This window comes from Neolamprologus brichardi, chromosome 2, assembly GCF_056152115.1.
Source record: "Neolamprologus brichardi isolate AB-2024 chromosome 2, ASM5615211v1, whole genome shotgun sequence".
Lineage (NCBI taxonomy): Eukaryota > Metazoa > Chordata > Actinopteri > Cichliformes > Cichlidae > Neolamprologus > Neolamprologus brichardi.
The window spans coordinates 2,461,723-2,522,670 of record NC_142105.1 but is presented as its reverse complement, the minus strand read 5'-3'; the positions used below and the strand labels follow the sequence as shown (position 1 = coordinate 2,522,670).

The window sequence follows — 60,948 nt, the reverse complement described above, 5'->3', positions numbered from 1 at the left end:
GAATTCCTGGATAAAAGGTTTAATTTAGTCCGACTCTTGTGTTTTCTGTTCTTCCGATGCAGAAACATTAGAGCATCTATTTTTCAAATGTCAGTCTGTTAATGCTCTTTGGTTTGAAATACACTGTTGGGTTTCCAATATACCTTCTTTCACATCGAAGGATGTTCTTTACTTTATGGACAATCTGGATTCTAAAATCTCAGATGTTGGCAATTTTGTAATAGTGTTATGTTATTTTATTCATTCATGTAAGTGAAAAAAATACCCCTCCTCTGTTTACCGTCTTCTTGAATTACTTTTGTCATAATTTTAAGTCACTTAGGCTTATTTCTAATATAAATAAAAAACTGTAAAATCACAAAGTACTTGCTATTCTGAATATTCCTGCCTGTGTCAAAAGGCCCATGTTCCTTATTATTATACCCTAGATGTTTTTATTTTCTCCCTTTAAAGTTAAAACGACTTGCTTCATCAACATTATAATATAAATTGTTTCAATACTGGTCTGTTTCCTTGACTTGTCTTGTATATGATAATTTCTTTCAATAAAGGTTGAAAAAAAAACAGATGGAAGAGCTTCCTGTCCCACAATGCACAGCGGTATCCGCGCTTAATAAATTGACGCGGGCCGCGTGGTCTGCCTCTCAGTCTGCAGGAAGATGTGGTGCAGAAGAAGGAAACTTCATTATGGTGAGGACTGATCGGTAAAGGCCCGTGCGTGCTTTGACAAAGAAAAGACTAAAGCGAGTGTAATTTATCCATGCGACAAATCTGTGTTAAAACAGGACTCGAACGTTTTATGACGCAGAGCGGGTGTAGTGCAATGGCAGTCCGCGTTTACTTGTGGGCGCTTGGTGGGAGACGGCATCAAACAATATGTGCAACAACCAGTCTGTGGGCTACTCCTGTGCGAGGAGCAACGTTATGCTGGGCAAACACTGTGCGATTTTTTTCAGCTCCTGCTCAAACTGCACGATTGACTCGCAGGGGTTGGAAATCGTAGGCCACGATGCTCTGACGCGACCTGAGTGCTCACACTGTGCGTCCATAAAAATGAAGATAATCTGTCGCTCGCTCTCCCTCTTTCACTAACACACCACCACCGTCAACTTTGCTAAATTGCTAATGAGAAACATTGATCAAGCAGCTGTGATTGGGCAGCATGTAAATCCAACTATTTTCACGGTTGTTGTGGTCGTGATCATTTTGTGAGGCCACATGGAAAAGGCTCGGATGGGCTTTCCAAAGTTCTACAAGTGCCTCCATCGCTTGTGTCCAGATCACACGCTGCACTGCCGTGCCGCACCGTCTTTTTCGCCGACGTTTGCGCGTGCGCAGTGTGAGAAGCTGCGGTGACCAAAATCTGGCCGATCGCCAAAACGGTCGCACGACTGAAAAATCGGCTCAAAATGGGCCAAAAATCGCAGTGTAAGCCCAGATGTCACAGATGTCTGCTGTTACTACTCAGTACTTCTTACGTCGGACGTTTTTAACTGGTTTCGCGCTTCTTTTTCCCAGTGGGTTCAGATGGACCGGCTGCAGTGGACACTTCTGCGGCACCGCCATGTTGTTACTACGGAACTGACACCACAGGCCGTGACTGTAGTTGGTAAGTCTTTTAGATTTAAAGTATTACGGTTAAGGCTTAACTGAGAAATCTGCTTTTGGGAATAAAACATTTCCAAGAAACTAACTGATCAATTAGAAAGTGATTTATTGGCTATTAAACAGACATATAAAAGCCAGTCAATTAAAACATCTGTGGGGGCATGTCTGTTCAAGACAGTCTTTTCCCCTTTGCCTAATTCTGTTTATAGCTTTTATAGTACTGAGTGACATGGGCAAGGAAAATGCCAAGTGAAAGTGTTTAAACTAGATAAACTTTCCATTTTTTGTAATTAGATTTTTTTCTGGGGGGGGGGGAGATTCCCTTTGCAACTGTCTGTTTCTAAATAGATCTACATATTTCTTCATTGTTCTCACAAATATGCTGCCATATAAGTAACTGTGACAACATGAGAATAAATTGGCACGTTTGTGCGCTCCCTGACTTCAGTTTAGAAAATGGGGCTTGATGTGAACATGGTTTGTGCCATTGCATTAGTTTCACTTTGCGTTTTCACTTGGATCCCTTCTCAGATGATGTATGATTTTTGTCTTGAGTCTGAAGATGCAGACAAATTAAAAACTCCTTAAATGTGAACACCTACAAATTGTCATCTTGAAGACTCTCCTGATGTTGCACTCGTGTTTTCTCTTGCAGACGTGCTGGCACCCAGTGTTAAACAAACATGAAGGCTGAGTGTTGGTGATGGAATAGAACTGCACACTGCTCGCCTTTAGGCGTAAAGGTAAATTTAATTCGGTTTATAGACGTGTTCTGCATTGAACTATTAAGCAGTCTTGTCGTGTTCACATCTTTGTCATTCCTGGTGTAACTGGCCTGGCGCTGAGCATGAAGGCTGTTGTGAATAGATGAGATAACAGTGGTTGTGGTTGTGTTGCAGGCAGAGGATGGTGGTGCTGATATCTAGAGACTGAAGGTGGGTCTCACTGACAACTTTCACTTGTATTTAAGTGTTTGCCCTGTATGCACTGATTAGTGAATAATAACATTATGCTGCAAGGAGCTCATGCTGACTGTAGGTATGTGTGATGTACATGAAGGATGTGGAGAAATGGTGTGAACCCAATCTTGTACTGCTCTGACAGAGACTGGCTCATCTCTGCTGGAGAATCTTAGTATTGGGAGAGAAAGTCAGGCCTTTGGCACAGGTTTCAGTAAAAACCATTTACCAGAACCTGACTGAAGGCCTGAAACATGCTGTGGTAATAGTTCAGTTACCTTCACTGTGCAGATTGAATAATAATAGTAATACTTGTGCTTTGGTTTTGTGTCGACAGGGATCCTGACAGGCAGTTTTGGATGACTTGGATGCAACTGCTGTCTTGGCTACATCGACCAGTTTCTGCAAATGTCAGGATGTGGAGTTCTGTCTGCATACCTCGACCTCACAGGGGCTTTAGATTTCAAGACGAGGGTTTTTATTTTTATTTTTGTCTCTAATCTCTCATTTGAAGGTTTAAAACCAGATCTATCAAAATGTTTGTTTTTAATGTCTGTTAATCTAAGCAGCAGCATCAATAAGTCATATTGAACACATTTTACACTGGAGTACAGCAAGTGTACATTTTGAGTTGGATAATTCTGAGGTTGAAGAGAAAAGATGGCTGTAAATTCTGGTTGGAAAAATGAAGCAAATGCTGAAATCCCTTAAACCAACGTTCTGTCTGAAAGCCCCAAATGTCAACTGTGAGGTTTGCAGATTATGAGAAACGGCTTTCTAGTAAACTCTTTACTGCAAGTTTATGGCATCACTCATTTGGGGTCATAACAAAAACAGCAAGATGATGTGGTGCTGAAGTTTGATTATACAATGGTACAAGAGGCTGAATAACAGACAAATGCATGATTGTTCCTCATTTTGGCTCAACATTTGTCATCTGTTGTTTTATTGGCCTGATGTGATGGTGATGGAATCATCTTTATTTGAGAAATACTTTGTGTTGTCAAGCTTCCTCTTTAAAAGGTGAATAAACTGAACAGGAAATGTGTCATTGCTTTTATAAATGCCTAAATGGAACAAGACATTTGATGTTTGTGATAAATGTATATTTGAAGGTTCCTGAATACTGCAGTTGTAGGGGGGAGGAAAACAAAAACTCTGTGTGCGTGTGTCCGCAACCCCCCCCCCCCCCCCCCCCCCCCCCCCCCCAGTAAACTAACCATAAAACCAACTGGACTACATGCTGGCAAAGACAGAACTCTGATTAAATCAAAGCTAATTATCTGTATAGTGTTATAGTAGTGATCATAACTTTTTTTTAAAGCTGTTTTAATGTAGTTTGAATTTATAACCTTCATATCTACAACCACATTTTGAAACCAATGTAACTACACTACTCTGGGTTAAAATTAAGACTGGCAGCTGCTGCTGGCAGGTTTGTTGGTGATAATCTACACTGATTATTTAATGCAACTTATTTGAGCTTGTTCCGTATGGTAACTGTCGTGTTTTTAATAAAACATCAGTAGTAGTGAGCGAGCTTCTTTCTTTTTAACGTGGCTCACATCCATGCATGTAAAACAGTATATATCACAATTTGGTTTAGACTGCCCCCTAGTGGTGAAGCTGAACTAACCCACATAACTCCTATCAACACAGTAACTGTTGTAACACTCTGCCTGTTATTAAAAGTCTCATTTAGCGGTGTGACTGGAGCAACAGCTTCCTGATCTGAACCCAAATGGTGTTTGGTTATTGGACTTCTGTGCAAATCAGTTTGTATCACATTGAACACCATGTTTCAAACATGTCCCTAAGTGCATGTGGCACCAGATATGCAGTTTTTTGTTTTTTTTGTTTTAGACTCTTATAGAAAGTGAAGAGAGGAGCTGAGCTGTCTATTGAATATGACTATTGAACATTTGGTTTTGTGTGTCCATAACTAAAAGGTCCAGATTTTATGAATAGAGAACTAATTATTTTTCACTCAGTTTTTTTTATACTCAACTCTGCATTTAATCATTAGTTATTAATCTTTGGCTCTCTTCTACAGTGTGTTGTTTGTCTTGTCTTCCTGGCTGCCCGTCCGTGAGCCTGGTTCTGCCGGAGCTTCTTGTTAAAAGTTTTTACTTCCCGTTTGCTCAAAGAGGTTGTTGTTGTTGTTGTTGTTGTTATTGTTATTGTAGGGTATTTACCTTACAATCCAATACCTTAAACTATGACTATTGTGAGTTCACACCATATAAATAAATGTAAATTGAATTAACAGTGTTGTCCAGAAATGTGACTGATTTGCAAAGAATTTGCTTGATTCAATACTGAATTTAAATGTATTATATTAAAGTTTCTTATAGAAAAAATTCTGCTTTTTTAGATAAAATATTAGTCATAATTTAGCATTTTGCAGTTCTTTCAGTGTTTGTTCGTTTGGATTTGTTGTGTGTCTGTCTGTTAGTCGTTAAATTTTTCACTCAATATTGTGTTCCAATTTTTTTCCTGTTTTTTTCTTTTATGAGAAGTTAATGATGAATAATGATTTATAAAGACTTGGCTAACTTTATTCAAACAAATGATCTTTACTTCTAGAAAGAAAAAAAAGTTAGCCAAGTCTTTATAAATCTGTCATATCTGGTGGTTATTAAACTGCCATGTGTATGATTTAAAATGGGTTCTGTGTATGGAAACATAATGATAGAATATATTCTGTAAGTTTCTTTTTTTTTTTCAATAATAGAATTGCTTGTAGGAAAACAAGTGATTGATGTATGGCAGAGAAAAAAAAATACAATCCATGTTTTTTTACATTTTTGAGTCCCCGTCGCCAAGACCAAAATCCTTCATATTTTCTTTTCCTTTCTTTTGACGTATCCTACATGCCTTAGAGTTGCTGATCTACGCGAGTGATTTACTAAATGTTTAATACAGTGTTAAAATCTCCAAAAATGATTTTTGAATTTGCAATAAAATCAGATATTTCAGAGAAAACTGTAAGAACAAAAGCCAGGTCGTCATTGTAGATAGCCATACAGATATATATATATATATATATATATATATATATATATATATATATATAAAATTTCTAAACATACTAGTTTTCTTTAGAAATCATGAGATATTTCTATTTGTGCACAATAACAGAATAATTTCAGGACAAAAAAATGATCAGACTCAGTATTATTGGCCCCCTGAAGAATTTACCTTTTTATTGAGGCATAGCACAAACCACTGCAGTGCAATGACCAGCTTTAACATTGTTATGGTCAAAGCTTGCAAATCAAGTTGAAACTGAGGCTTATCTTCCAATTTACACACAGCATAAAAACTTCAGCATGGCTTTGAGCTGTCACGGAGAAAGTATCATGCCCAAAACAAAAAACAAAAAAAAAACCAAGTCCAAACTCAGTTTAGACTTGAGAAAAAAGTTTTTGATGCTCACAGAGCAGAAGGATTTGCAAAGTTATCACAACATTTCCAAGTGTGCAGCACTAAAGGCAGACCTATCATCAAGAAATTCAAAGAGAGCTACACAGCAGAACACACCTGCAGAGGTAGGAAGTGAAAAATGATGCAAAAATGATTTTTCAGTGCTGAGTTCATGTCTGTTGTTTTCAAACCTGGATGGAAGCTTACCAATGTACACTTGTAAGAAGCGAGCCCATGCTCAACCCCAGAGTTACCTGGATAAGATAAAATCCCGCTTTGTATGACAGGGCTCCACTGATACCTAACCAATCTAACCAAAGGCAGAAGACTTTTAGCAGTTCAGGGTATTTTCAGTATAAAAATGATAATAGAACCAAAACACGTTAAAGAATAATAATTCTTTAATAGTTGCGGTGTGGACTGTAAGGTACCTGTTACAGGGTACTGTACCATTATCTATATCAGACCTTCCCAAAGTGTGGGGCCCGCCCCCTAGGGGGGGCGCAGAGCCATTGCGGGGGGGGGGGGGCGCTGCATTACAAGGGAAAAAACAAAAAAAACAACACTTGGACACTGCTAGCACGGGGCGCCCACAGAAACGCAAAGCAGGAGATGAAGCATCGCATATCTTCTCTTTGGCTTCACCTGCACAAGTGCCGAGGTAGGTCTCCCTGCAGGATTGGTCTTTCCTGCGTCGGGAGCAGCGCTGGGCTGTTTAAATCACGGACAAACAGTATCCTACATTCTTGATTTTTAGTTCACAAACACTTGTTGTAATGACTAACTACTCCTGACATGTTGGAGATGTTTGCTCTTTATACAGTAAAGTTACAGCAGGATACAAATAACATCAGGCTGATCCTGCCACGATTTGTTCCCCCGTTCAAATCAGGACAAACAGCATCCAACAGCTGTTTATGTTTTTAAACCTATTTTGCACAGAGAGACATTTTTTTGAAAAATTTATTGACAGCAATGTTGAATATTATTACACAGGAAAAGAACAACTACAGTAAAATAATCACACCGTGATGCCTCTGCCTTTGTAAATGGAGGGACAGTAACTGCGTGTTTATATATAAGCATGTAAAACCTGAAGATAGAGACAAATACTGTTAATCTGCCATTCTGCAATTCCTCTCATGTAAACAATAACGTGGCGCACAGCTGACGTGAAAAAGGCACATATCTTTGATGTTAAGTGACGAACTCTGTATTCCTCGTCCACACTTAAATGCAAAAATGAGTTTTAAAAAATCTCAGTTTTCGGTGATTCCAAACGCCGTTTACGTGGACGAAACAGCTGCGTTTTCAACAATACCGTGTAGGTGCAGACGCAGCGTAAAACAGTTAGTAGTTTATTTTATTACTACCTGCTGATTACTTGTATTTGCTTAATTGTTTACTAAATGTTTGAGGTGTGAAATAAACCGCAATTGAGCAAAATATGGGTGTGTGTGGTTGGAGGATGTGTTAGTGCGTGCGTGCGTGCGTGCGCGCGCGAGGGGGGGCGCGAACATTTTTCTGTAAAACAAAGGGAAAAAAGTTTGGAAACCACTGATCTATATCATCACTATCAAGGATGATTTAAATAAATGTTTAAATGAAACGCACGTAGATAATGAATATAAATAAACCGATGGAAATCAATCAATCAGCTCATATTCGAACATAACGCTCAGTGTCGCTATTATGGAGGAGAAAGAAAATTAGAGCAACAACGCAAACGGGGAAAGGGGCAGCTCTTCTAGAGCTTTTTGTCAGCAATATTTCAGTTTTGCTCAAAAAAGATTTGTATAATGCTAAGTAGCTTTATGAAATGGGCTATAATGAAATAAACGTTTGGTATTAGGTAACAAAATAAAGCAAAACAAATTTAAAAAACGGGCGGGGGCGGGTAGGTGGACAGAAGCGGGCGGAGGTAGGTCTGAAGACGGAGGCGGAGTTTTGAGGTTCTTTAGGTTTTTGTTTTTTTTGACGCCGAGTAACTTTCTCTGAGAGGAGCGTTGAGAGAGTCAAAGGAGAAGGTGGACGGTGAAGGTAAGCTGCTGTCACCGTTTAGTCGTGTAAACCAAATAACAGCTTCCGCTGTGCAGAGTCCGGCCTGCGCTGTGCTCAGTATAAAATGCTTACATGGCAAAAGTAAAAGGGATGGACGCGTCTATCACGAGTTTCAGCCTCCTGCCAACGTCTGAGACGCATAAACAGAAAAATCCAGCAGACCTGAAGAGACAAAGCTGCGCTCAGTGCTGCAGAATCTCGGAAATTTTACGCTCACTTTCTGACTTCTTGTACTTTTAAGTGCTACACCAGGATAGTTAAAAACGCCTGTAAAATGACCATTTGCGTCAGAGTAAGGCTCGAAAATAACGTGTTCTGCTGCACATCTTCCATCACATCACAGATGAACGCATATGAAAAGTGTGTTAGTAGTAGCTGAAATTAAAACTTACCTTTGCGGAAATGTTTGTAGTAAATTTAAGATGTAAGATGGATTATTAGCTCTGCAGTTAATGAAACATGTCTGGGGTTTGGTGCTTCTGTCACTTGATTATAGTTTAAGAACAGAGCACCCATAGCTGCTTCGTAATCTGTACATCAGCCTGTGGAGCTCTGGGCTCAACAGCCCTTCAGTCTTGATATCATGACATTTTGATAGGATGGATTTTCATGATAACCAAACCAGTCTTATGACTTTTCCTTCCAGATCTATTGAGTAAGCAACTCCTCAGCTTCCTTTGTATGCTATACTAAAAGGTTGGTTTGTCAGTAGCATGTTGCAAATACTAAAAAAGGAGAAGTAAACTGGGATTGACTAACATGGAGAAATCTGCAGAGAAGGTATACAGCGTTTTGAACATATGCCATCTTTGGTCTTAAGTGGAACCTGCAACATTGCTCAACTTTATGAACTACAGCTTGCAAAACGTCAGTTTATGGCTCCACACTTCATGGCTTTAAAGTGAAATGCACACTCGTGTTCTTCTCTCCAAGGTGCGCTGAAGTGGGACGTGGTCCTCTCTCTTCATCCCTCAACCTGCCATCATGTCTCGGTACCTGAAGCATTTCACTGCTGTGGGGGACCAGCACGTGGTCCAGAGCGACGAGGAAGAACTGCACGTTTCCAGCGAGGAGTTGAGTCCAGCTACGGCACAGCTTCCAGTTACGTTAACATTTAGGGATTCATTCAAGAGGCTGTACAGCTCAGAACGTTTCCAGGTATGTCGCTGCAGTCTTTTCAGAAAATGTACCAAAGAAACTGTTGTCTGAGCCTTGTCTGCCAAAGCTACGAAGCTATTACAATGACAGAAGAATATAAGGGTGGGCAAACGATTCCAGGAAAAGTCCATAAAAATAAAAAAATGTATGCAGTGTAAATTTGGTTGAGCTTCTGTTCGAGATCATCATCTCAGCTTTTAAAGCGGCTGCTATTGTTTTGGAGATTTAGAGTAACAGAATTTCAGGAGTCTGACCACGCCTCCATACACGCTCCTTATGGTTCTCATCTATATAGGTTCCCCCAGCCCTACAAACTGCTCATTCTCGTTTACGTGCCTTTATCGAAGTTTTGTTCTGAGCAGTGGGGTGGCTTTAGCTCAGGAGGTAGAGCAGGTCATCTTCTAATCAGAAGCTTGGTGGTTTGATCCCTGGCTGAATAGTCCACAGTTTCCAACCCGCAAGTGTTTCAGAGGATTCCTCATCGTTTTTTGAATATTGACTGGATTATGCCATAGAACAGTGAAACACAGGTATTGAATGGGCTATGCAGAAATAGCGTCATTGTAACTGTAGCAGTTTATAACTCAGCTATTGTTCCATATTTTTCCTCAATAAAATGCAGCAAAAGACAAGAAAGTTTAAAGCAAGAGGACTTTATTTTCTTCACAATCTCAGATGTTAGATTTAGTTCAACTACAACTGGTTTTGAGCTCAACTACCTTCCATCAGTTTTTTCTTTTACTTTGAAAACTATAATAGAAGCTGACATCATAACCGTCTCTGCTTGCAGGTGTTGGTTGTGTGTTTGGTGATCCTGGACGCCATCTTTGTCTTGGCTGAGTTGCTCATAGATCTGGCTGTCATCAAGCTCGAGCATGGCCACATTGCTCCAGAGGCAAGCAACTTTTCTTCACAGTCTAAGAAACATCCCGTGGGTATCACTGAGCTTTTACTACACCGTCATGTGTTTTTCAGGTTTTTCACTACCTGAGCTTGGCTATTCTCACCTTCTTCATGTTGGAGCTGGCTGGGAAGATGTTTGCATACCGCTTGGAATTCTTCCTGCACAAATTTGAGGTGTTTGATGGTTTTGTGGTGATGGTGTCTTTCATCTTGGACATCGTCTTCATCTTCCACGAGGACGCCTTTGATGGGATAGGTCTTCTGATCCTGCTCCGACTCTGGAGGGTAGCCAGGATAATCAACGGTCAGTGCAACTCTGTAGTGTTCACAGGAAATGGATGAAATGATAAACCAACGGTCATGGCTCTGATTATTTAATCAGCTCATCAATTTGTAATTGTTCAGACTTATCCAAATAATACTGTTGCAACAACATCACATGTCTCTGGGTTCCTCTTGCCTCCTCTCTTTTATGATCGTCTTCATTTATGTCTTCCTTGGTTACATTCATGTTCAAATTGCTAACAGAATACATTTTTATCTTGCTGCAAAGCAGATTGGGAATATAAAATACATTAGATTTTTTTCACATTGTTGTATTTGCAGGTTTTGTTTTTTGTTTTTATATGAGATCAAAATGACTGATGTTAAGTTCCAAATGTCATGATTAGCAGGGCAAAGTTTAAAAATGTTGACCATTTTTTATTTTGTTGTAGGGATCCTAGTGTCAGTGAAGACCCGTGCAGACCAGAAGATTCACAAGCTGAAGGAGAGCTATGACCACCTGGTTCAAAGAGTCACTGAGCTACAGGAGCGCAGTGATAAACTGGTGATGTCAAATATTCATGAAGATTACTGCTGATAATGGCAGGCTTGGACTACTTATGTCTTGTGAGATGCTTAGTGTGTCAGGAATCTTTCACCCCTGCACAGAGATTACAGATTACTGCCTGGTTACCGAAAAGTCAGATTATTTTCTGGGACCTCGTTATCTAGAGAACGAGGTCCCAGTGACACACCTCCTGACCATAAAAATACTGGTGTCATTCCTCAGCCTCCTGGTAGATGCACCTATGGTATAAATTCAAAAATCCTCAGATTTTCAGAAAAACTGACCTCTGACCTTGATTGGTTAATGTCACTGGGCTACAAGCTTGTCTGAGAGTTTTAGTGGATGCCCTCGTGCTACTTAGCCTCGTTCTTGTGTTCACAAAATCTGACCTTGGCCTTGAGGACGAGGTCACTCAGGTTCTTAGTAGAGATGTCGCCTCATTCACTGCTTCAGGATTCAACTTCGAGAGTTTTCCAGACGTGTGGCAAAGTCAGAAAAGCTTCATACTTTAGATTCACTCCTGGTGTGAGGACAGAGAGGTGACTCGTTTAGTAACATTATTAGGGAGCTAAAGTGAACCAACATGAGCCAAACTCATAACGAAAGCAAACTCTGTAAAGTTGACCTTTTCTTTTTTAAAGCTTTGTTTAATTTTAGTCACTCTTTCATTCTGTTTAATGTTAATGAGCTCACAGTTACAGTAGGATAACATTATCCTTAGTTAGCTTGCCTCTTAAAACAAATTAAAACACCAAGTTCCCAAATGGACAGTCCCAGTGGGGGAACTCTTTAGGCCTGGAATTCCACAAAAACTGTGCAGTAATGATGGCAGATCGTTCACAACACGCTCAGTCCTGCTCTGGATTTCAGGAGGCAGAACTGCAAAACTGTCATTTTGCTGACTGACTGATGAATACAGTTACTGATAAGATCTCTATGCACATTAGGTCAGTATCAGAATCCTCATTGTAGCAGTAAAACAGCTAAGACGATACAGACGCTCAATAAAATTAAAATTAAGTAAAAAATATATAAATTATATACACAGTATATATTCAAATGCATCTATAAACAAAACCAGTGCTGTTGTCTGTTATTTCCTTTCTTGTTGAGGGAGTGGTGACTGTTATTCTGTGCCACGGCGAATATCAGATATATTTATTATAACTTAATTATTTTACTTTTTGTCTGTTTTGTAAATTTCACAGCAGTAATACAGAAAGGTGTGTGTTATTTAGCAATTTAGGCTTCACTCCTTGTTGTATGATCCACTTTGAAAGTCTTCATATTGTTACTCAGAAGGCTTAAGTATGTGACACGAGTAACGAGATGATTCTTGTCTGTGTTTGCAGGCACAAGAGAACGACAACCTGAAAGCCCTCCTCAAGAAGCACGGCATAGACGTCTAACTCGACAAGCTCGCTGCTGCAGAGCTACGTGTACCCACATGCTACAGAACATTTAATGGTTTAGTACTAACTGCACTGAGATTTAATGTCATCATTCCTGTCCTTGTGGTGATGGAGACAAAGTAAGGGACTGCACTTGCATCATGAATTTCCAGTATATACATGTTAGTGATTTTCATGCCATAAAGCCTAAAACACCTGTAAATAAGTGAAACGCAGAATAACTTGTACATAAAACTACATCTTAATGTGATTGTGGAGTTCTGTTTGATCTGTTAGAACAAATTTAAACCATTGATTTCAAGAACTGAGAAATGAATGTGAAACCATGTATTAAATTTTATTATAAAAAAGGGAAAACTCAGATGTACATTATTCACACAATACACAGTTGCAGACTGATGGTCCAGTAACAGTACTAGTGATGACCACACACTGTACCAGTGTTTATGGGGAAGCTTAAATAAGTGAAAGCTGCAGTTGGGTCAAACAAAAGGGAAGAAGAAGTCAAAGGGCAGTTTGGCATTGATGGTAGGTGTGGCCCTGTAACCAGGAAGAGCAGCAGCAGATACTGGGATGAAGGCCACTGAGCTTCTGATTGGAAGGACACTGCTGCCTCTGGACAACAGGGTCTGTGTGAGACACAGTACAAATGATTCTCTCTGCTTGCAGTTTCTTTCTGCTATAAATGCTCCGACAGAAACGATGTCTTACCAAACTGCTGGTGTTGCTCTGAATTACTTCTTTGATGCTCACAATCTGTGCTTGAGGATTCAGGAAGGACCCGTAATTGGTCCATTTAATTTCTAAGTGCAGTGACAATGGGATGCTGCAACTTGGAGCTTCCTACAAGTCAAAAACATGATGCTTGACAGTGAATTCACTTCTGTTTAAGACCTCAGACCTCAATTTAGATTAGGGCTGGGCGATATGGCCTAAAATTCACATCGCAATATAATTTGAAGCATGTGCGGTAACGATATATATCACGATATATTCTTTTCTTCTGTATAACGTATTTTCCACACTATAAGGCGCACTTAAAATCCTTTAATTTTCTCAAAAATCGAGAGTGTGCCTTATGTATGAATTCTGGTTGTGCTTACTGACCTCGAACCGATTTTGGCTGCAGAAATCTGTTAAAAATGTTTTAGTACAACTTTGATAAGCCGCACTGCTTGATGGATTGTTAGAGCATTACGGCTGCCGTAGGGAGGAGCTTCGCGGAGTAATCTGGGTCCAAAACTCCGTCCATTTCAGGTCCCAAAGTCAAACGAACACTGAGAGTTAAAAACGGTCTAAATTATTTAATCTTTAATAAAATCATCAGCGTTGCTGCTTTATCGGGTGTAACAATTAAGTTTTACATCCAGACATCCATGAAAACAGAATTTATTAAATTTAACGGAGTTAGAAGTTAACAGGAAGTTAGCTCGCTAGTTTACACCTAAACATGACATACCATGTTCAGAGAGATTTTTGAAACTAATTCAAACGTACAGCTCTGCTACCACTTCCAACATAAATGAAGACAGAAAACTAAACAGCAGTGACGTTTGTAGGGTTACTGAAGTTGGACTACCTGGTATATAATGCTGTGCTACGTGATTAGCACAGTGAAGCTGGAGGATGAGCGCCAACTTTTTTTCCACTCGATAAAGCGCAGTTTTTGGCTTTCCTCGTATTTCAAAAGTGCTTCATCTCTTTGGTATGAATTTGCAGATGATAATGATTTTAGCCGCTGCGATTCTTTCGACCAAAACAAGCGCAGCTTGATGACATCGTCAACATGCGCTATCGCGATAGAGTCAAAATCTCTATCGTTGGCCAAATTTATATCGTTTCTATCGTATATCGTTTATATCGCCCACCCCTAATTTAGATCATCATGAAGTGATCTAAGATTACTCCCTGACTCGTCACTCAGTGCAATGACAGTGATCATCATAAGATACTGTGCCCCTTGGTTGACCTCACTCACTGTGGGATTGAAGTTGGTCGTGATTGGCACCCAGTCCAGGAGATTGTCCAGGCGGGAGTTTCCAAAGGAAGCCACATAATAAGGATAGTTAAATCCTCTCAAAACTCCTAGAAGCTCTTGCGAGACAATAGTGCAATTTACACCATCTTCCAACCTGCAGGATCGAACAAAGTTGCCATCAGAAATTTTAAAGAAAAAACAGCGTTTGTTACATTAAGTGTGATAAATAAAATGTGAGGATGATGTGCCTTAACAGGCAGCCAGACACAGAGTCTTGACCAAAGAGGACAGGTGAGCGCTGATGTGGACCCTGCAGACAGTCCTGGTCCTCAGTGCTGAGGAGCAGAGACAGAGTGTCTCTGAGGTCAACGCTTCTGACGATCCCAGTGGAGAGGAACGTTACGGACAAATCCGAGTTCTTAGAGAACATCAAAACATCACACGTCTTTCATCAGTTTAATTTATAGAGCTTCAGTTTACAACAACAATTGTCTCTGTGTGTTTCACACAGCTAAGGAGCCAACAATAGTGCACGATCAGATGATGCCCTACGGGCAGCACTCGGTGATAGCGGGAAGGAAGAACCTTTGTAGGAGCCATAATTGAATGTATTGAATTTTGACGATCACTGGGTTTTCATTTGTTTGGTTGCTATGGTGATGTGTAATGGGAGTCATGTGGGTGCTAGCGGTGACATTAAGAGGGCGTTGTCAGTCTGTCATTCACTGGTTTTGATTTCGACAGAGAGGAGGGCTGGGTAGCCGTAGCTTTTGTTGACCGCTGCACAACATGTTTTGCTTTGTTACATTAGAGCAGTGGTTCTTAACCTTTTTGGAGGTACCGAACCCCACCAGTTTCATATGCGCATTCACTGAACCCCTCTTTAGTGAAAAATAAAATAAGATTTTTTTCAAATTCAAGACATACATATGTTTTTTACTGGTGCACAAAATGAGCCGTGCATGTCACGGCGGAGGCTCAGCCGAACCCCTGAGACCAACTCACCGAACCCCTAGGGTTCGATCGAACCCAGGTTAAGAACCACTGCATTAGAGTCTGTGATGTTGTAAGAGTCCAAATCGTGAGAGGATCACATTATTTTGTAAACTCTCAAATCACTTTAAAAAAAAAAAAAAAGCAAACAATTCCACCTCTCGCATTATTGCGTAAAGTTGACAGCGCGTCAGGCATATAGGCAGGCTCCATCCCCGGCCTCTAGCGACTGTGGAAGTCGCTACAACCCCCTTTTAACAGAAAGTTCCAACAAAATCCTTCTCTGCCACAGATAGTTAGGGGTTGATAGTAAAGAGCATGGAGAGACCATGGACGCTGAACACATTTTTAAAAAGAAAGACACAGGAGAGATAAAACAAAAGTTATGACATGCAGTAGTGGCACATAAACGCCTGGGAAATGAAAAAGGATAATGGAGAACTGTCCTGGGAACGTTTTCAACTAGCACGTGCCTATATTTCGTATCTCTCTTTATCTTAAAAGTAGAGAAAGTGTCTGTCTCCTGAACCCAAACTGAGCTAAAAGCTCTTCCTTTAGAAACTCTGAACCACAAGCCAGTCTGAAATCTGGCAGCAAATTTTCATACTTAAAATCTTCCCATTAATATTTCAAAAAATTGATTTTTACTTATAGTTTTAATCTTTTATTATAAAACTTTTTTTAACAAAAAAATTGTTATCTTATTTATTTGTTTTTACGCTAACAGAAATGGGCCTGCAGTAGTACAACAATGAGGGGAATCTGTCATTTATCCAGATAAAGGATATTCAGCTGTTCTTGTTCCAGACACGAGCGGCAGGCCGACCACATAACCTGGATTTCCGCTGTAGTGGACATTCACGTCTTCCCCATCTGCCTGTTCAGGAGGCACAAAACACAGAGCGTTACTCAGATTTAGTGAATGGTCAAGGAGTAACATGTTTTCCTAAATTACTAAACACTTCTTGCATGTAATGTAGGGCAATTAAAACTAACGAATCTGTGAAACCAACAAATCCCCTCATTCAGCACCTGATTTGATCTCTACCAGTGAATAGCTGCAGAAGTACACAACACAGAGACAGAAGACAAGCTGGCAATCATAGTTTTGAAGTCAAACCTTTTTGGTTCCAAAGTAACACAACTACAAGCTGTGTTGAACCTATTTACTGTCACATACAGTGGTCAAAGTTTCAGATAATTAGGACATGTACAGGTAAACTCAAACATCCCACTTTTATCCTTAACATCATCACCTCATGTACACAATTCTGGAAAAGCAGCCTCACCCACACGCTACTCAAATAAGGACATTTTAACCAGCTTTTGTGAGGGGCTAACACATTTGTGACTGATTGTTCCAAAATAAAAATACGACTTTATGATTTCCCCACGCAGAGAAAAAAACATTACACATAGATAGGTTTGTTTGAACATACTACCTGGATGTACGTGACCTGAAACTCCTGTTCCAAACGCAGCACGGCTTCAGTTACAAATCCAAGCACCACAGACACCGTTGCATTTTCTATCTTACCCTGTGGGTTGTACTTTATCACATAGACAACCTGAGGAGACATAATCTTCTAATTACACACTTTCAATTAACTTATTTTTGCATATAACTATTAAATAGGGAGAAGTGTTGGGGTGGTTAACAAATAAAGACGTAGTATTGCTTAGATTGCTTCATTTAGATGTAAGGGAATGGCACCAGACATGGAAATACAATTAGATGCACGCGTCACTGGAAAAGCGTGAGATGTTTCCCTTTTGGAAAGCTGATTGTGTTTTTGGGGACAGCTATGAGACAGCACCATTGTCCCAGAGACGTCTATGCAGGATTCTTAGAGTGCCATCACTTTCCCTTAAATAACATCTGTGGATAAACTGAGGATACTGATTTATATGACAGTGGCAATTAGACTTGTTCTTGTTTTTGTTTTTTTTAAATATGATTTTGTGTCATATATTAGCTAACATTGGCACTGACAATTCAAGGTGGATGAATTGCCTCAATGTACTTTCACGTCCCACCTCCAAATATAACTGACAACACAGGCATGTCTGGGTGTGTCCAGACTTTTGCATCTCTCTGAAATGCCTGCGTGCCTGTGTGTTCGTGTGGAGTAAATGGCCTGTATTTGTATAGCGCTTCACTAGTCCCTAAGGACCCCAAAGCGCTTTACACAACCAGTCATCCACCCATTCACACACCCATCCACACAATGCTGATGGCAGCTACATTGTAGCCACAGCCACCCTGGGGCGCACTGAGAGAGGCGAGGCTACACGGACTCGTGATAATCATCATCCAGAAAAGAGAAAACAGGAAGAGGATATTTCTGACTATTGCACACAATTTTAAACCAGAGTGTAACGTGGTCACACCTGTAGACTTTACTTTTCAGAAAAAAAATCTTCTGTGTTTGTGGAGAGCACAGCAAAGACGTCAACACAGACAGGTGTGATATTTTCTACAGGAGTGGATGACTCAGTGGAACAACAGGTCTAATTAAAAAATAAACTAAATGTCATAAATTAACAACATTACAGGATGTATCACTGTATAATATATTTATGCTATATTTATTATACTATGTTATGTAACTCAATCAACATTGTATGCTAATGAATGTCAAATATGTATGTATATAAACTCCAGTGTGTGTGACTCACCTTCAGCACCACATTTCCACAGAGGGTGGGGTTGATGAGAACAGGACTGATGTTTTCTCCACCTGTGATCTTCAGCTCAGTCTGAGTGTGATCTGCAGACTGCAGGATGACTGAAGACACCACCACAGGAACAACCTCCAGCAACAGCAGGGACTCATCTCAGTTTGTTCACACTTTTTATAACTGTGTTTATGAGCTTCTGACACATTAAAACTACTGCACTACGATACAGAATGCACCAGCGGCTGTCTAACATCATAACATTTGTAAACAGCACACCATGCTGCGAATACTGCTCAGTAAATAGTAAAATCTAAACACAACTGTGTTCTGAATGTTAATGTGAAAATAAGTGATTGCTAGTTGCTCTTTAGGAACTGAGCAGAAAGTTGTGCCACTGTTCCTGTTACTGCGTTGCAGCACTTAACCTCAAGTTTGTTTGTGCGTGTTGTGCAACTTACAGCATGTAGCAACATCAAAGGATACACAACCAGGAGAAGCTGTCAGCTGTCTGTGTCTTACTAAATGTCCTGGTCTACCTAAAGGTGTTTGGCAAGATTCTGAACATAGATTTGATCACCTGGTTATTTTATGCATTACATACCAACATGAGATTATCTGAGCCAGGTTTTATATTAATATGACTGAGTTGGTGCATTAAAGGATGTTAGTGGGCATCAAAACCAAATTTAGCGGTGTACAGTCATGGTTAAAATAAATAAATTATACCGTATTGATTATGTATTTAACAAAAATGAAGACATTTTGCTCGTCCAGAGGATTAAGCTGATTGTTAACACGATGATAAGAAGAAAAAAAAATCATTCTGGGACGTGTTATGAAGGCAAAACAATCGAAAATTGAAATATTTGTCACAGGAGGAAACATTCAAGATACTTTCCAATTTTCCCAGAACTGGATGCCCCAACAAATTCACCGCAAGGTCAGAACCTGCAATGCTCACAGAAATTCAAGAGCTGCAGTGCTATGAAAAAAATTGTTATATTTATTATTTGTCATGTTTCAGATCATGAAATGAAATGTATTATTTTTCGGTTTTTGCTAAATTCATCTTATATTGTATTTACCTCATTTTAAACTTGGTAAAGTTTTTTATAAAGTCAATCTGTAGTCTTAGAAGTTGCATAGGGTATATTTTATACCATGACTGTAGCTTTGATGGAAACAGCTGGAAATGAGGTGCAATGGTAGCATCAAAAATAATCTTTCTACAGCTAAAAACAACTTTGTTTGCTTAATCAACTAATCTTGCAAATACATATTTACACAAACACATATGTTTAAAACTCAGAGCCACTGACACAAGCAATTAAAAGATACGTGAATGTGTCATTAATCTGTGTTCTGTCAGCTCAAACAACCACTGTGAAATCTACTTGCTTGCCATGTCATAACCCATATGGAAAAGAAATAGTAAAGACTTACATGATTTACTCATGAAAGTGGCCACTTTCTCATTACTTTCATATATTTTTTTAGTAAGTATCCAAAACATACAAGTTTCATTATATAATTCTTCAAAGGATCTTATATCTGTTTTCACTCTTGTATGCTTTTCATACAAGTTTCACACAAGACAGATACAAAGTTTATAAGATTTATATATATATATCTTTTCCATATGGGAATTCTGTGTGTATCTCTTTTTTTTGTTGCTTCAATTTAATAAAAATATATCTAAGAAAGAAAAAAAAACTTAGTGCCTATTACAAATGCACAAAGCTAGTGTATACAGGTTCTGTTTTGTCAGATTAACTGTTTATAACATCTACACTGTTTTAATGAACACATTTAAGAGTCTGTGACCTCATCTTGTTAACTTGGATTTCTTTTCAACTTATCAGTTAACTGATAAATGAGTTAGTATGTTTAACTCTGATAAACATACTAACTGTTTCAGAGTTAAATAGAGAAAGGTCAGGATACTTACAGCTGCGTCTGTGCTCATATCCTGTCAAGCACAAAACATTTCACTTTAAACCTTTTAATTAATGATCTATATTCAAACTATATATAGTTAAGGAACACAAAACAGGTGTGCATGCTGTTCATTAGTTGCAATTCAAATTCAATGACATTATAATTCCTGGGCTTATAGTGAACTTCACTTCAACAACACACTGTATTAAAGAGTGGATTTTTAAGAGCCAACCAGTGTGTAGCTCAGTAAATGTGAGACTCACACTAAACAGCTGGGTGTCAGTGTAGCTGTCCATGCTGAGGGCTGGCAGACGGCCGCAGTCCTGATCCAGGACCACGCGACGGGAGCACCGACTGCTTTGATCCTTCAGGAAAGCTGCAAACAAACCAGGAAAGCTAAAACAACATCGTTCATACTGATGAAAAAGCCTCTCATCCTTTTCATAAAGCTTTACAGGATGTAAACAAAGAAACTGCTGTTCAATAAGAAAGTGACAGTAAATATGCAAACTCTGGGCATAAGTAAAGACTGACACAGAAAGAGAATGGCTACATAGTGTAGTGGTTAACACATTCATTTTTCAGCCAGAGACACAAATCCCGTTTGAGGTTGCATCTCTGCCAAATGAAAACCATGCATGATCTGTCCAGTTAAGGAGCAGAGAGTTGCTGTTAACAAAATTACAGGTGCACTTAAAGACAACAATGAGACAAAACAGGTGTGGGTTTTTTATGTGGAGGCCTCTGGCAGTTTTTCCCTTCTCATGTTTTGTGACTGTTCTTTCACTAGTCCTGCATTGGACTACAGTCATTCTCACTACTCATAACACCAGGCTGGACCTTGCAGAGGTTGCCCAAGTAGTCCAGCTCAATATGAGCCATTACCAGAAGGTTTTTTGTGTCTCCGGCGGCCTGGAGACCCAACGTCCTCTAGTGGATCTGCACCCACTGCCTTGTATCCTGACTGGGAGTTGCCATAGAATACCAGAATTGGCAGGTCTACCACTGGTGCCCAGTGCTTTACACACAGTAGAACAGGTTTATGCTGGGCACATGTGATAGATATGAAAGAAGCTTTGGAGAACACTATACTGCCTGTAACATCGTTCAGCACGACTGGTTTGGTGGTGGGTCAGTGATGGTCTGCATAGGCACGTCAATGGATTGATGCACAGACCTCTACAGGCGAGGCAAGGGCGTCCTGATTGTAGAGAAAGATTTAATCCAGGATGAAATCTTTGGACCCACTGTCACACCCAATGCTGATGCAGTAAGTCCTGTTTTTTACTTCATGTTTCAGTCCATCCCATACGGCCAGGTTTTACCTCAGACTGTGCAGGAGCTCAGTGAGGCCCAGGTTAATATCTGGAAGGAGATCCCCCAGGACACCAACCACTGTTTCATTACAAGCACGCCGTGACGTTGTCAGGCATGCATACAAACACATGCGGGCGATTCCAGCTTCTGAGAAATATTCTTAAATGCTGCAATGAAATTTTTGCCACATTACTTTTTCACTTTGATTTTGGGTTGTCTTTGAATTCTCTAGGTTGATAATTTTGCCTCATTTCATTCTTTACACTTGGTCAGTCAACATCACCACAGACATCCAGACAGATTTTGTTTTGGTCTCCCCAACATTTAAAAGGAGCAACTTTTTATTTTGAAGGCAAACAGCCTCCATTTCCAGTTTGCTTCAGTTTCACCACCACATGGGGAGTAGTTTGCAAATTGCAAATGTTTACGACATTAAAGGACTCTGGATAGGATTGAGTGACATCAAGTGGTGAGTTTACAGGCTGCAGGAAAAACTAATTCCCCCTCTCTTTTCAAGTGTCCGGGTAAATCTACAGCGGTCAGTGGAAACACCGCTACTCATAGTTAAAAGTGATGATGTCATAATAATGAATACATTTTAATTTCTATAATTTACAAGTACAAAGGCATTACCTGCAGGACTGTTATCCACACAATCAGCAGTGACACCGGGAGCTGGCAGCTGCAAGATCTCTCTCTGTTCAGCCGCCCCTGCCGTCACAATCACATCCCCGTACTGAAAAGCCGAAGCATCAGCAGAGAATGAACAGACAGGAAAATGTTCAGACTCACCTATGAAGGAGTTCACTGAGTGTTCAAGTTCCTCACATGTTCTGGACTAAACATACCTTCATATGTTAAAGTACTCATGGACTATCTAAGAATAATAAAAATCACTGACTGATTGGATGTGGACAAACTTACTGATGCTACATGAGCTATAAGCAGTTACTCCTCACCTGGTATCCACCTGAGGTCTGGAGCTTTACAGAGGACGCCTGGTTAACTTTCTCTAAACTGAACATATAGCTGGTGAATTGTTTAAAGAGCGACACAAAGTTGCTGTCAGTTGGCAGAGCGGGAGAGGGATATGACAGTCCATCAACTCCTGCAGGTAAAAAGAAACTAGCTGAGATGAGCTTAAGGAAGCTGTTATACATAATATTGTAAATAACACACTGTTAAATTTGCCTTTTTTAACTTTACCAAACTTGTGTGCAAATGGTTTCTTGAAGCGTTTACTCTAACACTCCATAAAAGTCCATTTGCTGACTTACGGTTTTGTGACTCAATGCAGAAGATGTCGTAGTTGGTCTCCTTCTGAACAGATGATTGCAGCTCTGAATAACCGTCTGCTGCTCTCCTTAAAGAGTAGAACGCTACATCGTGGCTGCACATCTGCTTGCTGCCACTGCAAAGTGATTAAAGACAAAGAAGGAGCTTATTGCTATGGACACGCAGACAAATGCAGAATTATTTGCTCTACTGGGAAACATTTTTATGGATTCTCTTTTAGCAAGAGAAGACAGAGTGTTGCCATTTGTTTACTGTTGCTTTGATCAGGTCAGTGCAGTGTGCATGAACATTTCCACAGTCAGCTGTCCATCAGTAGGACAACAAGCATACAAACCACTGAATGTTTTCACTCAGTAATAACATTTCTTAAAAGTCTTAAACTGTTAGGTTGATGGTCAGTTTGGGGGATTAATGGTTCTTCTATGAGTCACATTTATGAGTTTTTCTGTAGCTGAAGTTAACCCTCACTAACAAACAGTTGTTTTAATTGAGTGGTTTTTTTTAGTCCTATTAAAGGAAGTGCATTAGGCTATGGAAAGAAAGCAGGGCTAAAATTTGATGTGTTTGGACTATTTAATATTTGGGCGCATGTGTGCATGTAAACTGTTTTTTACAATTTGGCCAAAGCAGCCAACATTTCTCTCAGTGAACTCAGGTGGAGTGATGTTTTTCTAGCGTGGACGACAACAACACACACGATCAAAGCCACCACAAAGCCAATAAGAGTCCGTTATTAAACCACTTGTTTAACAAGCTGAAACTTAAAGAAATGCTTACTTTGCTCCTGTTTGCACCAACCACTGTTTTTTAATATAAAATACAGCAATACCACACATTGGCACATAAAACAATTCTAACAAAATCTATTAATTATACAACACAGAGCCAAGAGGAGAAAAATCTATTTTTGTGAACTGACACTGTCGCCCATTAGTAGAAACAGAGACGATTTTCAGCTGGACTTCTACATACCTCACAGTGGGATATGAGCAACTGGTGAACAGAGGCACATCCCCACTACACACTCTGTCACAACAGCAGTTGATGTCACATACATCCATCTGCTCATCGCAGGGACATAACCTGTCAGCTGACACACAAACACACACAGGTCATAGTTCATATTTTCTAGATGACAAACAGTCTTAATGCATTCAATACATTACAAATGGTACAAATGTGAAACGGCAGTTGTGTGTACAACTAGGTTTAATGTTCAAGCCATTAATACACACAAGAGGCAACATATTAGGAAAACCTTTAAGCATAATGTAGTTCATTTTGTCCACACCCTATTTGATCAAATTCATGCTAAACACATAAATAAAAATAAATAAAACTGATATCACAGGAGAGGATCGGGAATGAGCTTGCACTGGAGCTCTTACTCTGACTGATTGTGAACAACTGGTCAATGGGACTTAATTCTGACAAGTTCAATAATTATTTAGAAAATATGTACTAAATGCAGAGAGGTTAAAGGATCACTGTAAAGGAGAGTAAACATTTTGGGAAGAGGTAACGTGTCAGAATATTATTTCAAAATAAATGTAACTACTTTAGAGTTCAGAATGGGTCTTATTAAAAATAAAGAAACACAAAAATCTCAGAATGTGTACGTTATGTAGAAGTAATGTCAGAGCGGTCGTATTATTCATACACAGGTCTATGTGTCAGCGCATGCGCATGCTCTCCTTAAACGAAGAGTCTGTATATACCTGCATTAATGAGCATCCCAAGTTTTTATCTATCCGAATGAAAAACATAAAATACCACAAGGTCAGATCAAACGCTACGTTAAAATATCTTCATTTAACATTTTCCTTACTACCTCCGAGAGAACAGATATCCTAGCCACAGTTGTATAATGGGTACAATGGCTAATGGGTTTAATTTGAATGTGTTCACATCTCTGAAAGTAGCTGGCAAACTGAATTACCTAAAAGCTATTTTGGTGGACAAAGAAAAACAGTGAACATGTGCTAAAAACGGGGGGACTGGGGTAGAAACTGGGGTTAAATCACAGCGACAGGTTACCACTGGTGAGAGGAGTGGGTAGGTGCCCGGAGACTGGCAGGGGCACGGCAGGTAGGTTCGGCGTCTCGGTGCTGTAGCTCGGAGCTGTGGTCGTGCTCTCAGACACTGGAGGCTGTGTACGCGGATAACTCTCAGTAACATTATCAATAAGATTGAAGGCATCAAAACCCGTCGTATTAAAGTCGCTCTCTGTTGTGTTTACAGTAACGACAGTAAGCAAGAGAAATAAATAGAAGAACTCTGGATCGCACTTGACTACAGTTGTGACCGCCATAGTTATTTAATCGTTGCTATGGTTCTTCTTCTTCTGTTGCTGCTGCTTCTTCTTCTATGGCCCCTAATGGCGGGTGGCAAACCAATTGTAAGTAATTTACCGCCACCTAGTGGTACCGCTTCTTTTTGGTAATGCTGCGTGTACGGGTTTCCGCCCGCATTACCGCCACCTTTCATCGGTGTACAGATCTGCCAAATGTTTGGTTGAATTGATGGTGGAATTATCAACGTTTGACACACACAACACAGCACTCAGAATCTACCCTGCAGCTTCACAAGTACTCTGTTTAATCTGGTCACTTCACTTTATTGTTATTGATATTGATATTTAAAAGTGCAATACTGTAATTTTCTGCTGCTCATTCCTGTGCAATATCCCATCTGCCCTCCCGTCATATTTCTTTTCAAGATTTTCTTATTTAATCACTAGTGTACATATATTTATATTTATAGATACATATATATTTAGTCATCTTTTCTCTTTTACCATGTCTCTCTAATATTTTGCTCCTTACTATTTTTCTATTATTTTATTTTATTATATTTTATTATATTTTCTCCTACTGTATCATGCTGCTGAGTGACTCCTGCTCGTCAAACACATTTCATTGCAATGTTGACCCTGTGCTAACTTGCATATGACAAATAAAACTGAAAACTGGTGAGAGGATAAACTGAAATCACTGTGCAAACACACATTTATAATTATTTATTTTATTTATAATTAACAACTGTTATGACTGCTACAACGTTAACCCATTTTTGTGAAGCTAAGTCAGTTCCAATGGTCAGTTCCCTTGTCAACATCCAACTGACACCAGTGTTTTCAAATAAATGTAGTTAATGGGTATTAACTAGGAAGTTGTGATTCACCACATCTATCTGACAGCAACAGTTCACTAACTGAATTAGGTCATCCTGGGACTAAAACCAGGATGCTGGTCTGAGTGGCATCATTGTCCAGACAGGACTCCAGTTCTTCTGCCAAAGGCCAAAACACCTTGCTGCTTCCCAAGGTTTGACTTGTAACTCCAGGCACCGTGGCTAACAGGCCTGGCCATGAGCAATCCATGTTTGTCCAGGACTGCTTATTTTTGGTATTTGGGTGTATTTAACCTGGTCCTCATATCTGAAGGCTGCTCCCCTGCCCCCCAATGTGCCACTTGGGAACCTGGTAGATGGGTGTGGTTTCTCCACCCTAAAATCGAAACTATAAAGTGTTTTCAGTTTCAAGTCGGATCCCCTGATCTCCTCTGATATGATGGTCCTATAACATTGCTCTAGACTCTGTGAGAGATGTATAATCAGAGTAATGAAGTAATCAATCATCAGACCGTCACAATGACCAACTTAAACCAAGCTGACAGGGTTTGAAATTTGTTGCAGTGCAGATTAAAGGAAAGGTTGCTGAAACTGTGGGTAAGGGTGTTGAAAATGCCCTAAATCAAACTTGTAGCAGGTCTAAAGGAAACTTTTTAATAGGAAAAAGAAGAAATAAAAATAACTTATTAGTCTGTTGTAATGACATCACCATTAAACCATTGAAGAGTTCAAATTATATTTTAGTGGTAGATTAAAAAATGTTTCAAAATTCAGTGACTGAAGTCCATTTCTTCAGCATCTTCTTCACCAAAACTTCTCCATCAAACCAGGAAATAAAGTTTGCTTGGTCAGATTACGAGCTTAAATCACCTTTTCATCCACAAGATGGCGACACAGAACGACAAAACACAAGTTTCCTGCACAGCAAGGACAGAAAGAAACAGAACGAAGGAATATGAGAGAAATAATATTATTATTAATTATTAATATGTTATGAATATTGTCATTATTAATAGAATGATAACACAATATTACTGACTCCTCACCTAAACAGAAGAATTAGTATAGTTGAATTCAGCAGGTGGGGGAAGCTCGGTTGTGCTGACTCAGCACAAAAGAAAAAAAAAATGACAACAAACAAAAATTTCTATTGAGAGCTGAAGTCGATTTTCTTTGCACACAGGCCAGCTGTGAGCAAGCCTGTGCTTACGCTCCTCTGACGTTTACTGGTCTTTGTGGATTTGCACAGCTGAATTCAACAAGATGTCAGCAGATGTTTTATGGGATATCTTGGCTTTCCCACACTGGCACTAAAGTGCTCATATTGTATTTATACTAGCCAGTACCCAGCTGCCATAATGGTGGACTCTAAGAATCTCATCATCATCAGCTTGAATCCAAAGTTTAAATGAAGCTGTGTCACTCTAACCGAACTCTGACCATGAACACCAAGCCAACAGTGTTTTACTATAAATTTAAAGGAAAGCTAACCTATTGATCCCACACTCACCTGACCTGTATTTTCATGCAATCTTCAATACAGTTTGTTTTGAAGGATGTTTCACAACATGAAAAAAAACACAGCTTTCTATACAATGTCAGATTTAAAAATCAGGACGTTACGTGTAAGCGTTAAATTTCCAGTTTATCAAATACCACTGAGCATTCTTCCTCTCCTGTCCTGTTTTACTTCTTCCCAGGAAATACAGCAGCTGTACCTTTTACTAGCTTCAGTATTTTTGTTTGTTCAGCTGTTTGTTCAGCTGTTTGTTCAGCTGTTTGTTCAGCTGAGGGTTAACATATACAGATATTTTCAAACTTCATGTTTGAGGAGTTCTGAGTGCTGTAGAGATAAACAAATCTTCAAAGCAAAAAATGTTCATCAAAAATCTTTTAAGATTTTAAGTTACTCGATTAATTGCTTCAGTCCTTTACTGTAATAAGCAGTGCTATATAAATTATCTCCATCTGCTCAGACTGAGTGTCTTTGTGAAGACTCATGGTAACCTAAACAACAACAACAACAACATAGGTATGTGTCAATACAACTTTTATTTTTCTATTTATTTTACTCTGTGTCAAATAGGAAGCAAGCGGCCATTATCACAGCAGGCATTTTGACTTTTGGCTCAGCTCCTTCTTTAAGTATTCCACAATAACACCCCAGCATCCACATCTAGGCTGGTAGCATTTTTGTTAGGGGGGGGAGGAAGCAAAGACAAGCAACATCGTTTCTTTTCTTTTTTTTAATGTTTATTTATAAGATTTTAAGTTCAAAGTTACATAACGTCACACCAGACAAAGGACATAAGATTCAAAAACAATAACATTTAAGCACAGAAAAAAAAGAAGAAGAAACAGAAACCAAACACAACAAAAAAAAAAAAAACCAAACAGGAAAACAGGAAAGAAAAGGAAAAAATAAATAAAAATAAATAAATAAAAATAAATAAATAAATAAATAAAAATACACCAGTTAGCCAGTACAAATCAAAAGTTCAGAAGAAACACCATTGTCCAAAGAAGATGATCTTCTGTGTGAGTTTAGACAGGGCAACAGAGAGTTCACCAAGACCAGAAGATGTGGGAAACATGTCCAGGAAGGACTCGGGGTCCGGCAGAAGTGCAGTTTCACACAAACACAAAGTGCAGTCAAATGGGTTAAAGTTTATCTTGAATTCCCGTTAATATGATTGAGAAAAGGGCCCCAGATTTCAGCCAAATGATAACGAACCTCTTCAATATACAAACAAGCAATCATCTCACGTAGCCAAACCCTGAACAATGGAGGAGATGGTGATTTCCAGGCTCTGAGAATAAGTCTTTTAGCTACAATCATGCCAAACATTAAGGCTTTCTGAAGAAGACGTCTGAGTGCCAATGAGGTCAGGGAGCAGCCTAGCACTGCAAGTACACCATCTGGCTCTAATTTTAAGTCATAAATCCGGTTACATATATTAAATATCTCTGCCCAGAAACTCCTGAGTGTGGGGCAAGACCAGAAAAGGTGACCAAGGGTTCCATCCATGGCTTTGCATCTGTCACACGAAGACGAAATAGACGGAAAAATGCTGCATAGCTTTGTTTTAGAAAAATGCAAACGATGAAGGACCTTGAACTGTGTAAGTTGTAGTCTGGCATTAACAGAAAGCAGCATCGTTTCTAACTTCTTATTGGTTAGGCGTCCTCCAGTCCACCTCCAAAGATTCCCCCTGCACACCATCTTGATATCATTTTGTGATTAAAAACTCACAAAGACTACAGCTGTAACACCATTTCTAATGAGCACACGATCACTTTCAGATGTATAATATTTGATGTGTCAACAGCTTTGAGTTGGTTTTGGATGAGGAATCTTTGATGCCATTAATAATTAGAAGTAGTGGTGTGGGTAATGTTTCAGGAAAATGGAGCGTAGGAGAACGATTCTGGCTCACAATGCCAGGAGTGGAAGAATTGCAGAGTTGCTTCTCCTGGGCTGCTTCTGCAATAGAAAGTGAGCAAATTAGAGGCGTGTGAAACCATGTGTTTTAAAGATATTAGTGTGTAATAGTGATCTTGTTAAGCTTGTAATTATGCCAGTTACACAATTAAATTTCCCAGGATAGCTGGAGAGAGCAAAGGATGGTGTAAAGTTACCCCAAAGTTGGACAACATCGGCTGAAGGGGTACAGCAAATGTTTGTGTACCTGAATGTTCACTTATCTGGTGGGATATCGTGTCAGTTGTTGAAAAACTATGTAAGAGCCAGAAGTGCAGCCAGACGCTGCTCATTTTACATTTTTGCCTGTTTCTTCAGTTTTTCCGACAGTAAATGGTTGTTTTTTTGGAGTGGGGCTCAGCCCAGTAGTCCCAGTGAAAGCAACGTTTAATGCTTCAGCATAACCAGACATTTCCTGATGACTATGTGGGAACAGTTTGGGGATGACCCCTTCCTGTTCCAACACGGCTGCGCACCAGTGGACAAAGCAAGGTCCATGAAGACATGAGCGAGGTTGGTGTGGAAGAACTTGACTGGCCCGAGTCCTGACCTCAACCCAACAGAACACCTTTGGGAGACGGCGAGCCAGGCATCCTTGTCCAGCCTGGCAAATCCACTTCTGGAAGAATGGTCAAAAATCCCCATAAACACATTTCTAAACCTTGTGGAAAGCTGTTATACACTACCATGTTCTTCTTAAATACCAAACATTGTCATGTCGCTGTTGAATGTTTTGGTAGCCATGCTGGTTCAGTGTGCCTTCAATTTTATAAATAAATAAATCCTCAACAGTGTCACCAGCAAAGCACCCCCACAGCTCCTCCTCCATGCTTCAAAGGTAGAACTAAAGATCTCAAATTTGGACTCAAGACCAGACCAAAGCACAGATTTCCACTGGTTTAATGTCCACTCCTTGTGATTCTTGGCCCAAACAAATCTCCTCTGCTCGTTGCTTTTCATTAGTCGTGGTTTCTGAGCTATTTGACCATAAAGGCCTGACTTACACAGTCTCCTCTGAACAGTTGATGTAGAGATGTGTCTGCTGCTGAAACTCTGTGTGGCATCTATCTGAGCTCTAATCTGAGCTGCTGTTAACTTGTGATTTCTGAGGCTGGTGACTAGGATGAATTTATCCTCAGCACCAGAGGTGACTCACTGTCTTCCTTTCCTGGGATGCTTCTCATGTGAGCCAGTTTCATCGTGACCACATGAGGCTCACTGAGAGAAGGCCGAGGGTTTGCAGCGCTGTCAGCAAAGCAAATCTAAAATATAATAAAATATAAAATAAAATATAATCTTTGCTACATATTTCCATAAATCTTGCTTCATATATTTGTATGTGCTTCAATGTAGAAAGTAGGAAATAAAGAAAAACCATGACTGGTAGTTTCCCTGCAGAGGGTGGCCCATCATCAAATTAAACCCTGTGCATTAAAAACAGGATGCCACTTAAAATGATATATTTTTGGCAATATAGTGTGTATTGTTACACTTAGTTGTGTAACTGTTAAATTAGTTTAAAGTTTCAATATCAACATGTGGGTAGAATGAAGAAATTCAGAGAAGCTGCTATGTGATCACTTAATGACCACATGATTTATTTAATAAGCAGTTTGCTTCGTAATTAATGCTCTAATTAGAGTTTCTTCCTCTCAGTGCCACAAATCTTGCTCTCTTTCTATCTCTCACATGTAGAGCACACATGATACCTCGTGTGTGCTCTACATGTGAACTTAGCTGAATAATCTGTGTGTCTGTCATTCAGTGGCCATTCCCCGATATACACACAAAAGTAACACAAACACACCTTGACCTTTACCATCCAGAGTGCAGGTATGCCTTCCCTGAGAGCTCAATATTAACCACAAAATCACATGACCCACACTGCTTTAATGACCACTCTGAATTGATTAATGACTGTGAGTGGTATGACTCTGAGGAGCAGGAGAATAGTCTAGTATAACAGGAAATGCAAGTTGCATGAGCCCAGTACGGAGCAGAGGAAAGAGGGTGTCAGAGGTCACAGAGACAGCTACAGTGGAGTCAATCACAGATTAACAAGAGGAGCCTACAGAGAGTGTACAGTAGATGGTAAAGGTAATTGGCTATGTATCACAGGCCTTCAAGCTGGCAGTAATTAAACCGTTACTTAAAAAGCCATCACTTGACCCAGCTTTCTCTAACCTCCAACCTACCTGTTAGCTCAAAAACTCTTTAGAGTAGTTGTCAAACAGCTAACAGATCATCTGCAGAGGCAGGTTTACTTGAAGAGTTTCAGTCAGGTTTCAGAGTTCATCACAGCACAGAAACAGCTTTACAAATGATCTTCTTATGGCCTCTGACAGTGGACTCATCTCTGCGCTTGTCCTGCTTGACCTCAGTGCAGCGTTCAATACTATTGACCACAATTTTTTATTACAGCGTCATATCTATCTAAGAGACTCCAGTTTGTGCATGTAAATGGAGAGTCCTCTTCACACACTGAGATTAATTATGGAGTTCCACAGGGTTCAGTGCTAGGACCAATTCTGTTTACATTATACATGCTTCCCTTTGGCAGTATCATTAGAAGACATAGCATACATTTTATTGCTATGCAGAAGGCGTGGCACTTTATCTATCCATGATAACGCACAACAATTAAACTGCAGGAATGTCTCAAAGTCATAAAGACCTCGATGACCTTAAATTCAAATAAAACTAAGGTTATTGTACTTGAACCTAAAAATCTTGCGGTATCTAGCCAGATCCTTACTCTGGATGGCACTACCTTGGATTTCAGACACTGTGAGGAATCTTGAAGTTGTTTTTGGCTAGGATATATCATTTAATGCACATACTAAAAAAAAATTAGGACTTGTTTCTTGCATTTATGCAATATCATCAAAATGAGAAAAATCCTGTCTCAGAGTGATGAAGAAAAACTAGTCCAGTATGAAAAGCGGAAAAAAAAGAGAGAGAATGCATGGAAACTGCTAGCATAATGGACAGGTGTTTGACAGGGCTCCCACACAAACGCAAAGCAGGAGATGAAGCATCGCCAAATATGTTTCCAAACCAACTTCCTTCCAAGCCAAAGACGAGAAAATATGATGAAGCATATCTTCCCTTTGGCTCACCAAATTTGGACAATGGAAGCCGTTCATTAGCCGTCTGTTACTGTGGCCATTACATTTTTAGTGAACATGGTAATGTAATACATTACTGTAGTCACAATAGTGTGTGATACTCAAATTTTGGTGCTGATCTGTTACCAAATAAATACAGACCTAGTATTGCTGATACCAGCACTCTTCACTTGTAAACCGGCTAATATAGGAGAGCAGTGTGTAATGATTTATGAGATCAATTATCATCATCTTGCCAAATTTTCACACAATTTAATGACCACTGAATCACTGTGATTTTACTCTCCACAATAACTAGTTTACATAACAAAGCAAAGCAAATATTTTGAAGCTGTTTTTTTTTTAGCTCTTCCATGAAGCATGTTCATCAAACTCTGAATTTTAAGACACTCCGGAAAATGAATTCTGAGTTGAATTACTCTGTGATCAGCAAATCCGAGCTTCCTGGTCCAGAACAGCTGATTCAAGTTAATTTACCTAAGCAAACTATAATTAACCCTTTAAGACCTACCATAGAACCCAAGTCCGCCAGAGCTTATATTATATTTTTACATGCTGTGGAGCCATTTTTGGGAGCATTTCAAGTTGATATACATCAATACAACCATTACAGCCTAAATTTTATTAATATGTCTGCATTAAGTGCATAGTAATTACATAAATTGCAAAAAAAAAGTGCAATAAACTACCAAAAAATTAAAAATCGTTTTTGTTTTTTTAACATATATTTCTAGTTGGAGAAATTTAAGAGGCTTATCCCTCAAAACTGTAAATACAAAAAAGTTGCACAAAATAGTTTCCCACCACAGGAAATTTATTTTGAGTGTCTTCATAGTTTTATTTTTGAAATACACCAATTTTTATACACTGCAGGAAAAATGAAAATAAATATTATAATGCAAATTTGCAAAGAAAGCAGCATATGCATCAAAATAAACTATTTCCAGCAGTGCAATTTGAGTCCTAAGCATCCCAGAAACGACACAGAAAGTCATAAAGTCAAACATAACTTTAAAAAACACCAGTATAGGCTCATGAGGCCCTGATGGTAAAAAACTACATTTCCGCGAAAATCACGTCACTTCCAGTTTCGGGCAGGTCATGGCGGACATGCAAAAGTTCGCACTGACGTGTATTCGATTGTAGGAAGTGTTATGAACAGCTGATCGGATCGGCAAAGCGTGTTTCTGGAATATTATGTTTTTGTTGCTGCAAGTGCTTTTTATGCAGTTTTTGCAAAACTATATGTGGAAGGAAACTGTGACCGAGGACAAGCTGATGGCATAAGATGTAAGTACAACTCCTCCGGTTTCATATGCAAAAAAAATTATTGCGCTAGCTCACGTGGTTGCAGAGCTACCAGGATTTAGTAGTTTAGTAGGTGCCTGCTCCGACCAGTTTTAAAGGGTTAAGGGTGCTTCAATACTTGAAGTCTCATTAGAATGGTTTTATCTTTGCTTCGTGTTGTCAGCTTTGTGCTCATACATAAAAACTGGGTCTTCATTAAAACTATATGAGAATGAGGAAACCCCTCAGGTGGACCCAGACCCCCGGGACAGAACTCATAGGTCTCAGCAAAGTCCTTCCAGACAACCAAAGAATATCCAGGTTTCTAATTTAGTGGTGAAAGTAATGTTTCAGTCATGACTCCTGTGGGATCTTCAGTGTTAGTTAATGTTAAACTGATTACCTATAAACTATATGCACACATTCAAATAACATATTCTTCACAATGACAAAGACAAAAACTTCCTCAAACTTAAACCTCCCCAACAAACGATGTTTAATTTACTTAACTGGCTTAACTTTTGAAATCTGGCAACTATGTCCGTGTTTTACATGCAGTTTTGTCTGTTAATAAGTGGCTATGCAGAGACATCTAGTGGATTTCTGAGTAAAGTGCAGCTTAAAAAGAAATAACACTGCAAAACCTGGGCTGTAGGTGCCCTTCGATGTGTTTGTCCCACTGTGTCCTGAGCTACAAATCTGCTGTATTTCACAGATACCTGCCTATGAATGTCTTTAACTCCCCATACAAAGCGTGTATATCTATGTGTTTCTAGTGTATCATGTCAAGGTGCTACACAGCTCCACCTCTGCTTCTCTAATCCTCTCCGTCTGCACGTCTCTGTGTCTATGTCTCCATCTATCTGCTCAATTATCTGTGTATCTCTCATCAGGTCATCTTTTCTACTGTCTTCTCTGCCTTCAAACACGAGCCGCCTTCCCTGCCACCAGTGTCCTTCGCAGGTGCATGAACACATGAGAAACTTATTCTGTATCTCAGCAGTTCAGATTTTCCTTCTGTATTTCTGTAAATGAGTACACGACACTTGTGGATTCCTACTTTAGAAACAGGACGTCACACAACCTCCCATCTTTCTTTTATAAAGACAAAACTAAGCAGAGCAGTAAAGTGCAGCAATTGGAATATTAACATTATCTGGACATCTTGTTCTCTCCACCTTCCTGCATCTGTCTGTCAGTCTGTCATCTCTCAGTCCTGATAACATCATGTTATCTGCTCTTCAAATTAAAACACCAGCCATATGCCCTTCATCAAGGTACACCATCATATACCTGCTCAGTGTGTATTTGACCTTTATTAAAAGACAGAATCGTCACTGTCTTGCAGCAAAGGTCAGAGGATGGTTCATTGTAAGGGTGTTGGCCTTGGGTTTGTTTTTTTAGAATTTGCTTTGATGTCACAGAGACAACTCTGTTTTCAGGGTAGACTTAGAAATAAGAATCCCAACAAGGACCAGCAGCAATTTTAATCTTAATATGGTCCCAAACCCGTCTCAATGAATTGGCTTTGTACCACAGGCCATCAAGCTGGCACTTGACTCAGCTGCCTTAACTAAGGTCCTAGTAGAGCTCAGTGCAGCATTTGACCATAATAGTTTATTACAGCGATTAGAACATGTCGTAGGTTTAAAGGTACTGCAGTGGTTTGTATCATGTCTATCTAATAGACTCCAGTTTGGGCATGTAAATTAGATTATGCATTAGATGGTTGAGTTGAACAGGCACGAAGGATTTCTTGTGTCGTTCTCAAGACTCTTCCACAGTACTGTAGTCCATGAAGACTTCCACATTCAGCTCGCTGAAGTTTAATTCTTTATCTGGCATCCATCTGAAGGTTTTGGGTTTGAATCTTGTACCTTCTCCAAGAACATCACTTTCCTCACACAGATCCTCACACTGTATACGAGATCACTTGGTCCCCAGGAGCCTAGTCCTATTGCTGGATACCTAAGGGGTGGTTCAGGGTCACCTGATATAGCCCTAACGATTGCTTTATGAAAAAGGAGAAGTTTTCAAATTGTGCCCTGTCTTGCATTTTACTTAAAATGCTAGAAATCAAAAGTCTGCGTTCAGAGAATGAAGAGTCCTTTATGAGGACCTCTATGAGGTCTGTGAGATATGATGGAGCCTTATTTGTACTGTAACTTCTTTTAAAGCCACACACGATGAGCAAGCCGTCAATCTGAGAAAATGAGGCTGCATGCTCAGACACTCAAAAGCTATTACGATACAGATAATGAAAATACTTTGTTTGAGGGTTCAACAATACACTAACTAATGTCAGGAGAGGACTGATTCAAACCTTCAGTAAAAGAACTTGGGTAGTGAAAGGTATGAGGCCTTTTCAAGACAGACTAACTTTTAACGTTTAATTAAATCTGAGTTGATTTTTCTTTACGCAACTTTTCCTTCGTGTGTGTGTCTGTGAAAGGCTCCATACTGTAAACAAAGGCATGTTGTAAAAACCTGCCAAATCAAATATGTGGTAGCACTCGCTGTGGTGACTCCTTTTGAATTAGGGAGTGGCTGAAAGTTGCTTTTATTTTTGCACGTGACATTTCCAGGACACTCTATACCAGTTGATGTCAGTAATGTACCATGGGCCAGGTGTACAGCCCACTGTGAGCCCCAGTAGTAGCGTGAAATGTGGGGCACATCTGGGCATTGCACTGTGGGGCCCCACTTGGGCCCCACAGTGCCCCACTTGGGCCACATCTAGAGTGGGAGCATACATGTCCTACAGTGGCCTCACTGTGGGCCCCTCTGCTTAGTGTGGGTCACAGTAAGATCACTGTTGGGCTGCCCCATGGACTACTCCGAGTATATGTACTGGAGATAACTGCCTTTACACACTAATCATCAAACTTTCTTTTGACAATCAGTGGAAGTTAAGGGTGTCTTACAGACAAGCTGCATTGTATTGATCTGTTTAATAAATACATAATCAGTCACACTGCATCATTCCCATCAAATCAGTGGTGAGCAGACCACAATATTGACGAACTATGTCCGATGTTTAATATTAGGACAGTATGGGCCACATATACCTTTAATATACATAGAGTAGAAGAAGAGATATTCATATCATATTCAGTCTATCAAAGGTGAATTATCCATCATAACAAAGACCTTGGGTTTGCCAGATTTGCTTCCAGTTATTACTGGTTATTACTGAAATAAAATAAATATGAAAACCCAACTTCTGATTTATCCTCAGCAGCTGGGTGTGCAGAGCTCAGCTCATTTCAATCACAAACAGCAGCATCTTGATTTACACCAGCCACAGTTTTAATAGAGCTAGCCATGGTCAAATTTAAACTAACCCGATTAATCAACTAAACATTCAATAGCTCCCATTCAGCAGCCAGGCAGAAAGCACACGCACCTTCCCAATATGAATTTTCCGGGAGATTTCTCTATTGATCGACAGACAAATGATTTGTGAGATACATTGTGCGGAAATCAATAGAGAGCCAGTCAATTGCTCATAAGAAGAACTGAAGTGTGGTGACATGAAGGCCAGAAAGTCAAGTCTGCATGTAATCTCACACATGCCCAAATGAAGACATACAGCAGGCGGCATACGTGAGCTAACACATCGAATCAAATCAAACCAGCAACTTTCAGTCACAAACTTGTAAATGTGTACAGCTGTTAGCAGCCAATGAGTTTTAATAACATAAAGAAGCAGAAAGTTTAGGAGACAACAGGGTGGTAAGTGACGTTTACAGCAATGAAAATTGTGTTAAACACAGTTTCACACACTGCAAGTCAACATTTCTGCTGAAGGTCTACTTTACTGTCTTGCACTGAGGTAGACCTCTGTCCAGTGTTGGTCAAGTTACTTGAAAAAAGTAATCAGTAACTAATTACTGATTACTTCCCCAAAAAAGTAATCCCGTTACTTTACTGATTAGTTATTTTCAAAAGTAATTAATTACTTAGTTACTTACTTACTTTTTAAAAACACGATTTACAACCTGAATAGGTAATAAAGCGATCGATCTTTCAGCCCAATTCTACTTTTTCTGCATAATCATCATACAAAATGTAATCAAATGGAAAAGTCTCTTTTTAAAACTTGTTTTATTCGTTTTAATCTTTTAACTTTATGCATCAAACAAAAATTTAATTATATGCAACATTCTCTGACTGGAAGAAATGAGTTTAACATTTAAACCTATTTTCTGCACATTCCAGCACATAAAATAAAATATTTTGTGTGTTTACACTCAGTCTTTCAAATAGATGCAAGTAAAACACAGCAGAAAATAAATAAAGTCAAAGACTAGCGGTCCTGTTGCTCTATTTTCACCTGTAAAGCAGGAGTGGGGTAGGCGGAGGTTTACCCTGGTGCAGGTGTGCCGCGGTCAGTGGAAGAATCCGCGAGTTTCTCTGTGAGTTTCCCATTACGTTGTAGCTACTCGGTGCTTGTTTGGAAGTTTAGGGGTTTTTTCGCTGTAAAAAGAAGTTTTCTTCCCACGCACAACAGACACTAATGTTTTTGTCACTTTTTATGGAATCAAACTCAAAGTAAGGTCAGTACTTCCACGCTTTAAACGCTGCACGCTCATACTCTCTCTGCACTCGATATATGATCCATTGTTGATCTGCACACAGCTGTTGTCACGAACGTCGCACTCGCTTACGTCACTGTCATGAGACATTCTCGCAAAAAAATCACGGTTTTAGTAACGCAGTAACGCAGCGTTCCTACGGGAAAGTAACGGTAATCTAATTACCATTTTTGAAATAGTAATCCCTTACTTTACTCGTTACTTGAAAAAAGTAATCGGATTACAGTAACGTGTTACAAGTAACGTGTTACTGCCCATCTCTGGTCTTTGATGTATATGTGTGTGTTTCAGTACAATGTGCTCTGTTTGTTTCTCTTTGTTGTGTCCAGTGAAAGAACAGTCAGGTTATAGCAGACGATGTTGTGGTCCTGGGACGGTGACCCAGTGTTTTTGGTTTTTGTACTTTTACTTTTTCATCATGGTTTGTGACTGTTTGTGTTTTGGTTTCTGTCCTAGTGTTTCTAGCGCCCTAGTTTCGTGGTACTTCCTGAGTTCTGATTTTTAGGTTTTGTTCTTTGACCTCCCAGAGTTAATTCTGTGCTCCCTCTGTTCTGTGTCATCCCTACCTGTGTATCCCCTCTAGTGTAGTCGGGTCTCCGTGTAAAGCCCGCGTCTCTGAGTCTGTGTCTTTGCGTGTGTTTTGAGTTTCCTGTTTTATTGTGAAAGTCTGTGTCTTATGCCAGTGTTCAGTTTGCGTTTGTCTCGTCGTGTCGATCACAATCAGCTGTGCCTCCCTCCTGTGTGTAGTTTCCTCGTTCCCCTCTGTGTATTTATAGTGTGTGCTCACTCATGTTCGTTGCTAGTCCGTCTGTGTTTCTTCCCTGTGTTTCTCCAGAGCCGTCGGTTCAGGTTTTTTTTGTTAGCCAATCCCAGTTTAGGTCACCTTTAGGTTTTGTTTTGTTCGCCGTGTTTCCGTTTGTGCCTCCAGTGTATGTTAATAAAGCTCGCTCACATCTAAGCCAGTGCCAGCGTCTGGGTCCTCCCTCACACTCACCACACGTCTGCCATTGCAGCCGTGACAGACGATAAATCAAGCCATAAATAAAAGCTGAATTGTCCAACACCCGTCCATACCCAGCCAACCACTGCTCTAGTGATGTCAAGAGAGGAAGGAGGCTAGGACATCCAACCCACAAATGTTGGAGGGTCTCCTCAGCTTGACCAGAAAACACAGTTAGGCTCTACTCTTTGGTCTATATGTACCACCACCACGCTCCACTGCAGATCTGCATTTCTCTATGGGAGGTTTGCACAAGGACCTCCAGCTGCCTCTACGAGAAGAACCTTGCAAAAGCACCATACCACCTCAATGCTGGAACACCAACTGTCAAAGCTCTGAGAACATATGAGGATTTCTTCAGGGCTTTAGGGAAATCTGTCATCTCTGGTGTTCTCCATCCACCTTTTCTCCCTCTAATGTACAGTGGGGCAAAAAAGTATTTAGTCAGCCACCGATTGTGCAAGTTCCCCCACTTAAAATGATGACAGAGGTCAGTAATTTGCACCAGAGGTACACTTCAACTGTGAGAGACAGAATGTGAAAAAAAAATCCATGAATTCACATGGTAGGATTTGTAAAGAATTTATTCGTAAATCAGGGTGGAAAATAAGTATTTGGTCACCTCAAACAAGGAAAATCCCTGGCTCTCACAGACCTGTAACGTCTTCTGTAAGAAGCTTTTCTGTCCCCCACTTGTTACCTGTATAAATGGCACCTGTTTGACCTCATCATCTGTATAAAAGACACCTGTCCACAGCCTCAACCAGTCAGACTCCAAACTCCGCCATGGCCAAGACCAAAGAGCTTTCGAAGGACACCAGGAAAAGAATTGTAGACCTGCACCAGACTGGGAAGAGTGAATCTACAATAGGCAAGCAGCTTGGTGTGAAAAAATCAACTGTGGGAGCAATCATCAGAAAATGGAAGACATACAAGACCACTGATAATCTCCCTCGATCTGGGGCTCCACGCAAGATCTCATCCCGTGGGGTCAAAATGATCATGAGAACGGTGAGCAAAGATCCCAGAACCACACGGGGGGACCTGGTGAATGACCTGCAGAGAGCTGGGACCAAAGTAACAAAGGTCACCATCAGTAACACACTACAACGGCAGGGAATCAAATCCCGCAGTGCCAGACGTGTTCCGCTGCTGAAGCCAGTGCATGTCCAGGCCCGTCTGAAGTTTGCCAGAGAGCACATGGATGATACAGCAGAGGATTGGGAGAATGTCATGTGGTCAGATGAAACCAAAGTAGAACTTTTTGGTATAAACTCAACTCGTCGTGTTTGGAGGAAGAAGAATACTGAGTTGCATCCCAAGAACACCATACCTACTGTGAAGCATGGGGGTGGAAACATCATGCTATGGGGCTGTTTTTCTGCCAAGGGGACAGGACGACTGATCCGTGTTAAGGACAGAATGAATGGGGCCAAGTATCGTGAGATTTTGAGCCAAAACCTCCTTCCATCAGTGAGACCTTTGAAGATGAAACGAGGCTGGGTCTTCCAACATGACAATGATCCAAAACACACCGCCCGGGCAACAAAGGAGTGGCTCCGTAAGAAGCATTTGAAAGTCCTGGAGTGGCCTAGCCAGTCTCCAGACCTCAACCCCATAGAAAATCTGTGGCGGGAGTTGAAAGTCCGTGTTGCTCGGCGACAGCCCCAAAACATCACTGCTCTTGAGAAGATCTGCATGGAGGAATGGGCCAAAATACCAGCTACTGTGTGTGCAAACCTGGTAAAGACCTATAGTAAACGTTTGACCTCTGTTATTGCCAACAAAGGTTATGTTACAAAGTACTGAGTTGTATTTTTGTTATTGACCAAATACTTATTTTCCACCCTGATTTACGAATAAATTCTTTACAAATCCTACCATGTGAATTCATGGATTTTTTTTTCACATTCTGTCTCTCACAGTTGAAGTGTACCTCTGGTGCAAATTACTGACCTCTGTCATCATTTTAAGTGGGGGAACTTGCACAATCGGTGGCTGACTAAATACTTTTTTGCCCCACTGTAGCACTGATGTAAAATGGTGCAAAGGCAGTCCAAACTACTGGCCACAGCTAATGCTCACCAAAAGAAGCCAAGAAGGGCAGCCAACACCTTCTCTAACAACTTTTGCAATGACCTGAGACGAGCTTCTTGGCTGAGGGTAGCAGCAATTTTCCACTGCCCTTCCAATCTTCACACTGCCAGTTTCATCAGTCCAGTTGTTGCTGGGACTACTTGCATGTTTCTAGAAGTTAGATTGAATGAGAGGGTTGTAAAACAGGGGTTCTTCTTCCCAGCTGCAATACAACTCAGAGCAGTCTCATTCAACAATTAACATTTTGGTTCTTGCTTGTCATAACCAAAGTTTCCAACCCAACCCTACATTGCGCGTTTCAGACCACATCTGTGGTTTGCAGTATACGAAACACTGAGCAGTCGGAAGACGATAAGGTGTAATGCAACTCCCTATATCAGTCAGTCCCTGTCCGCCTTCAGACAGAGATAAGAACAGTACTGAAGATTTGAGGCAGTGGTAACTGCTCCTGAAAAGGTAACCAGTTTCTGCTGTATTTACTGTGCTGTTTCCCTGGGCCTTAAAACTGCAAAGGCGGCATGGCGCTGTCACGTTGATGGTAAAAACACAGCCCTTTTCCACTGTGCTGCCGTGCCGCGATCCCAGCCACCATCAATGAGTCGGAGGCCCCCAGGAGAATTGGTGGGGTAGCGGGAGATGCCGTCAGTGAGTCGGGAACTATCGCCTGGATGCTGAAGCTCCTGGTAGCCAGGAGAATGTAATTTAATGTTATTGCTTGTGCTATTTCTTTTATCTGTTGTGTGCACTTGAAGCTGTTAATTTTATTGGTTTGTGTAGTTGCATATTGTGGTAGCAGTGCTTCCAAAATAACAAGAAATGCATCTTGGGACTTCCTGTTTACTTTTATTTGTGGATGTGGAACGGGATGGTTGTGAAGAAGTTAAATTGTCAGTAAGGAATTGTTAAATATGCAGATAACTCACTGAAACATGTTGGTATAACTGTAGTGCAGTGGTAAAACGTTAGTATTTCAACAACATGATGTATTTCTGACTTGTGCAGCTCCTTTGGATCATGTGCATGTTCCGATCGCAGCGCGGAGCGGCCATTTTCTGCATGCGAGGGATAAGTTGCGAGATCGTCTGTGTGCTCCAGTATTCCAAGTGAGCTGAGATTGCTGTGGAGTGTTTATAAAAATGTATATAACATTTCCACATTTTTAAAGGAGCCTTGTGTGATTTAGCTCTTTGTATTTGTTCTGCACAGACCGAGGCCACTCCCGTATTTTTGTGTTTTATTTCATTTCCTTTATTCCTCGTATTGTACTGGCACAGCTTTATTCTGTTACTTTGCCACATTACCTCTCATGCTGTTGATGTTCAGTACAAGTCCATATGGCTGCTGTTTGACAAAAGTAAAGGTCAATAGACATTTTTTGTTTATTCAGTTGCCATTGACAATAAAAGCTGCACATGACCCCAGTAACTGTGTCCTGTGTGGATAACCATTTTCCAGGCTACATTTCTAATACCTGTATACTGTTCATTTCTGCAGCAAATAGATTGAGTTTCCCCCATTTCCCACCACTTAGTAAGTGACTTAAAGTGATTTTCCTTAACCCCCACCGGCTCCTAAAAAGACTAAAATCTTGACAAAATATCCTGTCATGAACCAACTGAATATTAAATTGTCAATAGAGATGTATTAGAGATGCTACAGTGCGTGATGATCTGAGAAGCCAACAGATGATACTCTTGACCTCATTATATGATTGTTGGGTTTTTCTCTGCATGTATTATTGTATAGTCTACCTTACAAAATAAAGCGCCTTGAAGCGACTGTTGTTATGATCTGGTGCTATATAAATAAAATTGAATTGAATTAATCAACCTCTTGTTAATTAGACTAACCTGGCCACCTTTACGATGCCATTAGTGACTTTGACTGATGTCTAAATGTGTGAAGGAACGTGGGCGGGTTTCCTCTGTGTCCCCGCCTACTATTATAAAAGAGCTACTGCTTAACTGCTTGAGTTTACTGTTTAACTTTTTAAAACGTCTGAGACAGTGACAGAATGAACATGCCATAATGAGCATATGCATTTAAAAACACAAAGGGTACATCCTGTACTAAATCCTGCCTTCCTTTAATTCAGAATGAATAAGTTTATATATAAGAACAGCAACACTTTTGTACCATTACCTAAAAAACAGACTCTTAACAAGCCATTTCCCATATTACCAAAAGAGCTGTTTGTTTCTTGTAGAAGTCTGTTTGTTTTTTGTTTTTTATCAACTCAGTTACCATTCCCTGCTTAATTTGATTTCTTCCTCCATTCATATTTAATGTTCCTATTCACATGCCGTCCATAAGGAGAAGCAAGAAGGCAAGAGTCAGAATAATAAATCACTTCCAAGAGAAAGAGAGCCTCTGTGCATCACCCATGTTTCATTGTTGTGCTTTTAAAGAAGTTTTCCTCTTTTTATTTCCTTCCTTAGTTTCATCAGCATCCTTTTAACCAAAATATGTTTACTAAGCAGCTCACACACTTCCTTCCTTCTGATTTTCAACATTGAGTTAATGAGCCTACATCAGGAAAGAAACCTGCAATTTTAACACTGAGTCTGCCAAATGTATAATCCAGAAATGTATTGATCTCTTTTAATGAGTAATACTGTTTATCATCCTGTGACACAATACCTAAAAATCATCTATTACTTGTTCCTCTTCACTCTCATCTTCACTCTGTGTCACCGGAGCTGGTGCTGCTGGCTGACCTGCAGCAGAATCTCTCCCATCCTGCTTTTGTTTATTGTTTCTATGGTTATTTAGATCCTTTTTTATCAGTTTAATTTTCATTACATTCAGACACAACTGAGGTTATTGTAACCCTCCCAAAAACTCTAAGAAACATGGTGTCTAACCAGATTCTGACTAGCTTGGCATTCAGTAATGCTGTGAAGAGTTCTGGGGTCATGTTTGACCAACATGTGTCCTTCAATGTGCATTTTAACAAATATGTAAGTGGGCTTTCTTGTATTTGCACAATATCTCTAAAATTAGAAACACTCTGTCTTGGGGTGACACTGAAAAACTAGTTGATGCATTTATAACTTCCAGGCTGGACGACTGTGATTCGTTATTATCAGAACGTCCTAAAAAGTCCCTGAAAACCTTTCAGTTAATCCAAAGTGCTGCAACAAGATTCCTGACAGGGGCCGGAAAGAGAGAGTATATTTCTCCTACATTGGCTCTCTATTAAATCCAGAATCTAATTTAAAATCCTTACATATTATCTTTAAAAACCTCATAGTACTGTAGCAGTGCACTTTGCTCACAGTAATTTGCTGACGAGTAGTACCCCGTGGCTTTTAACAATAATGAACTGGGCAGCGGTGCTTTAGCACATCCTGCTGGCTATACGTGGTTACATTTTTTTAACTATCAACTTTTTAGTACATTCAGTTACAAGATACAACTTGTAACATTTAATTATGCGTTGGCCTGACAACCTTTTCTTTAGAATGACTCTGTCTTTAAAACAGACAACGAGCAAATCAAGACAGTGAAGAGAAAAGAAGACAGAGGAAGAGACGAATCACAGAGAAGGAAACAGGAAAGGGGACGGAGCAATGGGAGGAGAGAGTGGTTAAAGGACATACTCCCAGCGGTCACTTTGGGTGATGGAGCATGACTGACCTTGACTCGGAAACACACACACACACACACACACACACACACACACACACACACACACACACACACACACACACACACACACACACACACAGGGTTGGCAGGGTGCTTCTGAGACAGGTAGGATGTTTTTGTAATCTCCACCAATCAGCTGCCTGCTAGTCTGTGTAATAAATAGGGTGTGGTGAGAGGGCGAGCAAATATAACAAAGAGTGCGAGAGAGAGAGAGAGAGAGAGAGATTTGCTCTAGTTGTTTTAAATTACAGCCTGCCTTCTGTGAATAACCCTTCACCTACACAAGCGTGCCCAGCAGCCTCGGCTGGGATCTGTGAGACAGAAACATGGAGGACAGCAGGGTCCTGCTAGCTGACCAACCTTGTTATTAAGTCAGTGTGGCCAAACACAACCAAGCAGCAACATGAATTAAAGTGGCCCCCACAGCAGCCTGTCACTGGGCTGGCTGCTTCACTCCAGGAACACAACAGATGTCATCTTGATGTGTTTTTACCTTGAAATAGGTGAATAACAAACAGTTATTTCCAGGAGCACTCTGGGATTACACTTACATATACATGATACCTGGGAGTCATCGGGTTTGACTTCCATTACCGAAGAGTTAAATGGGTTCTGTTCAGACCGCCCTCAGAAGCAGCTGTTAAACTTCAGCCTCCAACTTTATATTTCTTGAATAAACAGTAGATCATGCGACTTTGTTATGTAACTGTTTCAACGTCAGGTGTAAAGAAGGTTTGCTCATTGCAGAGGGAAACCATTATTGCACAGGACAAGAATGTGTTTCAGAGCCCAGCAGAGTGCATGCCCCTTCCTAAATGAAAGCGTCATGGTCCCGGGTCTTTGACCCAGTTTTTGAGTTAGTCATAGACTTCTGATTTGTTCTTTTCATTGGAAATTATATGTAACTTATGTTCTAGTGCTGTATAAGCTTTCTGTATTAGTTATTCTTGAGCTGTGTTTTTCCTGGTGCCTCTGAGTTTTCATTATTTGAATAATGAGTTTTGCTTCCTTTGTCTTGTTAGCTGCGATTCAGTTCAGCTGCATGTATCACCCTCCTCTTTATATGTAGTCTGCATCTCCCTCATGGTGTGTGTGTTTCTATTTAGTCCTCAGCAGTGTTGGTCAAGTTACTTGAAAAAAGTAATCAGTAACTAATTACCTATTACTTCCCCCAAAAAGTAATCCCATTACTTTACTGATTACTTATTTTCAAAAGTAATTAATTACTTAGTTACTTAGTTACTTTTTAAAAACACCATTTACAACCTGAATAGGTGATAAAACGATAGATCTTTCAGCCCAATTCTACTTTTTCTGCATAATCATCATACAAAATGTAATCAAATGGAAAAGTCTCTTTTTAAAACTTGTTTTATTAGTTTTAATCTTTTAACTTTATGCATCAAGCAAAAATTTAATTATCTGCAACATTCTCTGACTGGAAGAAATTAGTTTAACATTTAAACCTATTTTCTGCACATTCCAGCACATAAAATAAAATAGTTTTTGTGTTTACACTCAGTCTTTCAAATAGATGCAAGTAAAACACAGCAGAAAATAAATAAAGTCAAAGACTAGCGGTCCTGTTGCTCTATTTTCACCTGTAAAGCAGGAGTGGGGTAGGCGGAGGTTTACCCTGGTGCAGGTGTGCAGCGGTCAGTGGAAGAATCCGCGAGTTTCTCTGTGAGTTTCCCATTACGTCGTAGCTACTCGGTGCTTGTTTGGAAGTTTAGGGTTTTTTTCGCTGTAAAAAGAAGTTTTCTTCCCACGCACAACGGACACTAATGTTTTTGTCACTTTTTATGGAATCAAACTCAAAGTAAGGTCAGTACTTCCACGCTTTAAACGCTGCACGCTCATACTCTCTCTGCACTCGATATATGATCCATTGTTGATCTGCACACAGCTGTTGTCACGAACGTCGCACTCGCTTACGTCACTGTCATGAGACATTCTCGCAAAAAAAATCACGGTTTTAGTAACGCAGTAACGCAGCGTTCCTACGGGAAAGTAACAGTAATCTAATTACCGTTTTTGCAATAGTAATCCCTTACTTTACTCGTTACTTGAAAAAAGTAATCGGATTACAGTAACGCGTTACTTCTCTGGTCCTCAGTCTATTTAACAGTTTGGTTAGCCAGTTTTTATCACAATCCCTCTCAGTTACTGTTCTTTTCCCCTCAGCATTAATAAAGCTGTGATTGAATTGGTTTAATTCTCCTATCGCGTTCTGCATTCTTGGCCCACATTGCGTTTATCAAACACCTGTTTCAGTGCTTTAAGAGTTTAAGTCTTCACTGTAGAAACACATTTAGAACTGACGTTGCTTTAAAGAATAAATGATAGAAATTCCATAATTTAGAAGTAATCACTGCAAAGACATCATTTCTGTGGTGCTTTATTGTCAAGCTGATAACATGGAAATCACACATTGAACATGTTAAAAAAAAGTTGGCTAAAAGTATTTATATCCTGGGTAATGTTAGATATATTTTAGATTACAAGACAATGAGAATATTATATTTTTCATTGTTTCTACCCTATCTGAGTTATTGTGTTGAAGTATGGGGGAACACATATGTGACTAATATGAAACCATTATATTTATTACAGAAGAGAGCGATTCGAATTATGCATGATGTTAAATATAGAGAACACACTAATAGTTTGTTTATAAAATCAAAATTATTAAAACTAGAAGACATAGTGAAATTACAGACATTAACTATTATGTTTAGGGCAAAAAATAAAACTCTACCTCTTAAGTTACAAAGTTTATTTGTATTGTGTTCAGAAGGAAGTTTTATTTTAAGCATCAGTTTGCTCGAACCACACAAAGGCAAATGTGTCCAACAATCACAGACATAAGAAACTGGAATTCTCTCAGTGATCATCTTAAGTGTTGTACAAATGTTTCTCAATTTAAAATCTGCTATAAGAATAAAACGATAAACCAATATGAAGAAGTTGAAAATAATAGAATTTAATTGTAGAAAGATGATCCTTTTAGTTTGAGATTTAGTGGTATTGCTCATTGTTGAGTATATTGTTCTGTTTGTTTTGTTTTGTTATGTGCAGAATATTGTCAGAGTGTAATTTTGGTTGTAAGTGCCCACTTGTATTATCACAGATAGGGTCAATAAGATATAGATCAATAAGAATTTATTCTTCTTCCTTTTCATGCACGGAAACAGTGTTACTTTAATTGAAAGGAAGGTTGTGTATGGGAAATGAATTACTGCTGTACCATGTGTGAAACAAAAAAATAAATAAAATAAAATAAAAATAAAATATGAAGGACAGTAACATTTAATAAGACTTGAATAAAAAAACAGTTCAAGTTCAAATTAGTTCCTATAACACCATATTTGTTCCTAATATTAAAATTCAGTGTATCAGTCAGGTATGCCCACTTAGCTTAAAAAGATTCCTTCTGCATTTGGTTGCCAGCCAGTCATGGAAACACAGTTAATATAACAATCATAAATGGTCTACTTCCAGACCACATATACGAAGCTTGTGAAAAGCCTCTTTCAGCCATTCATGCAAGCACTTCTCCCTCGATGTCTGAGTGCTTTCCATTGCATCGGGAAACTCTGGGTTTAATATACTGAGCAAAGACAAGCAGACTGGAGCAGCCAGGGATCAAATCACCAACCTGCTTAGTAGATGCTCTACCCAGCATAAAAAAAAAAAAAAAGCTAATTCTCATTACAAATGAGAATTGTAAACTTGATCTACTGTAAACAATAAATAAATAAAGGAACTCTTAAACCCCACAGAGAACAATATTCTTTTACATTGTTGCTCGTTTCAATGCTGTTCTCGACCTGAAATGCTGACCTACAACATGGGAACAGCAGAGTCTGGGCACAGATATTGCCCCGATGCATGTGAGTTTTTGGATAGCAGTCAGTATCCAGGCTGCCTTGTGTGCCAGTGTAATGCTGTGGGTTCAAGTGCAACCTTCAGCCCCCAACTGGATGTCATTCCCACTCTGCTTGCTGGGCTTCAGCACAGCTAACCTCTGCCTTCGTGGGGCTACAGGGTCAATATGGTGTTTTACCAACAGGAAAGTGATTCTCCGCAGCTGTCAACATCTATCAACCTCAATCAACCACACACACGCAAACATGCACAGGTAAGCCGCTCAGCCATACTCACACAGCCACGGGAACACAAACACACTGGGGTCAGCCACTCATAAAGCTGTAAACAACAGAAAATGGTGTGTGGCTGAAAAAGTGTCAGCTCAATTGGATTCTGCAAACACTGCTCTGTTTTTCCAGCTCCTTTATTTTCTCTGTCCATGTTGATATGTCTTCTATCTTCTCTGCTCGCCCAGAGGTTTTTACTCCATCTAAAGGCTATCTGAGTGGCTGATGCTTATGGCTCTGTATTTTTCCCCCTTTTACTCACCAGTCGGGTCCCTCAGAGTTGAACCATTTTCTCTCTTATCTGTGTTGAGAGTGTGAATGGTTGAACAAGACCAAAATTGACCGAGCATTTTGAATTATTTCCTAACTGGCTGGAATACCACATATTTTAAAATCAATCAAACTCTTTTTCTATATTTTATATGGGTTAGAGACAACTATGCTCTACAGATGGGTGATTCCTAATGTGGTAAAACAACTGCAAAATAAAAAAGAGATTAAAGACAATTTCAAGTAAAACAAAGGTGGAATAAAAAATTTTAATATGTATTTAATTAAAAAACGGACTGAACGTCAAGAAAGGAATTATCGATTTATTTTGCTTTTTATTCTTGACAAAGTTCGAGATGAAAAGTTGAGATGGCTTGCAGAGCAGTGGTAGTGCGGATATCGGAGAAAAGGATGCCGACCGGGGTTGCCAGGCAGGAGGAAAAGTGGAAGACTTCAGAGAAGATTAATGGACGCACTGAAGGAGGACATGCAGACGGTTGGTGTGACAAAGTAGGATTCTGGGGATAGGGTGAGATGGAGGCAGATGATACACTATAGCGACCCCTAATGGGAGCAGCTGAAAGAAAAAGACTTCTAAACCATCGTCTGAGAGTAATGAATGATAAGTGGTCCCGACCACTTTGGAAACAAATATATATCTTTGCATGTAATGGAGATAAGTAAGACATAAGAATAAGCTAATACTTAATATAGTCATAAACTTTACATTTAAATGAATATGAGGTGCAGGTGTATTCGAGTGAATTTGAATGTGGCCGTATATTAAGAGTGAATAGTGTCTCCAGATAAAAGTTATTCAGTGTGTTTGAATGTTTGAATGAGATATGTACAACAGGTCTCCCAGTATATTCATTTTTATCAGAAGTGTTCATGTGACATATGGATCTGACATTTTATTGGCATAGTGTAAGTTTACTGTATTTGTATGCGTGTGTCTATATATTCATTTCCGCAGGGTCGATATAAGGTTTAGATCCGTGTTGTCTAATGGGATGAATTGTACTGTGTGTGCGAGAGCGTTGTGATTTAGACGTTCAGCTCTATATTCTCTCTGCCATCTTCATTGTTTTATCTCCCGCACACATATACACACAGCTGACAGGCCCATCCGAGCTAATAGATAGTATTTTAAATCATATTACCTCCATTACAAACTGTTTTATTGTCCCCCCATATCTGTCAAGCCACTGAGTCACTGTGGTATGTGTGTGTGTGGGTGTGTGTTTGTGGGTGCATGTGAAGAAAGACATCAAGAAACCAAGCTTTCTCCTCTGATCTGATGGTATCTGTTTAGGGGAATTGAAGTCAGGCTGCAGGAGAATGTTGGAGGAGATTGAGCTGTAGGACATAGATCAGAGAGGAAGAAGAAAAGGACAAAGGCATAACAACACAGCGAGGGACAGTAAGAGAGTGAGGACAGGAACAAAGACTAACTGATGGTGTAGTCGATGGTCCTGACCCCACTTTGTCAGAATTGTGTGTGTGAGAGAGAGATAATGAGGAAGAAAGATGGCATGTTTGGCATCATCTGAATCAAAGATCACAGAAGGCTTGGAGATGGTAAAAGGCTGTAAGAGCTCTCATTACTAACTCGCCAATTGTTGTTACAAAAACAAACAAACCCCACATCTGCTTTGAGGTATAAACTCTTATTTTTATTTTAATGAATAAAATTAAAATTGTTGGTGGATTATCAGCTGGGACAGTCAAGGACCGCTCAAATTTATTTCATATTACTTTCCTAATTATTTTGATTATTGTAATTATTAATTCATGGATTATATGCAAAAGACTTTCTTACTGACATCACATAATGCTGTTTAATTTGGCACTTTAATATAGAGGTCTGTGGGGACTGACTCACTGCTATTAGACTCACCTGCCCCTCGTTCCAGGGCAACAGCAGGAGGGCTTTTAATCCAGCGTTGCCTGCCTCTCCACCAGTTCATCCTGCTGGTGTTGGTGGTAACTTGGCCTCCTGGTATTGAGCTTCACGCTCGTCTGTCCTGTGTCTAACATTGCCTCTCTCTCTACAGTTCCATCAGATTCTCCTCCTGCCATGCTACTCTTCAGTGCTGTCAGTCTACAAACCAAAGGTTTCATACTCACCTGCTCACTTGCCTGCCCTCCTGCCCATCGTGACTCTCCTGGATCCCCCCTCTGGACCTCCTGGAACAAGACCATCTCCTCTAATCATGGCCACCCTCTCCAGGACTAATCAGTCTCCTCTCACCCCACTGCAGTACGTACTCACCTCTAGCTATTCTCTCGCCTTCCTGCCCAGTGACCTCTCTCTCCTCCCCGTTCTGTGGCTCTCGTTGTGTTCCCCATCTTCAAACGTTTCTCCGCCCTCAACCTTCCCCGGCTGTGGGTCCCCTGTTTAGTTTTTAGTCCCCTGAGTTCATGTTTTTGTAAATAAACCTTTAAATCGTTTACACGTGTATTGAGTGTGCTTTTGGGTCCAAACCTCGCACGATCCTGCAGTTCTTGACAGCAGAAGCACACGTATGGAACGCTAAAAAGAGTGATGACAGATTCTAGAGTGGCAGAAAAACATTTACAGGTTGGTTTCTAACTTTTTAATCCGATTTATTTTTTTTCAGTTGCATTAATTCTAGAGCACCTCATAAGTTAACTGTAAATTCAGACATGTGTGGTTATGATGAAAAGAATAAGACCAAACAAAACAAGGCAAAAAGTTTTTAAAGGTAAAATATAAAGGTTAAATAAAAATTAGTAAAAGGCGGCCAATTATACTCTGGACCCCACAGGATTCAAGCCAGGAAACGAAAGAGTGCACTGGGTATCTTTTTCTGGGCAGAGCATACTGTAAGGTTTCTAGAAAAGGACCCCAATACAAGACTCTAAGGGAGACTAGGTAAACAAAAAAAGTTTTTATTTAGGTAGAAGATTAATTTTCAGAAGTTAAAAAATGTCCTCCAAAAAACCCCCGACTAAAATCTAAGACATTACTAGGACCAGGAAGACAAAGGCTATTTATATATTTAATAATCCCAAAAACAAATAAAATCCCCCCTTTTTGTCCCTGTGGGTGGTCTTTTATCCTTCAAGTGTGGGTCCTCTTCCTAGCAGCCTGCAGGGGAGAAGCTAGAGAAATTTTCTTAGGGTGGCAAAGAAATCAGATGGGGCGGCAAAATCAAAGCCTTTTATTTCCAAACACATGCAGGTGGTTACATGTGGTTAAATGATACAAATGCAGTAAGTATACACGCTTTTCATATAAATATAGTCTATAACTTAATTATTTTCTGTAGCCCACATAATTAAACACTTTTGTTACATAAAGCATGTGACGTCATGTACTGTATAGCCTGTATAATAAATAAATATGTGGCCCAATAAGTATAAAATCCAGAAAGCTACACAACATGGGGCGCTTCATTTACAAACACAAGTCTAACTTTTAAACTCTAAGTTTCACACTGTTAGAAAACAGTTACATTGTTACAGCTTAAATTACACAAAATGTCAGAAATCTGCCCTGTCATGAACAAAAATGTAAACAGATTTTTCATGATTTGTTGGATTAACCCTCTGAGGTCCAAAATATAACTGCCTGTTTTTGACTCCTTTTGAGTTTACGTTTGTATTTCACCTTCAAATTGTTTCATTCAGTTATCTCTTTCTTCCTCATATTTGAAGTAGGCTTGATTAGCATAGGGGACCCAGCCTGGGGACCCTTACTGGATACAGACACCCTGGACAGGAGCAGAACCCCCAAAAGATTATCATAATAAGCTGAGTTCTGGTGTAAGAAAACACTGATACTACTAATAATAAACTAATAAATACATGGGTGGTCTCAAAACAGTCTAATAATTCTAACAGAAGTCAGAATGTGAGAATAATTACAGAAGCAATAACAAAATTCATCCTATTTGGCAAAAGTTCTAGAATAATATTAAAAAACAAACTAAAAACTAAATAAGAACCTGAGAAAATAAACCATTAAAACTCAAAAAAACATGACAAGAAAGAAACAAGAAGTAGAGTGATTCCCATATACATTAATATTATGCTCAAGTTAAACCACGAAATTTACATTTTTACAGTCTGGTACACAAAACAGTTTTGTTCTCTATGGCCTGTATAACAACTGTATTCTGAGTGACTTTATAATTCTTTCTTTTGGATCTTAATATAAGAGTTTGGGTGGCAAATGAAGTGTGTTCATATCTCAACTCTTGTCTTCCACCTAAGTGTTGATATTTTGTTTCATTTTCATTAGAAACAAGGAACATGGCATCTCACTCTACTGTTTCCTCAGGTCAAATCAAATGTGATCATCTAACCTTACTGCACAAGGAGAGTAATTCTGATTGGTTCACTCCCAAGCTCGCAGCAATTTCACGAACAGACACATCCTGAAGTTTGCTGACGACACAGTGATCGTCAGTCTTCTAGTGGGGACGAGTCAGGCCATGGACAGGTTGTAGATGATTTTGTGAGTTGGTGTGATGAGTCCTTCCTTTCACTTAATGTGTCAAAAACTAAAGACATGATTATTGATTTTAGGAAGTCCTCTTATAGCTCATCACCTACTATCATTAAAACTGCCGATATTGGGATCGTTGAGAGTTATAAATATCTAGGTGTGGTACTTGACCATAAACTATGTTTTGAACCTCATGCTGATGCCTCTACTAAAAAAGTTCAACAAAGACTTTTCTTTTTAAGGAAAATGAGATCTTTTAATGTCTCATCTGAGATGTTGTCTTTGTTTTATAGAAGTTTTATCGAATCTGTGATGTCTTTTTGTATCGCTGCCTGGGTTGGTAACCTGACGGTGAAGAATACGAATCGGTTGGGACTTCTGGTAAAAACTGCTTTTCAGATTTCAGGGCGCTGGCAAGATGGACTTTTGGCCATTTACAATGTAAATGTGCTTAGAAAGGCTCATTCTATTATTAACTGTGTGAACCGTCCACTTCACAGTGAGTTTGAGTTGTTTTAGAGTAACTGTGAGGACTAACAGACTCCAGGTCTCTTTTATCCCTGCTGCATCTTGTCTCCTTAATGGCAAATAATTGTCCTTGAACTTTCTATCATTATTATTGTTATTATTATTTTATAGTATTGTTCTGTTTATTTATATCCTGCTGCTAAACTAATTTCCCCTTGTGGGACAATAAAGAAATTGAATTAAATTGAAGCTCGATTAATTCGTCCTGTTTGGATCCCATATCTTCTACATAGGCTAGAGCCTGTAGTAAAACACTAAAGTTATGTTTTAAAACAGTTCATACAATGCGGGAAGACTATGTTGATTAAATTTTTAAATATTTTTGATTCAGACAAAATGTATTAATTTCAAATGCCATCACTATTCTACCTACATTCAAAGGAGAATATAATTTAAGTGTAGCATCTTAGAATAATATGAAATAATAATTTCTCCAAACAAAGCTGACCGTAACAGCAAATCCTTTTAGTGGGGCTTTTCCACTCGGTAGATGGGGAAGGTTTATGATCATCATTTACACAACCAGATGTCCCTGGATGTGAGGAGTAAGAACAAACCTCTTTAGTGGCTTTTACAAGCTGTTTTGGTTGTTTGAGTAATCTCAGCAGGTGAGAAGAACTGATCTTAATATTTAACTAGCTGCAGGACTGACTGACTGACTGACTTGTTAGCTACTGAAAAAAATGTAGTTACAGAAACATACATAATGCAGTAAACATAAACACACTAAATGTAGTCACATAAACGTAATATAGAAATTATTGCTAATCTTCAAATTAGGCAATAAAGATTCTGTCAAAAGCCAAACCAGTTATTGTTATTATGTCTGTGTGTGTGTGTGTGTGTGTGTGTGCGTGTGTGTTGTTTCACTGCTGGAGGTTACAGGGTAGAACACTCATTTAACCAGTGCATCCAGTACATATGACTGGGAATGGCCTCTCAACATGGAGATGGAGAATGCATCGGTGTGATGATGCATGAAGCTGCCATGCAGAACACACTCTGGTGGGACGCACACACACACACACACACACACACACGCTCTGATACACACACTCACGTTAGACTCACTTCATCCAGAACATTTTCTGATGGCTTTATCATTCTCCCGGCTCCCAAACACCCTACTTGTCTTTCTGTGTGTCTGTGTGTGTATGTCTGTGTAATATAGAAAAATATTCATGGAGAATATTCAGATTTATAGTTGGGTTATTAATTGCAGCGGCGCTTTAAGTTATTACTATTTTATGGGGCGGAAAGATAATAACCTAATAAGTTTCCCCTTGTGTGTGTGAGAGTAAAGTGTGTGTACGTGCGTGCCAGTGCTTTGCATGAGAGGTCAGTGAGGTCAGTGTGTTTGTATTGTTTCCAGTCTAAAAATGCAGTATGAGGTCCAGAGAAGCTCATCATTACCAGCAGCATTTGTTTGACTTATTCTGTCACAGATGGCAACTATTAGTTCAGTCCAGACAGGTCCAAAGGGTAATACCATTTATTCTGAGTATAAGTGATCGTCAGTGTGATTGTGCTCCAATCAGCAACTGTGAATGTAAACAAGTCTTCTGTATAGAGTGTCACCCACAGTGAAGGAATTATTAATGGAGGGAATTATTTTATAAGAAAGTTGCATCAAAGGGTCTTTATTCCGTACACATATATGCGTATATAAACACATTTAGAAAAACATCTACTAAAGTGTTTCCTATGATACGCGGGCGATCGTGGCTCAAGAGTTGGGGGTTCGCCTTGTAATCGGAAGGTTGCCGGTTCAAGCCCCGGCTCGGACAGTCTCGGTCGTTGTGTCCTTGGGTAAGACACTTCACCTACCGCCTACTGGTGTTGGCCAGAAGGGCCGATGGCGCGATATGGCAGCCTCGCTTCTGTCAGTCTGCCCCAAGGCAGCTGTGGCTACAACTGTAGCTGCCTCCACCAGTGTGTGAATGTGTGTCAATGGGTGGATGACTGGGTGTGTAAAGCGCTTTGGGGTCCCTAGGCGGGACTAGTAAAAGCGCTATACAAATACAGGCCATTTACCATTTACACGTCCAACACTCCAGGCGGTAACACACGTTCCAGCTGTGTATTCAAGCCCTAACCCTAACCTTACCCACAACCTTAATGGTGTTAGAAAGTGTTTTCCAGTAAATGTACATGTGCAGATTGAGTCCAAACGGTTCTCACGTTTCCGCCTTTTTCTGAACGCGTAACATAGGAATGTGTTAGGTGGCCAAAACCGAAACGTACCGACGTTTTTATTCACGAAGCATAATTTGTTACGCTTTGGGAGTGAAAACGTGTTGTTTAAGTGGTGCAAAGTACATGAAATGCTGAAACCTGACGGTTTCGTTTTTGCAAATAGGATTAATTTAAAATTGGGAAAGTGTAAACAAAACATCTGAAAAGTTGTACAATGCTAAAAACATCTGACAAACAGTTATGTTAATTGCCAAAATGTCACTAATAATAATGGACTGCATTTACATTTTTTAGGCACCCAAAGCACTTTACAATTCACACACTGGTGCAGGCGAACCACAGTTGTAGCCACAGCTGCCCTGGGGCAGACTGACAGAAGCGAGGCTGCCATATCGCGCCATCGGCCCCTCTGGCCAACACCAGTAGGTGGTAGGTGAAGTGTCTTTCCCAAGGACACAACGACCAGGACAGAGAGAGCTGGGGATCGAACCGGTAACTTTCTGGTTACAGATGAGCTTCCCAACCCCCTGAACCACAGTCGCCCCAAATGACACTGAGTATAGAAAGATCATCTGTTAGAGGCTCAGAGTTGGGGAGGATTAGCCCAGTCTGTGGAAGACAGTGTTGGTAAATGTTTAACAAACAGCAGTTTGTGACTAAGGCCTGATTTAGATTTCTGAAGTGAATCTTTGTAGGGCCAACAACGTAACCTTGTGAGTGGCTGACATCGTTGGGGCATTTTGTGTTAGTTGGCAATTACTGAAAAAGTTATTTATATGGCAGATATCTGAGATTTGTAATTATTTCTATTTAGACAGACAATTGTTGTGCTTAATGGTTGATAAAACTTTGTAGCATAATAACATTCATGTTAGAAACACTAAACTAGGATGTAGACAGTGGGAAGATCAAGCTAGCTGTTTTTTCCTGCTTCCTGATTCTAGGCTAGCCAAGCTCTGACTTCAGCCTTGTAGTCTTAACACACTGTGACAATGAAAAACCTTTTTTCTTTTTAAACTGTTCCCATAAATATCCAAATATCCATCAGTTCTAAAATAATTATGCAAAATTGTCAGTTTATCATCCTGTAAACCAACAAAGCACTAAAATGAAATGGAACTGTCCAATATTACATAACTCAGATGGATTAATGGGCTTCTGGTGGTCAGTGTCCTTCAGAGGTGGCATTCTGTATTTAAGAAGAAGTACATTGAAAAATACTCCAGTAAAAGTTCAAGTACTGATTTAACTTCTTTACTCAAGTAAAAGTGAAAAAGTACTGGGTCTGAAATGAATTCAAAGTGAGAAAGTAAACAGTCACTCTTTGGAGGACGATTCTTTTCTTTCTTTGGCTATTTTTTCAATAGCAAACTGAATCATCTCCCACATAATAATGTAATAATAAAATAATAATAATAAATGAGAATACAAACTTTACTTCCTATCCAGTTTTAATTCTTATAAATGTAATCAGCTTGAATCACTTTTATGTGATTTTTATGAGCAGAATTACAATTTCTATTGTGGACTTCAGTAGATTTCCTTAACATACAGGCTGTAATCAGCTGAACTGGGCCGCAATTGAATTGAACAAGATGTAAGTCGGTGTTTTATGAGTTGTCTTGTTCCTTCCTCTACACTGTCTGTACACTGTTTATGCTGTCTTTATACTAAACAGTATGAAGGTGGAATCCAACTTCAAATTCATCTCTGCTATTTATCCTAACTCTGACCATGAGCACCACAGCCGCTGTGCATCTGTCCAATGCAGTGATTTATTTTAAATCCTCACAGTAGAGCGAACTAACCTGTTTATCCTGCACTAACCTGCAGATGATTTTCATGCAATCTTTCAGCAGCACAGTTAGTCTAGCTCCCTTTTTTGTATAGACCCGATATCTGATTTAAAAACATGAGTTTTTAATTTCCAGTTCATCAAATCCCACTGAATAGTCCTTACCTTTAAATCTCCCGTCCTGTCTTTCTTAACTCTATCTCTGAATGAAGTTAGCTCTTTCTTTTTTGTCCCTGTGAAATACAGCAGCTGGACCTTTAGCTGCAACACACTGTGCGACAAACTGCACACACACAGTTTGTGTGTTTGCTGATGTTCGTTGAGCTGCATTTAAAATAGCCTGCTACTTAAAAAAATATCACTCCCTGTATACTCCTTTCACTCCTTGCTTCTCTTTTGTAGAACTAGCTAGATGCTGATGTACAGGAAATGCAAATCATGGAAACTTATTCCAGCGTTGCACCTCAAAAAACACAACTTTTGAAGTATTTTCACCCCTGACTCTGGACTCTGGAACTTTTATTTTTTTTATGCGACATCTCCTGGTGCTTAATACACGAACAGGCGTGCCTTTCATGTCTTACTGTTTAGGTTAAAATCTGTTTGATATTGCAAGACCTGCAGTGACGTGAAATATTAACTCACTCAAATGGGTTAAACCTAAAGTAACGAGCCTATTTCGAAAATGTGCGGCGTCCAAATATTTGTTTAAAAATCTAAGGAGTAAAAGTAAAAGTACAGATACTGTACCGGAAAATTACACTTAAGTAAAGTAACATAGTATTTGTACTTCATTACTTCCCACCTCGGTGTCTTGTGGAGTTCTCGTCCAGACAAGGCCAATCATCAGCCAAATGAAGACTTATTGATCCCAAACCATCAATGCACAAGGCAAACAGGCAGGAAGGCCCTGAGATCTACTGTTAGTGCTATTGTTGCTACTTTTGCTAGAAAAGAGCTGACTGTTCCACCCCGAGACACCCTCCTGACTCTTCAGTGTTTGTCTGTATCGTTGAAGACTTTAGGGATGTCACCGTGCATCAGTATATCGCTGAGTGATGCGGCGATGCGCTTCTGTTATCTGGTGTGTGCATTGTTTTCCATTTTATTGGTTATGTAAATGTATCTTGCTGGAGTGTGTGCATGTTCCAGGTCAAGTGTCCTTTTGGCCTCTTCATTTTCTTGGCTGTGTGATGGGTTCATTAAATCCCTCCATCCCTCCAAACCCCACAACTGTCTAAACACACACAAACACACGAGACGTCCATGAGGGATGCTTTGAAAAAACTGCTAATTTGATCAATACTTAATTTTTCCTCCTCGATGCTTTTTTCTCTGTTAAGGTGTGATAAGAGGAAGGATGGGGTGGGGCTGTGCACTGTAGTGTGTGTGTGTGTTTGTAAGTCACTTAAAACTGGGTGTATGTTATCTGTGTGTGCGTGCGTGCGTAGGGGCGTGCGCACGTGTGTGTGTCAGAGCTGCCACCGACTCTGGCTATAATTTCCCCATGGCCTCCTATTACCTGTGTGTGAATGTGTGTGTCTGTGTGTGTGCGCAGACACTATCGGGCCATCTGGTAAATGGATAGGTTGGTGAGGTGTCGTCATGGCAGCCAGTTAGCCGGGGGATCCAAATGATGTCATCCCTCACCGCTGCAACACTTAAAGAGATAAGTTCCCTAAAGAGAAGCCCATTTATCAGCAGCTAATACACTGATACACAGTACAACACACACACAGACACACACACAGACACTGTGTGAAACACACATGTATTAAAACATAACAACACACGCACAAACACACAACTGAACCATTTTACCTGTCTTGTCCCTGTTCTCTATTTGTAATCATGCTGTGGCTGTGGAGGGCCACTGGTCACAGCTATATTGCCCACATTCACAGACTTTTGAGCTTCTACAGATTAGTCCAAATATAATTTAGAGTGGTTCACAGTCAGTATTGTCACATATGAGTATTAAGAGTACGCATGTTCACCCCAAAGTGTGAAAAATTAGCACTAACTACGTCAGATCTTACAGAATTTCCATCCAGATGTTTGTCGTTCACATTTGGGATAAATAATACATTTTATTAGGGTTTAACTGAGGGCCTAAAACTTACAAAGCACACATTTTCTAATGAAAACCTCTTTTTCAGAAGAAAAATCAAACCCAAGAACATGCCGAACGTGTCCAGTCTGTCATGAGTCTGAGCTGGACTCCAGAGTGTGACGTTGCTTCATCTTGCTGAAAAAGCCGGATTGGGAATACAACAACAACAATACATGCAGGTGTTTTTCTATTTTATATTTCCATTGTGTGTTTTTTTTCCCAGCATCCACTGGGGTCCCTTGACTTGTGTGTGTGTGCGAGTGTGTTTGTTTGTTCCTGGATGTGTTGCTCTTTATACTGGTCAGATGGCCTGTGTCTATTAGCTGTAATGGAGTCAGACTGAGATGTCAAAGTGAACGGGCTCTTATCTGAAAGAGCGAAAGAGATGGAGAAATGGTAGCGAGAGAAATGAGGAGAATTAGAAGCAGGAAGAGAAAGAGCTGAAAAAATGTTTGGATGGAGAAAATGAGTGAGA

At 39.8% G+C, this 60,948-nt stretch overlaps 2 protein-coding genes and 1 long non-coding RNA gene across 3 annotated transcripts; 2 read left to right on the top strand and 1 right to left on the bottom strand.

Moving 5' to 3' along the window:
* Positions 1–1,334: 1,334 nt before the first annotated feature.
* On the top strand, positions 1,335–3,441 carry LOC102794420 (uncharacterized). The gene is made up of 4 exons (XR_015720692.1): positions 1,335–1,428; positions 1,519–1,609; positions 2,264–2,351; positions 2,508–3,441. It is a non-coding gene; the product is annotated as an uncharacterized LOC102794420 (long non-coding RNA).
* A 5,549-nt stretch (positions 3,442–8,990) lies between these two features.
* Positions 8,991–12,716, top strand: hvcn1 (hydrogen voltage-gated channel 1). The gene is made up of 5 exons (XM_087846088.1): positions 8,991–9,212; positions 10,003–10,107; positions 10,188–10,419; positions 10,832–10,944; positions 12,300–12,716. Exons 1-5 carry the CDS (start codon positions 9,039–9,041, stop codon positions 12,354–12,356), a joined length of 681 nt encoding a protein of 226 aa, XP_087702214.1. The 5' UTR covers positions 8,991–9,038; the 3' UTR covers positions 12,357–12,716.
* Positions 12,678–24,918, bottom strand: LOC102786248 (tectonic-1-like). The gene is made up of 14 exons (XM_087846083.1): positions 24,601–24,918; positions 23,536–23,653; positions 22,545–22,678; positions 22,227–22,375; positions 21,901–22,003; positions 20,214–20,326; positions 19,961–19,981; positions 18,010–18,144; positions 16,773–16,898; positions 16,119–16,207; positions 14,586–14,723; positions 14,338–14,491; positions 13,071–13,202; positions 12,678–12,988 (listed from the first exon to the last, which is right to left on the bottom strand). The coding sequence occupies exons 1-14, from the start codon at positions 24,872–24,874 to the stop codon at positions 12,842–12,844; spliced, it is 1,833 nt and encodes a 610-aa protein (XP_087702209.1). The 5' UTR covers positions 24,875–24,918; the 3' UTR covers positions 12,678–12,841.
* Between the last annotated feature and the right edge of the window lie 36,030 nt (positions 24,919–60,948).

What these genes read in the sequence shown, in the direction of transcription:
- hvcn1 (XM_087846088.1), top strand. Translation starts at nt 9,039, where the DNA reads ATGTCTCGGTACCTGAAGCATTTCACTGCTGTGGGGGACCAGCACGTG. An exon ending in GGTAGCCAGGATAATCAACG is followed by an intron (nt 10,420 to 10,831) that starts GTCAGTGCAACT and finishes ATTTTGTTGTAG; the next exon opens with GGATCCTAGTGTCAGTGAAG. An exon ending in AGGAGCGCAGTGATAAACTG is followed by an intron (nt 10,945 to 12,299) that starts GTGATGTCAAAT and finishes CTGTGTTTGCAG; the next exon opens with GCACAAGAGAACGACAACCT.
- LOC102786248 (XM_087846083.1), bottom strand. Translation starts at nt 24,874, where the DNA reads ATGGCGGTCACAACTGTAGTCAAGTGCGATCCAGAGTTCTTCTATTTA. An exon ending in TGTGGATAACAGTCCTGCAG is followed by an intron (nt 20,327 to 21,900) that starts GTAATGCCTTTG and finishes GTTTGTTTGCAG; the next exon opens with CTTTCCTGAAGGATCAAAGC. An exon ending in TTCAGGTCACGTACATCCAG is followed by an intron (nt 16,208 to 16,772) that starts GTAGTATGTTCA and finishes CCTCCTGAACAG; the next exon opens with GCAGATGGGGAAGACGTGAA.